Source organism: Anticarsia gemmatalis, chromosome W, assembly GCF_050436995.1.
Source record: "Anticarsia gemmatalis isolate Benzon Research Colony breed Stoneville strain chromosome W, ilAntGemm2 primary, whole genome shotgun sequence".
Classification (NCBI taxonomy): domain Eukaryota; kingdom Metazoa; phylum Arthropoda; class Insecta; order Lepidoptera; family Erebidae; genus Anticarsia; species Anticarsia gemmatalis.
Genome location: NC_134775.1, coordinates 14,662,165 through 14,734,253, shown reverse-complemented (window position 1 = coordinate 14,734,253; position 72,089 = coordinate 14,662,165). Strand labels below are relative to the sequence as shown.

The window sequence follows — 72,089 nt, the reverse complement described above, 5'->3', positions numbered from 1 at the left end:
AGAGCTGGAATAGCTAGAAGATCCGATAGTCCGTGGTCATCAGCGCTACATCTGGTACCTAAGAAGAATGATGAGTGGCGACCATGCGGTGATTACCGCGCATTGAATGCCCGTACCATACCAGATCGGTACCCAGTTCGGCACATCGGAGATTTCTCTCACAATCTCCTTGGCTGTACTGTCTTCAGTAAAATCGATTTAATTAAAGCTTATAATCATATACCAGTAAATCCAGACGATATACCTAAAACCGCCATCACAACGCCGTTTGGAATGTTTGAATTCCCATTTATGAGCTTCGGACTTCGCAACGCGGCTCAAACATTCCAACGGTTTATGGATGAAATTCTCAAAGACCTGGAATTCTGCTACACGTATATCGACGATATTTTAGTGGCATCCCAGGGAGAGCTGCAACACCTGGAACACCTGGAACTGGTTTTTCAGCGACTCCAAGATCATGGTGTCATCATAAACACAGCTAAGAGCGTGTTCGGTGTGTCACAAGTCGAGTTCCTAGGCTACGCCGTATCTTCAGCAGGTACGAAGCCACTACCCGAGAAGGTAAGTGCCATTAAGAACTTCACACAGCCCAAGACCATCAGAGATCTTCGTAGGTTTCTAGGTATGATAAACTTCTACAGGCGTTTCATACCCAAAGCGGCGAGAGTTCAAGCACCATTACACAAGCTTTTGTCTGGTTCGAATATCAAGCCTAGTACCCACATACAATGGACACCAGAGCTCTACAAGGCATTCAGTGACTGTAAGAATAGTCTAGCTGATGCTACTCTTTTAGCGCACCCAGATCCATCTGCAGATTTGATACTGTGTACCGACGCCTCGGACAACGTAATCGGCGCTGTACTACAACAGAAAGAGGAATCTGGTTTGAATCCCCTTGGGTTCTTTTCAAAGAAACTCAGTCCGGCTCAGCGGAAATATAGCCCGTTCGACAGAGAACTCCTAGCTATATATGAGGCTGTCAAATACTTTCGGCACATGTTAGAAGGTAGGATATTTATAATCTTTACAGACCATAAGCCAATCGTATCAGCTTTCAAGAAAGCGTCAGAAAATTGCTCACCGAGACAGTTTCGCTATTTCGACTTTATTTCACAATTTAGTACGAATATTCAGCACGTCTCAGGTAAAGATAACGTAGTCGCCGACGCTCTATCTCGTACCGAAGCCATTTCGAGCGCTATAGACTTAGATATCCTAGCAAGTTCGCAGGAGGATGATGAAGAGCTCCGTCAACTCCTACAAGGAAAATCGTCACTAAACTTGCAAAAGGTTGAGGTTTCCGGTTCCAGGAAAATGTTATATTGTGACATTTCTGGTTCCTCGCCTAGACTTTACCTGACATCGCCTTTCCGCAGGCAAGCATTCGACTGTATCCATGGCTTGAGTCACCCAGGAATTAAGGCCACAGTTAGGATGATGACGCAAAAATATGTGTGGCCAAGTATAAAGAAAGATTGCAAGATTTGGACTCGCAGCTGTCTCTCATGCCAGCGGTCTAAGATTGCCCGACATACGCAATCACCAGTGCATGCGTTTGTTCCTACAAGGAACAGATTTAGCCATGTACATATAGACCTGGTAGGACCTTTGACAATGTCGAAGGAATACAGATACTGTCTAACAGCAGTTGACAGATTTACGCGTTGGCCAGAAGTTGTGCCGCTCCAAGACATCAAGGCTGACACAGTAGCTAATGCTTTTGTTACTGGTTGGGTATCACGCTTTGGATGTCCGGAAACAATAACAACGGATCGAGGTCGACAATTTGAGGCAAATTTGTTTAAGGAACTTTCCCGAATAATCGGTTTTGACCACTCGAAGACGACAGCATATCACCCAGCCGCAAATGGTATGGTGGAAAGATTTCATCGGCAGCTAAAATCGGCGATCATGTGCCATGCTACGGAAGACTGGTGTGAAGTTCTACCATTAGTTTTGTTAGGCATACGAGCGGCTTGGAAAGAAGATATAGGCTCGTCCACTGCAGAACTCGTATATGGTGAACCTTTACGGCTACCAGGCGAGTTTATTAAACCATCACCCTCGCGTATGGTCGATGTCACAGATTTCGCATCTCGGTTGAGACTACACATGGCGAAGCTTTCTCCAGTACCTGCCAGTCGACATGGACAGAAGACGTTTTACGTACCTAAGACACTTACAACCACGGATTATGTGTTTTTGAGGAAAGATGCAGTGAGACGTCCACTCGACCCTCCCTATACTGGTCCATACAAGGTGTTGAAGCGAGACGCAAAAACCTTCGAGATAGACGTTCAGGGAAAGACGGTTACAGTTACGATTGATAGGCTAAAGCCAGCGTACCTACTTGACGATTCGCCAGAGGAAATAAACCCAAGCGTTCCTACTACCCCTGACATAGTGCGTCGATCTAGGTCTGGACGTTGTGTGAGATTTCCCGATTTCTTTCGACCTTAACGGTCTCCGGGGGGGCTGATGTGGCGGCTTAGTAGAAACCGTTACTCGACTTCGTCGCGCGCGCCGCGATGACACGAAGATGCCCGAACGCGCTTCGTGTACGTTCGGTTTTCACCGGCTCGCCAGTCTCGAACCGCTTACCACGCCGAGAGGTTGCGCGCGCGCTGTCCGCCGCCCGTTAATGTACTCACGTTTAAATTATTAAGTTTCCTATTTTCTGTAATTTCGTGTTTCTATCTTGTGCATATACTTTCTATCTTCTTACCTCTTCTTGTGCCTACTCTGTACTGTATACTCAGTGTGTTTGGAACAATACAGCTGTGCTTTTACCTTCTTAACAAACTCTTTCATTTATTTCTAATATAAAGCTACGATCGCTTTAAAGGCTATAGGCTATATATCATCACGCTACAACTAATAGGAGCAGAGTACCAATAAAAAATGTTACAAAAACGGGGAAAATTTGGACCCATTCTCTCTTATGTGACGGAAGCGAAGTTGCGCGAGTCAGCTAGGGCTAGATATTCACGATCACGCATATTATAAAGAAACAATTTTTAATCGAAAAAATCGCGTTCTTATTGATTTTACATTTTTCCTGCCACTGTAAAATCAATAAATTCGCGATCAATCCGGTTAGAAATTGTTTCATCTATACTAATATTATAAAGCTGAAGAGTTTGTTTGTTTGTTTGTTTGAACGCGCTAATCTCAGAAACTACTGGTCCAATTTGAAAAAATCTTTCTGTGTTAGATAGCCCATTTATCGAGGAAGGCTATAGGCTATATATCATCACGCTACGACCAATAGGAGCGGAGTACCAGTAAAAAATGTTACAAAAACGGGGAAAATTTTCACCCATTCTCTCTTATGTGACGCAAGCGAAGTTGCGCGGGCCGGCTAGTTATTAGATAAAGTTAATTATTATTACTTATATACTTACCTACATAAAATTATTTACATTTAGGCACAACATATGATTTCCTAGTATTTGAACGCACCGAGCGCGCGACCGCAAGCGGATTGTGTGAGCCAGACTGAGCGTAGTGTATAGTGACGTCACACCGTCCCCGAGAGCAAGCGTCGTGCGGTTACAACTTGTTTTACTAATGAATCAAAAACTAATTGATATATCGAAGTAATTCTTTCACTACTATTTTTTATTTTTAACAAAGAATAAGAAGTGCTAAAAATCAAAAGAACAATGGCAAGTTTTTACCTAAGTGTTATATGAAGCGTCTACAAATTGGACACGTGCAAAAGTTAGTAATTAATTTAGCCCTTTTTTATGATGAAATTAACTTTTTCGGTAAAAGCCTAGCTTAAATTATTTACAAAATAAACTTTTACTTGAATACGTCCACATCCAGTGGACAAAATCTTTTAGTCAGTATTACCACTTACAAAATGTTTCAAAATTATTATTTTGTTTTTAAATATCAAAAAACGATTATTAAGTGAACGTTAAAAACAAATCACATAGGTTTTGCTAAAAAAAAATAACAAATATAATTGATAGGTGTTTTAGTTACATATTTTATTATTAATGTTGTGATTAATAGTCAGGTATTATTAGATGAAAGTGTAATGGCAGCACTAAAAAAAATTGTTTTTTCCTTCCGTTGTTTAGAGTGATGTTGATAATCAATTATTTTCAAAATCGATTGATCGATTATGACAAATATATAATATGAAAAGAATAATCCATTTATAATAGCTTATTATTTTAAGCAATTTTATTAGCATACCGTAAAACGGGGTGAATAGAATTCGCGGGGTGAATAGAAAAAAAATCAGGAAAGTTTTCAAGCCCAATGTTTGAGTACTCCTCGTTAAAGAATTTTGTTCAAATTTGAAATGATTACACGTCGATATTACTTCTCTGCGGTGTCATAATTGTTTAAATGTTTAAATTGATATTTATACCCAAAAAATTGCTTCAAAGTCAACCGTCCTCGAATGCCTTAATGGTTCATAATTTTTTTTCAAAACTTTGGATTTAAAGTGGAATTTCTTTTCTAATGAGTTGTTTGGAGTGTTTATCTCTTTAGGTGTATATTTATCTATAAAGATACAATATTGTTAACTGAAAAAACGTTTTAAAACACAATTTTTCCATTCACCCCTTTGGTCGTTTCGATTCACCCCTATCGCTGGGTGAATAGAAATTGACCATTTTTTTAATGAAATATCGTAAAACTATGCATATTTTTGGACAAATATGGTTTTAACTCTTTCTTCATGGCGCCGGACATGATATAAAACAACCTGACAATAAAAATAACAAGTTATTCGCTACAAATTTTTAGGACAAAGTTGAAAATTGTTTCTATTCACCCCGTTTTACGGTATTTGATTTGTTTGCAATAATAATATGTACTTAAATATATAAAATAAAACCTCAAATAGCATTACAGTAATCACTGACGTTATCATTACAGCATCCACAAAAACTTCCTTAATCAAAAATATTTTTAATAGTAAGTCGCAATATAACAGTAGTTTTTTTGGTTTTTAATCTTAATAATATCGTTTAAAAAATAATTAATTTTATTATATTCTATAATCGATTATGACTTCAATTATTTCAATAATCGATTAATTGATGATTGATTATCAGCATCACTAGTTGTTTACTTTGTTGTGAACTTGTTAGTTAGCTTTGCTTGCTACTGGTGTTACGATTGCTTTCTTGGTTTATCTTCAGTTTTGACTTGCATTGCCCCCGGACTCAATTCTCTGCCCCTCACGACTACTTGTGCTTTCTCATGGACTATCGACGTTCTACGCTGTAAACGACCAATAACTTTTTGCTAACCGGACTTTGATTGTGCCTCACTATTTTGAAATTGATATTATACTGAGTGAGTCACAAAAAATACAATGGTACCTTTGTATGATTGAATAATTAGAATTTTAAAGTAGCTATAGTACCTATCTATTTTTAACATTACTTACCTTTGTTTGCTGCATATACATCAGATTTTTATACAAAATTGTAAAATAATGCATTGTCTTTGCTCTCACGTAATCTAAATCTGTTTTTTAGACATAAATAATGTAGAACAGCAATTTACATAAGTTTTTTCATGATATAACCTCAAAATATAAAATTGATCATATTTTTTTCTTGTGGCCCTCTCAAACCAAAAATCTTAATGATTCTGTTTAAGTTAAAGAAACTCTATAGTTTTAACATTTTTTCATTCATAGACGCTCCAAAACGATGTCAGGTAAAACTTTGTATGGAGACTTGCCATTGTTCTTTCACTAATATTCGTATATAATAGACATTTCGTACTAATAGACTGTTCACTGTCGCTATAAAATATATTTTTATAGCGACGGTGAACAGCTGAGAGAAACACCTGATCTATTGTGATGACTGTTCTTGGAAGACAGGCAATGATGTCAGGTAGAAAATACGATCAGCTGTGAGCCAAAATATCACCTGCGGCACGCGTTTAGAGCTTTTATGGAATAAGTTATAGTGCTCAGTCTAGTAACTGCTTCTAAAATTGTCTTTACTACTAGAAACTACAAGTATAAAGTAAGGTAAAAGGTAAGTATATTTTACCTAGATATTTAATAAGCCAACATTTCATGTAAATTAAGAAATACAATGAGGTGTTATTTAATCGTAATGAAGGTTACGATTATATAAATAAATAAAATTAATCGTTAATATGCACATAAAACAGTTTTCAAATAGGTAAGATAAATAGATCTTAACTGGATTTCTACGTCGTAACCTTCCTACAGTTCCTAAATTTTGGTTCCGGAATGGAGAATGTTAACAAACCAGTCACCCAGTGAGAAACTTTCGATTGCGTCACGTTTCTACACAACGTGTAGTACTAGGGTAGCAGGAGATATTAGGAGTGCGACATACATTCCTTCCAGTGTGTCAGAGTAGGCAGGATTCTTAGTTTTGCATTTATTGCACTTTATTAGTATTGGACGTGTGCCTATTTGCTTAGTAATCGGGGCTGAATATTACTTAACTAGTGTAGTGAATACTACAAAACTCTTTGAAGCAGATTCTATTTTATATCTCTCAAAATATAATCAAGGATAAGATAAGATTGTTTGTGAAAGGGTCTTTAAATCAAATGTTTCGAAATGATCGCAACTTTTATTTTAACTATAGCATTACTATTCAAATGTGTAAGTTATAAGACTGTTATAGGAATTTGCAATACCGATATAAAATTTCGACAGGTAGGCAGACATACAAATCAATATTATTTACGTTTAAAATTGTATCCAAGCCGAGCTCTAACTCGTGTCGCAGATGCCAAATCAGCCGCTACATTCTCAGCTGGTCGGTACCTTTCAAAGACCTTCCTTAATAGATCAGGTGTTCACATCAGCTGTTCTATGCTACCTGCTCCCAATCCACAAATAACTTCGAAGCTAACAGCTGTTAAACTAAATTCTTAGAAAAAAGTTATTTCGAAACGCAAGCTGTACAGTTAATACATTTTCGGTATAATTTTAGAAATTATTTTTTCTAGCATAACAGGAGTAATTAGGAGTTCAAGTCGCAATTCATGCGGACTGCCGAGGCTGTAATGCAGAAGATTTGTAAAAAGATGGCGGTCTTAAAGAACTGCTAATGCCATCTAGCAAACGTAGCGGTGAACTCTGTTTAACTTTCATTTGACAAATTCATCAACGTATTGTTTTTAATTTACCACCACGCTTGTTTGCTTGTGTAACATCTTCGCAAACACCATGGAATTTTAAATTTTCCTCACATTTTTATGCAAGGACTTGACTATTGTGTTTACAAAAGGACACAAGAAAGTCAACATCCACAATTTTATTACTAGTGTTTGTATAATGTTAACTTGGAAAGATTGCTGCTATGATTATAATTTATAATAACTAAAGTCTAGGTGGTAAAAATCTGTGGTCCTGGCTTTATTATATCTTACAAATATTTCGTCTCGACCCTCGAATTTAATCAAAAGAAGCTGCAATCAGCAATATTGTTAATTTATTCAGCTATTAATTTATTTAACTTTTAAAGATACCTATTTATGACATCACGATATCGTGAAAGGGAATGATTAAGGTAACGAAAATAATAAAATAGCAAATCGTTATTCGCATACAAATTCTCAAAGTTTTAAGAATTAAAGTTTCGTCACTACAGCGATTGCAGCGACCATTTTTTTTTCAATTGTCATACACCATCACTGAAAGCACGTGTCTACCCAAATTTACTACGCAACAGCTGACTGCAACACAATACCCTTTTTTATCTCGAACCCGGGTAACAAAAAACAATAAAATTGATATAAAAAACCCACCCATTTTGAAGTGCTGGCCCTGGCCCGTGGGAACACGACGGAATCGTCACGTGTTATGAAATATTGAGTACCAGGGTTGTTACATACAATCATGATATTTTGTTAAGAAAGTTAGTTATGATGAGTATGTATGTGGTAAATTATACATTTTCATATATTATTTCTAAACTCTAAATGGAATTACAATAATCATATATTTACATACTATGTATATAGATTAAATAGATTCCAATATATAAGTTGATAATAAGTTATTAAAACTGTTATGAACTTAGCCTTGGCAGTTAGCAAAGACCTCGATGACGTCACGTGTTAAAGGGCAAAACGTACTAAGACCGCAGAACCCACCAGGAGCTCCTGCCCGTCGCACATCAAACCAATAACTACCCTTGTTCTAAAATTAGAAAGTCTATTTTCGGAAGTCTGTTGCTACCCAAACATCAAGGAAGGCATAGTGTCATGCTGAAAGCAACTTTATAATAAACGAAGTAAAGCAAATTTTCACTTTATGCTTGCGTACTCTGTTTCATTCAACCCCACTGTCGCGCAGTTGAACAATTTTGAAGTAAATTTTCGAACTTACTTCTCAAGCAATAGGTCTCATAATAGTTTCTTCTTGAAGAACGACTAAGGTCTTTTTGCTATTAAGTTCCGTAATTGCATACCCCCGAGAGTGTCGTCTGGTGAATGAGACAAATGATATAGAATCTTTGAGTCAAAAAGAGATAGCATGTGATGTCATTTGATTAATGATCCTCCCCTATATGCGGAAGTAATGTAAAATGCGACACTTTTTGGATAAGATAGTTTTATTACAGTCTTTCTATTATTTTGTGCGAACTTTTTTGTTTTAGTATTTTAGATTTTTATTGATTTCATTAGGTCAAGGAATGACTTCTTTAATATATTTAGAGTCTTTTAAATTTAAAAGATCAAAGTTACATAAGCTTGTTCTGGGGGCACGGAAGTGCCCCCGCAAGTCGAGCAAAAAAAAGCGGCACGGCCGTACCATCCTTTTCTCGAAGCAATTCGGGCTATTTTCGACCCCCCTATAATGTCGTTGTGGATAAAACAAGAAGCCTGAATTTTCAGCAACTAATTATTCATTGTATAAACACGGTATATTTAAAATTTCAGTCAATTTGAACCAGTAGTTTAAGAATGACAACTTGTTAAAATTTTGAATTTTGTCACTCACTGATTCACTGACTCACTGACTCACCGATCATCAAAAGTCTAAGGTACTTCTAGCAGACTTAGAAGCTTCAAATTCAGAATACATATATGGTTTAGTGTCTTCATCATGGGAAAAATTCAATATTTTCTAATTTCAGTCCAGTTTTCTAAATACACTAACTGCAACATTAACTTTGTAATCCCATATAAATGTATAAGATTACAAGATTACATTTGCAGTTAAGAATAATTACTACTGTAGAAAATAATAAATAATAGGTGTAGATAGGTACATACTATACGAGGCATAACGGGAGGGGATATAGGGTGGGTAAGGGTGTTTAGCCCATGAAAATGAAAAACATTCCTATAGGAAAATATGTTGAATTATAAGAAAAAAACGTCTTTCCATACAAATTGGACTTATGTTCGTTCTACAAAAAGAAGTGAGATGCCACCAAAAACATTCTGTAAAAACCTCAAGTCTCGCAGCTCAGTCTTTCTGGCGTAAAAAGTGGTGAGATCTATATAATACCAAGTCGATTAATCTATTTCGTCTCTACTTAAAGGACCTTCTGTCTTAAGTTATTGCATAAGTTATTATCATGCCAATATTTAAAATATTTTACGTTTAAAACAAATAGATCGACTTGGTCATCGCATGAAAACACAAATTCGCCATAAAAATTTTAGGAGCATTAACTTCTCGTCGTGCTGTGTAGTGTAATACATACAAATCATGCGATGGCCAGGGCGGTCTATTTGTTTTAAACGTAAAATATTTTTAATATTGGCATGATAATAACTTATGTAATAACTTAAGACAGAAGGTCCTTTAAGTAGAGACGAAATAGATTAATCGACTTGGTATTATATAGATCTCACCACTTTTTACGCCAGAAAGACTGAGCTGCGAGACTTGAGGTTTTTACAGAATGTTTTTGGTGGCATACAGCTTTTCTAAATTCTTATTATGTCGGATGATATATTTTTTTACACTACTACATTTTTATAGAACGTGAAACATTCAACTTAACTTATAAAGTGAACTATTTATATAATCCGTGTGTTTATTATAATGCAAAGACTTAACATTATTTCCAAATCTATATAAAGCTAAGCAAGGGAACCATTTTAAGTCCAGCCAATTCTAGGTATTATGCAATTTGGCAACTGTCTTGAAATTGCTGCTTAATATAGTCCTGCCCCAATTACGTTTACTAAACGTTTTGATGAGTTCAAGCGAACGCTTTAACAAAAACTCACTTATTTCATCTAAGTGCCAGAAATACAAAATGTATGAACAATTTACCGCATCCACATTCAAATAAATTCATGTTCACACTTATTAAAGCCGTAGCAGAAAATGGCCGAACGATCTCATAAACATCGGTACCAGGGCGCCAGGAATGTGAAGTGTTATACGAAGTGCAAGGGAAACATAAAGTAAGAAAAAACTGCGATCTAGCTTTGGAGAAACTACTTGTATGATTTTTGAAATTTCAGTACTTTTTTTACAATAGTTACTTATTGTAGTTACTTTGAAAAAAAAGTTATTAAATAATATTAAGTACAGGAGGAGCTTGTGGCTTAGTTAACAACAGCCGCGCGGAACGATCTCTGAGGTTAAGCTACGCTTGCCGAGGTTGTTCTGTGGATGGGTGACCATCTTATACATATCGAGTTCCTCCGTCTTTCGGAAGGCACGTTAAATTGTGGGTCCCGGCTGTCAATTTCAAAGATTTTTGACAGTCGTTAAAAGTAGTCAGAAGCTTGAAAGTCTGACAACCAGTCTTACCGAAGGGTATCGTGTTATTACCCAGGTGACTGGGTTGTGGAGGTCAGACAGGTAGTCGCTCCATGTAAAACACTTGTATTCAGCTGCATCCGGTGAGACTGAAAGCCGAGTTAATAACCTCCTGAGACCCCCGGTATCACCAGTGATACGTTCACTATTAATTTTTTTTCTACGCCATCTACCGGAGTTCTAAAGTATTTCTTGGTTTAACTATTAGTTAAAGTTTTCTTTTGTTTTTTCATTCACCGTTCGATCGTTACTTGTCAAAATTTGAATGATTGGTGATCAGTGCAAGTTTGATAATTTTGCGTTACCCAACATGGCGCGTCCGCGTAAAGGTAAATATTATTTTCTGTTATTACCTTAGTGTTTTTATAGTATAATCGTAAAATATATATTGTGATATTACTATTTAAACAAATATTTCATGGAAAAATTTATATTTTGTATCAAAATTTAACGTTTTTTTACGAGTATCATACGTGATACCTTGGGCATTTTGATAATTTTTTTTGATTTTTTTTCACAGGAAACCTATCTGAGAAAGATATCGTACAAGAGCTGAATTTCGATGAGTCAGAGATAGAAGAAGATAGTGATGGCGAAGGTGACCTCCTAGCGTGTCCAGAGGATGATATTGGTGAGGATATCCCGGTTCATAATGAAGAAGAGTGGAATGAATCGGACGATGAACCTCTCTCATCTTTTCACGTACAATCTCAATCATCTCGAAACTTACGGTCTCGATGGAAACACACCGAAAACTTTGATTTTACTCCGCATGAAAACGAATTGAACATCTCATTCGATCCTAGCATCATTGTGAAGAGTTCTTTAGAGTACTTTAGCCATTACATTGATGACCGTTTATTTGAAATTATGTCCGAGTGTACAAATGTTTGCAGCGTATCAAGAACTGGCAAAAGTCTTAATACGACTCCTGATGAACTCAGACAATTCTTTGGATGTTCAATGGCAATGAGTGTGCTTGGTCTTCCACGAATTCGAATGTACTGGGCATTGGAAACAAGAGTCTACTACATAGCTAACACAATTACTCGTAATCGGTTTTTTCAACTTAGATCGACAAAACGATAAATTCTGGAAAGTACGTCCTATCGTTGCTGCGGTAGAGAAGGGTTGCCGTGAAAATAAAAGGGATAATTGCGTTGCCATAGACGAGCAAATTATTCCTTTCACAGGGAAATGCAAACTAAAACAAGTTGTTAGAGGGAAACCCAACCCAGAAGGCATAAAAGTTTTTCTAATGGCCAATCGTAATGGTATTCCGCTTGATTTATATTTATACCAGGGGAAGGGCACAACTGTTGAATCAGCATTATATCCATCACCTGATAAACTTGATCTTGGCGGCCGTTTTGTGTACAAACTTGTAGATACGCTGCCTCCAGATTCCTCAATTTTTATTGACCGATATTTCACATCTGTTCCTCTTCTTGAAAATTTAATAGAAAGAAGTATCAAAGCAACTGGAACGCTAATGAAAAATAGAGTGCCGGAGTATCAACGACAGAATTCAAAGAAAAAGGAGAAAGAAAGGGCATTGTTCAAGACAGACGCGGCATTGCAAAAAGCGGGAAGAGGTAGTTACGATTGTGTTGTAAGAGGTGACAACAAGATTGCTGTCGTTAAGTGGTTAGACAGCAAACCAATCCATGTTGCATCAACTGAAGCAGCTGTCCAGCCATTGGGAACATGTCGTCGCTGGAGCAAGCAGAAGGAGATGTATCTCGAAGTATCACAACCCATAGCTATAAAAAATTATAATAAATTTATGGGTGGCATTGACTTATTAGATCGTATCATTGGCAAATATCCCATGAGAGCAAGAACTGGTAAGTGGACTATTCGAACAATATTTCACTTCTTCGACTTTGCTGCAGCAGCAGGTTGGGTGCAATATCGAGACGATGCTACAAAATCTGGACGTCAGAAGAAAGGTATAGACCAATATTTAGATTTCAAGCTGGATTTAGCAAAACAATTAATTTACTCAGGTCCTGGACAGTCACAGACACAACTTTTAGACCCACAATCTGCACGCGTGACACGGAATACCCCACAGCAAAGCCCACGTTCTACTCCAAACATTAGTGACAGCCCTGATCCCATAACAAATGAAAGACCTACTACTTCTACAAGAAAACACAGATTAATTGAACCTATACCTCACATTGCAAAAAGGAAGAAAGACGCGAAACGTCTGCCAATTTGTGCTAAGGGGGCTCAAAATAATAGATCAAAATGTAGAAATATAAATTGTAAGAACTTAACGTTTGTAAAATGTTCTGAATGTAATATTTTTCTTTGTTTTAATGTGAATAGGAATTGTTTTTTTGAGTATCATACTTCCCAGTAACCTTTTCAACAAGTATTTTCTTTTTTTAAAAGGAGGTCTGATTAATGTGCCATAATATTCTCATGTAAAATGAAAATAAAAATTATACGATAAAAAACCTTGTTTTTAACTAATGCAGTCCCAAAGTATCACCTGTGATACCATCCCTTATTCCAAGAGGGGAGGGGGTGGATTTTTTTTCTCTTGTGTTTTATTAATAGCAAGTGGTACCCAACTAAAAAAAGTAGTTATCTTACTTCTGCGTTATTTACTTTAGTCTTGGGTCGCAGGAAGATAAATAGTTACTACGTTAACATAATGTCTTCACAAAGACTTACCACACACGTTTACCAAGCCCCTCATATTCACGCTTGTTAAGCATGTGGGCCATTGATAAAGTCCCCATGTGTGTGGCACGACACGTCGCAACACGTCACCTCACATGTTTCAGCACGACGAGCTACCAGGCTTCCAGCGGAGCGAAGAAGTGCAAAACATACTGAAAATGAACCAGTTGATCAACATGTTTGGGAAAATGCAACTTTATTTCGTTGCAATTTGGATTACTTTGCCAACTAGTCAATTCTAGGGGTTGGTAAACCACTTGAACGTTTATGAATGAATCGAATATTGAACGTGTGTATATTAAATGCATGTGTGTGAATAGCGATCAATGAAAGGGGTTGTACGATGCACCCCTCTTTAATATCCGAAGTTCGGCTCGTTGGTCCACTACGTTGCTGTGATGTGCTCCTAGTATGAAGCCGGCGAAAAATACGATGTCGCTCTTAACGGCGGCAATTTAAACAATTGATTGATAACTAACTAAAACTGTTGCATGTTATCGACCAAAGTTTCTGCAAAAGCGTTTGGTTATTAATAAGTCATATCAAGGAAATATAAAATTTGGCATTAGTACATAACATTGATTAAAATCTCTTAGTTTAAGTGGAATAAAAATTTTCTATTTCTTTGGTGAGCAAGCATATCGGTCGGGTCGGTCCGGTCGCACAAAATACAACCTGTGACTTGGAAGCTTATGCGTGAAAACGTTTGTGTACAATAATAATTAATAACGTCCGCCTAACCGTCAGCTTTTTTCTTTTTCTCACTTTTAAGACATAGGAATTTATTTCAAAAATTTATTCTGATTGAACTTATATGAATACAGGTTTAATAATAATGTCCTCCTAGCCGATATACGGCTACGGCGGTCAGTTTCATTGAAACTGGCCATCTGTGCAGGACTTTGTTTATAGTGTCCAAGTGTGTGCACAATACACAGGTACACTCTCTATTCCATTACTCTCATAGTTTGGTGGGACGGATAACCGACACGACCAGAGAGAGGTCAGGCGCAGGACCGACGGCTTTACGTGCTCTCCGAGGCACGGAGGTCTTCGACCTCAACTTCCCAACTCCGGGCATCTCTAAGAAATTCTCAACAGAAAATCTCAGAAAAGACTTTTTGGCCCGACCCAGGATTCGAACCCGAGACCTCTCGCACGGCAGCCGCATATACTACCGACCGCGCCACAGAGGCAGTTAAATACAGGTTTATGCGATAGTTAAAAGGTGACCTACATTTTGTTGCCAGGCATTTATTACAACGATTGTCACTAGATGTCACTAGTGCTTACTGTAGTGTTTTCCCTATCACCTAGATGACCTGTTTTCATGTAACATGGGGATCACGGAGTCCATTTCGTGAACGACGCCATCTCACGTGTTTCACGAAGTTGTATCACTAGGCTAGCAGAAATGCGAAGAGGTAACGTTACTTCCCCTAGTTTGCATATATGTTTGCATTTGCCCTGACGCACACTTATGACGCAGCTTTGTATGTGCTTACGTGTGGGGTTGTTTGCTGTGTAGTGTGTATTGATGATAATATTATCTCTTTCGTACATAAAAAAGCAAAGACATGCTTTTCTTTTATTATTGAGTATCGCAATGAATAAAAAGGTTACAAAATAACTTATAAATACATACAGAAAATCACACCTTCTTCCCATAGGGGTAGGCAGAGCCCAGAGAACGCCAACTTCATTACCCAAATAAACATACACGCTTCAATAGGTAGGAAGTAACATATAATTATGATGGATTTACAGCGTGATTACCCTGTTATTTTTGCACCAGGTGTCGTAGGTTCGATATCCTAAAAGAAACAATATTTTGATTCATTGAAAGCACATAGTAAAAAAATTGACCCCTAAATAAAATTAAAACGCAGCTAGGCTCACAGGTGTCTGTGTGTATGCGGAATCAATTTGCAGCAAATCTCTTCCAACTACATACACAAATATTGCATCCCTATTGCATAGTTTACGTTACGTCCTCACTTGACTGGTGTCCTAGTAGCTTAGCGATCAAAAACACGTGACGTGGCACTTTCGCTTGAAAACCTGAAGTTCAATTTAATTTAACTGCTGCTCTGTATTTGCCACCTGTTTCAGTGCACGAGAGTTTTGTTCATGTGGCTTTTGGAAATAACTAATAAGCAATAGATTTTTTTCAATTTGGTGCTGTTTGCTTGTTTATATGCTCATTATTAGCCAACAACAGTGATGTAATGATTAAAAATATCTAACCTGGTTAGCACTGGACATATCTTAGCTAAATTTCTTGTTTAGTTTTTGATGCGCGTTCTATAAAAAAAATCCAGTCTTTATCTTCAAACTATTTCTCAAAGAAACCTCAACAATAATAACAGAATGGACAATGAATGACCTCTACACGTACATACGTCGATACTATCTAGGTCACGGTCAGAAGTCTAGACGCGTAGGGGTTGGGGAGCGGCGCTCATCGATCTGTTCAGTGTTCACAAATCTCCTCGCTCGGCTGACAGCCTGGTAGTTATCCGACGGAAAACATGTGAGGTCGCGCTGACAAGCTAGGGCAATTGTCTATGTGGAAAAATATTTTCTACTAGAGGACGTCACTTTCTTTGAATTAAATAATATTAAACTTGTTTAAACGATTTGTTTCTGCAAACGTATTTTATTGGATGGGATAGTACCTATAGTAATAATAAAAAAAAAAAAATTAACCCATTAATGTCCCACTGCTGGGCAAGGGTCTCCTCCCGTAATGAGGGAGGGGTTAGGCCTTGAGTCCACCACGCTGGCCAAGTGCGGGTTGGGGACTTTGCATGCCCTCAATAAATGTATTAAACAAATTTTAGGCATGCAAGGTTTCGTCACGATGTTTTCCTTCACCGTTGGAGCATGTGATAATTATTTCTAATACACACATTACTTCGAAAAGTCATTGGTGTGTTGCCTCAGGTTCGAACCTGCGACCACTTGCGTGCCAACTTATACCACTCGGCTATTACCGCTCTTTAAGAACAAAGTACCTTTTGACTATACTCGAAATATTGACCAAAAATTTGTTTAAACTTAAAGCTAAGTTGACCTTGCGATTGCAAAAATATGTACCTAGTCGTGTAGGTCAAATAAAACGCACACCAGTCTGCCTACATCACGGGTTAGGGTGAATGCAGTCTCATCCCGATACACGCACACATGCGAGTCCTTCCTCCAGAATCAATGTCATCGCCTCACCCGACTAGCAGCCTGGTACACTAGGCTGCGATCAAAAAAAGTGTTTCCTTCGCCCAACTGGCAAACAAGGATGAAAAGCGCTCTCGGTCCTCTCTCTACTCTTGCCAACACGGGTTTCACGAAATTATGTATTTTATTAGAAGCGAAAGTAAATAATAGTTTACAATAGATGAAATTATTAACCTCATCCAGTTTTATTTGATGACAAATAGCTTTAAAGTGAGACATTAACAGAGTACGTAATCTTTAAGTAATAAAATAATAAAGATGAATAATTTTAATACATAATGCACAAGACATTTTTGAAATATTGTATTTCAAAAATGTCTCTTTATTAGCAAGTTTCAGTAAACAATTGAATAATATTTACATGATAAAAATGTGACTATACGTCAATTTGATTCAACCCGAGTTCTTATTTTATACTTATCTACATATTTTTACTAATGACCATAACAGTGCCATCTCACGCATTACTAAAGAACTAATTAAGTGTACTGAGACATAGGTGAGGCCAAAGAAAGTCAGAATATTTTTTTGTTATGATTAGCTATCCCATTGTTTATTGAACAGAAAACTATATAAATATTAACTGAAAGATCGCTCTTAGATTTGCGTAACCTTTTTTTTTTTTTGCGTCAGGAAAATGCATTACTGCATGTCCCGGCCCAGGGAGGAAAGCGGGGGTCTGTCGGGCTCTCCCGCCGGCATGGCGTTCCGGCTAACATGGGCATACCGACTAAAAACCTGACGGTGTTCCTTCTACAGTCACCATAACGTGGCCAGGACGCGGTACCTCCAATCGGATACTCCGCGTCCCAGCTGGTGACGGCTCGCCTTGGATGCGGGCCCTACTTCGAGCGGGGGCGGACTTGAGGATTGTCCCCCCCTAGCTCTTCACTTCACGGGGGTGCGCCAGGAACACACAGCGCACTCCCCACCTCTCGGACCTGTTCCCTGTCCAGGCGACGGAGCGCTCCGCCTCCGCCGCCCACAGGTCCGCGTCACGGGGGCCGGAGATCATCCCGGCGCCTACGACGCCCAGTGCGTCTTGCGCGGGAAGGGAGGGGAGCGTTGATTTCTCGCTCCCGTTCCGCCGCCTCTTTGAGGGAAATGACCTCTTCACAGAATGAGGCGACGGCCGACCACGCTGCCTCGCTCCCGACCATGGACAGAACCACAGCCGAGAGCGAGAGGTCGCTCCCGACCACCCCGGTCAGTTGACGGCGCTGCGACGACCACGCCTGGCAGTGTGCCAGCGTATGCAGCGCCGTATCGGGGCAGTCTCCACAGTGATGGCACCTGGGCGTCTGCTCGCGGCCTATGCGACACAGGTACTTATCGAAACAACCGTGTCCGGTCAAGACCTGCGTCAGCCGATATGTGAGCGCGCCGTGCCCTCTCTCCAGCCACTCCATGACCACCGGCCGCACGGCCTCGATGGTTATGAGGCCGGCGCTGGGGTCTTCCAGTCGCCGCTTCCACGCCGCCGTGACATCTTGGCGGAGCTCTGCTCTCCGCGCCTCGACTTCTTGAGGCGCTGGCAGTGAGCCTCCGCCTCGGGCCTTCTCGCGCCATGTATAGAGTGACGCGAGGGCCCCCGCGTCTAGGTCCCACGGCGGCGTTGCGGCCAGTAGGCACGCCACTTCGAAGGAGATCGTGCGGTAGCCTCTCACGGCCCTGACGGCCATCACGCGCTGCGGACGTCGCAGCGCGGCGATGTGCTTGGCCGACAGGGCATTGGCCCAGATGGGAGAGCCATATAGGGCCATTGACCGCACGATCCCGGCGTACAGCCGTCGGCAGGTGTTGTTTGGCCCCCCGAGGTTTGGCAGCAGGCGAGATAGTGCGCCCGCCGCACCTACGAGTTTGGGGGCCAGCCGACTGAAATGGGCTGTGAAGTCCCATCGGCCGTCGAGAGTCAATCCGAGATACTTCATCGACGGTGCGATGCCGATGGTGACTCCGCCTACTATTATGCTGGATCCTGGTGGGGGGCGGCGTCGGGGCCCATGGAAAAATAGGGCCTCCGACTTTTCTAGTGCCACCTCCAGACCCAGCCGCCGGATGCGAGCGACGACTTGTGCGACCCCAGCTGTGGCCAGCACTTCCGCGTCGCGGTGCGTCTTCCCCCGGGCTGTTACCAACGTGTCGTCGGCATAGCAGAATATGTCGACGCCCGGCGGGAGCGCACCGCGTAGTACATAATTGTACCCTACGTTCCACAGGAGAGGGCCTAAAACCGACCCCTGTGGAACCCCACATGAAACGAACTTTCTGTTCCAACTACTTTGACCCGGGTAGACAATAGATCGTCCTTCTAGATAAGCCCCGACAATGCGGCGGAGGTAGAGTGGCACTCTGTGATACTCCAGTGCCACCCGTATGCTGCTCCAGGGGAGGGTGTTGAAGGCGTTGGCGATGTCGAGTGACACCGCCAAGACGACCTCTCCCTGGGCTACTGCGTCCTCCGCCAGGGCCCTGACGCGTGCGATCGCATCAATCGTGGAGCGCCCTTTGCGGAACCCAAATTGTTGGTCCGCTAGGTCCGGCCCAACACAACTCAGCCGCGAGGCGTTGCACCGCCACCCTCAGGTCTACCCGGGTCACCGGGGGAATTTCCTCCTCCTCCTCTTCCGTCGTCGTCGTCGGCGTCTCGCCCGGCGGAGCCATGGGCGGCGGGATGTGTGCCGCCCTGAGAGGAAACAGAGCGGACACCACGTTCTCGACCACCTGGGGCTGGAGACTCTGCGTTAGTGGGGGGGCCAAGGGGCGAAATTTGCCCCCGACCCAACGATAAGGGCGCCCCCATGGATCAAAGTCCAACGTCTCCAGAAGTGTGCCCCAAGCGGCGGTTTTCACGCGGCTGATTTCCGTGGACAGGGCCTTCTTCGCCGCTCTGTACCTCTCGTACAGCTCCGCCTCTTGTGACTCCGCGTCTGGGGGTCGGCGACGCATCCTGCGGAGGCGCTGGTAGCGGCGGCGTGCCGCAGTACAATTCCGGCGCAACTGCGCGATTTCCGCCAACCACCAATATACCCTCCGCCGTCCGGGGCAGAACCGGACGCGGGGCATCGCATTGTCGCAGACGCGGGTCATGTCTGCCCGGAGCCTGTCCGCTTCCGCCTCCACGTCGACGGGCCGATTTTCTGACGCCTGCGAAATCCAGGCGTCGACGATGGAGGCTTCGACTAGCGCCTCCTTGTCGAGGCGTTTCAAGGACCAGAAGTAGGTTGAAATTGGGGTTTTGGATCAGATCAGATCCAGAAACACCCAATTTCAACAGTCATTAATTATTATTATTATTCAAAAATAGATATTAATATAAAACTTTAATTCAACTTACTCTTATTACTATGTACTTTATTCTTAATGTATTTAGTTCAACAATTGCTATTTAATAATTTATCTGATCATTCTTGTTCACTTTTAACTGTTCATCTCTTCTGCTACATATTAAGAGGTTTATGAACAGCGTATAAAGAGGAACCAGTTTATGAACAGCTTATCCATAATGGCACAAGCTGTTGTGCATCTTATTTTAATTTTCCTCCATTAAGTCTACCAGATTGCTGCAGATTCTAATTATTCAAGCCCAAAACATAAGTCCTTTCAAGCGATTTTCTTGAGAATTGAAAATTCTTTCTATAGCAAAGTATTTAAGATAGGTAGCAATACTGCTCTTGATTTCTTATTTTCCCAATGTGAAGCCCACACAATCACTATTCTACTATCAATACCTGTACTCGTTCTTCTGTATTTAATGTCATGGTTACTGATTCAGTTATACTGTATATTTGTTTCTTTCGAACGAAATAACATGACATTTTACGGTCTCATAATACAGATGGTGCTGTATAGAAACATTCAGCAGAGTGTTGATGCAGCATGTAAGGTGCCTGTGTCCCAAATATTATAGACAAACTTGATCAAAATAATGACACATATGGGATGGGGGCAGGAAACTATATTTACTTGGTGAAATAAGAAAAACATTTATTTATATAAAAAGTTTATTATCAAAGCACCATTTTTTTAAACATACAACATTTTTTAATGCACATATTTCATTATGATAAAAACAACTATACAAATCTTCAGAATCCTTATAATGATTAGGTATATAAGCTTAACAAACTAGGACACATTTTATCTTCTAAATTGAATACATGATGGTTTTTTAAAATACTTATTAGCCATAGTACTTTCTCTACACCTTTTGTGTAGACACACTTATCCTTTAGAATATCCGAAATAATTGACTGATAATTTGAATATGGAATAAATCCTTCACGCCAGTATATTTTGTGGTTACGTTCAATCCAACCAACCTATCGTCTTTCTGGTTTCGTCAAATCGTAAAAGGGAAATGGAGGCTTAATTAAAAATACTTGTAATTTCCTGTCACACCATACTGCAATTTCTTTTATTATAAATTCATTTGCTTCTGTTTTAAAGCCTTGGACATCTACAATGGCATTCATGATAGCCTGCGCACAATGTTGCTCAGAGGTTTGTATTCCACTAGTGTAAGGTTATATAAATTTTTATTAAATAAATACATTTATAATAGCCTATTTGTATTACATATTATTATAATAAGATTAAATCAATGTAAAATAACGCTCGCACTCTAGTCAGTAAGACTTCACTTACTAAATTACTTTCTAATTAAATAAGTTAATCACAAGCATTAGAGACATTTTGAACTTGATATCTGGCAACACTGGTGAGGGGAGGGGATGTCTAGAGTGGGAGTGTTAAGTCGGGAGCACGGAAGGCACTTGTGTTGAGGACGCCGAGTAAAGCGGACGTAAACTGTGAGCTACATCAAAGCCATATTGATAGTTGTGTAATTGTTAAATACCCACAAATAAAAAGTGAAGTACAGTACTGTGGTGTGTTTGATTTATCCTCTGGAGTGGAGTCGTTTCTTACATCTCAGAAGTGGGATACTCACGTAAGTAAATACATTTTCATTGTTATCTATATGTCTTGATTATTTTTCTTTCCCTTTTTATGCATATAATAATTTGCTTATTGAATAAATTGATATCTTGTAAAAGTGCACCATGTGGTTATTTTCGAGATGTATCATCATTACGCTAGAATATAAGCAGCTAAATCAAACAATACACAAGGGACTAGCCATGTACTTTGCCTTTTGTTTTTATTTAAACCCAAACTATACAAATTGTTTTATATTTAAACAGGATATAATGACATATTGGGTAAGACAACCGAGTTGCGGGGTCAGAAAAACGACCATATGCAATAAGATAGTATAGATGTTTTTCGTATAGGGGCGCCTGTGCCTTTGAATGCTTACCTATGCTATCATATAAAACAGAAACGGTGTTGTTTTAATGCTCTGGTCCCAGGTGCTATCAGTTGGATATAAATAATGCTGTTTAAGTTATTGCAAGATTATGTACAAATGATCTAATTTGCAAAGGTTTATAGGCTGGTAAAACAACAATGTTAAGGATTGGAGGGATAATTTTTATTATTGGTAAAACTGCTAGGCGAAGCTATCTTTTAATGAGATGGGTTTCAATATAGGTACAAGTTTAAATTAGTTCATGGTTAGTTAGCGTGTATATAACAAGTATCCATAGCTTAAGTATATGCTAACTCTAGTGTAGGTGAAATCAAGTGGCCTAACGGGCTTGGTGTTTTAGTATAAAATATTCATACCTAACCTTTCATTGTTTTTGGTATGGCCATCGCTTGTCAGTAAATATTATCTCTGCCTTAGGTATTTATAGTTCTATAGCAATAGGTGCTATACAAAGGAAAGTCTAGTATTTTTCTTGTGTGACCAATGAATTCAAAACTACCGGATGGATTCCTATAATTATTTTACCGTTATAGTGTAACATAGGCTATATATTTAGTACAAAAACAAATAAATAGATCAACCTGTGCTAAACTGGGACAGTCGGACAAGCCGCTAGTTTGTATGTGCCTACACATGTAAATAAGTCAAGTAATATATTGTTTTCGTTCAGAGTTTCAGAACATGAATGGACAACGCAGCTTAGAGACTCCTTCGCGTAGCCGAATGCGAAGTCGAGATGAAGCTGGCCCCAGCCAGACGCGCAGCCACAGTCGCAGCCGGAGCGGCCTCAGACAGAGTCGCATGAGGGAGCTGGATCGAGACCGGGAGCGCGTTCAAAGACTTGAACGGGAACTACAGCGAGAGCGGGAGATCTTGCTGCAACGCGAGAGAAGCTCGCGTCAAATGTCAACGGAGAGGCCCCACGACGCTACACGTCGATGTCGTGGCGACAACGAGCGACGAGAAGGAACCGACCATGGACGTCGCACATCACATGCCAGGTCACGTAGTCCATCCTTTTCTTGCAAAGATGTTGCTAAAATAATACAATCACTAAAGCATGGTCTTCAATCTCAACCGTTGCCTCAGAGTGGCCCATCGGTCAACAAGAATATAGATAATAAGAACATTCTGCCAAATTTTTACCCTTCGGTGAAAAATCAGCGAATAGATATGTGGCTGAGAAAGGATAATGAATGTGCTACGGTCTACGGTTGGGACGATAGGACCACGATACATTTTGCATTACAAAAGCTCCAAGGATTGGCCAAGACCTGGTTCGAGAGCTTGGATACGATATTGTATACCTGGCAAGAGTGGCAAGATAAACTAATTAACGCTTTTCCTCATGAACTCAACTATGGCCAATGCTTGGAGGACATGTTAAAAAGAAAGAACAAGTTCAATGAACCCGTAGAGACGTATTACTACGAGAAGTTATCGTTGTTGAATTTATGCGATATTTCCGGCAAACGCGCTGTCGATTGTATCATTCACGGGATTAGTGACAGGACCATGAGATCTAGTGCTTTGGCGTTGCGTTGTACCCACCCAGAACAACTATTACAATTCTTGATGAGCAATAAGGATTCTATGAATATGCATCAAACTATTTATTCTGTTCAAAAATAGGAATATGACAGAACATGCTAATAATTCTAGTGGCAGTGGTAGTAAAGTATATTCAAGAAAAGACTTATCATGGCGTATTCTGTTTTAACTGCAAAGAACGAGGACATCCATATTTAAATTGTCCAAAACCCTTATTAAAGTGTAACCGGTGTAATAAGATAGGGCATAAAACTGAGAATTGTTTTACCAAAGTCGGGGATTCTACTGCTAATAAAGGTACAGTTCAGTAAACGATGTCTATCTCCAATGCCAACCCAAATGCAAAATTCACCAAAGAAGTAGATATCAATGGCGTAGTTTTAGAGGCATTTGTAGATTTCGGAAGTGAGGTCACACTTGTAAAGAAGTCTATTGCCCATAAAATAGGGAAAGTGCGTGACGTTGGAACTACCGTTATTAAGGGTTTTGGTAACGTGCTGGTACAGTCATCTGGCAGCATAGCGCTCGATTTAATGATTGACGGTGTCTGTGCTAATGTTGTATGTAAATTAGTTGACGATCACTTATTAGACAAGCTTAGACTTAGACTTATTAGACTTATTACCATATTGATTGGTCAATCTTTCACAGAACAACCGCATATTACGATGTATAAAGACTGTACCTGTTTGCGATTTATAGACGTAAGTACAGAGCTACCCCAACTGGACTTAAATACGGAATTTGAACAATCCCTTGAGTGTAATGTAGTAGGTGATATTAAGCTATATGCTACCGCGAGTGTTAGGGTTGGTACTGATCCGGTATATAATGGGCAAGTATTAGTAACGAGTAAATTAATAGGTAAAATAAATAATCAATTCCTAGTTTGTGGAGGTGTTTACTCTGTCAAGGTCGGACAAATGCACATAGTTATCACACCATGTAGTGTGCCCTGTTTATTACAACAAAATGCGATCATTTGTCGGGTCGAAAAAGTAAGAGTGGTAAACCGAATAACATGACTGCCTCTGTGGCGCAGTGGTTTAGGTCGCCACGCCGATACCACTGCAACGAGAGGTCGTGGGTTCGATTCCCACTCGGGACAATTATTTGTGCGATCCACAAATAATTGTTTCGGGTCTGGTTGTGCTTTGTGTCCGTTGTTTGTATGTTTGTAAAAGTCCCCGCGACACAAGAGCAATTCTTAGTGCGGGAGTTGTCTTTTTATATAAAAAAAAAAAAAAAAAAATAGCCCCAGATATAATTAAAAGTAAATGCATACCTAAGAGTAATAGCGTGGTTGATGAAAGCCAGGTTCAACTTGGACAAGCAGTGCTTGAGGAGGATAGGCTCAGATTGATAGATTTATTGCAACAATACAGGCATTGTTTTGCGTCATCTTTATCTGACCTTGGCTGTACTAATGTTACAGAGATGAGCATAGAACTAAATACACAAAAACCCGTGGTTTATCGACCATACCGGCTTTCTCACTCTGAAAGAAGTAATGTGCGTAACATGGTAAATGAAATGTTAGAGGCAGGTATTATCAGAGAATCTGCATCAGAATACGCTAGTCCAATAATTTTAGTGCGCAAAAAGGATGGTAGTTCCAGAATGTGTATAGACTACAGAATGTTAAATGCTATAACACTAAAGGAAAGGTACCCTATGCCGATCATAGAAGACGAAATAGCTAGGCTGACCGACCAAGCGTGGTTTGTCACTTTGGACCTTATGTCAGGCTATTACCAGGTCCCCATTGCCGAAAGCAGCAAACGCTACACTGCGTTTGTTACCCCTGACGGCCAATATGAGTTTAATCGTATGCCGTTTGGGTTAGCAAACGCACCTGCTGTTTTTCAACGTATGATGAACAGCGTTCTTGATTCAGCACGTTATAGTAAGGCTACCGTATACATAGACGATCTGTTAATCTATGGAGAAACGTCTAGGCAGTGTTTAGACCGTTTAGAGGATGTAATGAAGCTAATTGAGAGCGCTCATTTAACACTCAATTTGTCCAAGTGCAGCTTTTTGCAAAACAAGATAGACTATCTGGGATACGAAATAAGTATTGATGGGGTAAAGCCAGGTACAGCTAAGATTCAAAGTGTATCGGATTTCCCACGGCCTGAAAATGTTCACGGTGTACGACAGTTTCTAGGATTAGTAAGTTATTTTCGGAAGTTCGTTAAGGGATTTGCATTGATAGCCCACCCCCTAAATAAACTACTCAAGAAAGACACTGCTTGGGAGTGGACAGATGCACAAGAACAAGCTTTTCTTTCCCTGAAAGGTAGTCTCATAGATAGGCCTGTTTTGGCTATCTATAATCCAAATTCCGAGTTAGAACTCCACACGGACGCGAGCAAGATAGGAGTGGGTAGCATTCTTTTGCAGCGTACCCAAGGGAGTGACAAGTTAAACCCCATAGCTTACTATAGTCGACAGACTTCCCCTGAGGAAAAGGTTTCCACTCATATGAGCTCGAGACGTTAGCAGTAATATGCTCGCTCAAGAAATTCAGAGTGTACTTACTGGGTAAGGCTTTCAAGATCGTGACTGATTGTAGTGCACTTCGTTCTACATTTCAAAAAAGAGACCTAATCCCCCGGATTGCCCGCTGGTGGCTATTACTACAGGAATTCGACTGCAGTATTGAGTATAGGGCGGGCATCAAAATGGCACATGTCGATGCGTTATCACGAAACCCTATATCAGTAGAAAGCAATCAATTGCACGACCAGATTCCAACCGTACTGACCATTAGCAACGAAGATTGGTTATTGACCCTGCAATTAGGCGATACCGAGTTGGCTAGGATTCGGGATATACTTTCGAGTAATATAGAAGAAAGGGAGCTCAAATACATTAGAGATAGTTTCGTTATTCGCGATAACAAGCTTTATCGATATGTTGATGCTACCAAGGACGAGGCTCGTTGGGTGGTGCCAAAAGGCGCTCGCTGGCAAATATGCCGAATGAACCATGACGAAATAGGTCACCTAGGTTTTGAAAAAACTCTAGAAAGAATTAAACGTAATTATTGGTTTCCTAAGATGATTCATTTCGTCAAGAAGTATGTAGAGGCATGTATAGAGTGCGCCTATGCAAAAAGGAATACAAATACGCGTGAAGGTCTCTTACACCCTATTTCAAAACCAAATATACCGTTTCACACTCTACACATTGATCACATTGGACCTTTCGTCAAGTCTAAACGTGGCCACACACACATTCTAGTAGTAGTGGACTCTTTCACCAAATTTGTGATCATTAGATCAGTGCGCAACACGAAGACTCAGAACGTGATTAATGTGTTGGAGGAGATATTCCACATGTTTCGTAGTCCCGATAGGCTAATTAGTGATCGTGGTAGCTGTTTCACTTCTCATTTATTCCAAAGATTTTGTCTCAATAAAGGTATTAGACATATTTTAAATGCTGTGGCGAGCCCTCGCGCAAACGGTCAAGTGGAGCGGTACAACCGTACAATTTTAAGTTCGCTTACGGCTCAGAACCTAAATGATAATGAAAGGGAATGGGACAAGAAATTGGGTGCAATTCAATGGGGTCTGAATAACACTATACAAAAGACCACTGGCCGGACGCCGTCAGAAATAATGTTCGGTATAAAAATCAACAGCGAGGTTAATCCGGTTATGAATGAGATTATTTCGACGCCCTGTGATACACCGGATTTAGGATCAATACGTAGTGAAGTTAAAGATAAGATAGACAGGGAACAAGAGAAGCAAAAACAGTATTACGATAAAAATAGAAAGCCAGCACAAATTTATAAAAAGGGGGAATTGGTGAAAATATTAAAGTCATCTTTTAGTAATGAGGGTAAAAGTACGAAACTTATGCCTAATTATGTAGGTCCTTTCAGGATCGTAAAAGTACTGGGTAACGACCGATACAGAGTAGCTCCGATAACTGGTTTTAAGGGAATGAAAAATAAACTCGAAACCACTGTAGCTGCGGACCGTGTACAGCCTTGGATACACATCGCGTCACTTGAACTGAACGATGATAAATCTGATTCCGGTAGTGATACAGTCGACAGTGAATGATACTTCAACGATGTTTTGTTTTAATGATTTTAGGAGCAATATCTTGATATTGTATATTGTATATTATGCTAAGATTAATTGTGTATATTATTGATTGTAAAGTAACTATTTAACCTAATTTATAGATCTATGGAACTATTGAAGTTGCAGTGCAGTGTTCTGTTGTTACAGGTCAGGGGCGAGAATTGATTGGTTCGCACCTTGACCACAGAAGCTGACTAATAACTCCTTGAGAATTGATTGGTTCGAGGCAACGTCAGTAGTTAACATGGACGCTGCAACCAAGAATTGATTTGTTTGGTTGCAGGCGATTGAGATAATTCCTTGAGAATTGATTGGTTCAAGGAAATATCAGTACTATAACTAAGGATTGATTGGTTTAGTTATAATACGTAAAAAGAAGTCCTTGAGAATTGATTGGTTCAGTTGTAAAATAGATTGTTGTGAATAAAATCAGCTGAGGCTACAGCCCCAAGATATGTGATAATATTGTAAAATCGAGGTTATAAAACCTAACAAATGTGCCTAATTGAATAATACAAATATTGTATATGGGATTATCACAGTAGATAGCTTATATAAGCCATTAAATGTGCGGCCTAATGTACGGACTTTTACCATTGAGAGTTGGTAAATCTTAGGTTTTACCGGAAAATCTTAGGATTTACCACAGTTCGGGCTTTTACAGTAACATATAAACTTTTATTAAATAAATACATTTATAATAGCCTATTTGTATTACATATTATTATAATAAGATTAAATCAATGTAAAATAACGCTCGCACTCTAGTCAGTAAGACTTCACTTACTAAATTACTTTCTAATTAAATAAGTTAATCACAAGCATTAGAGACATTTTGAACTTGATATCTGGCAACACTGGTGAGGGGAGGGGATGTCTAGAGTGGGAGTGTTAAGTCGAGAGCACGGAAGGCACTTGTGTTGAGGACGCCGAGTAAAGCGGACGTAAACTGTGAGCTACATCAAAGCCATATTGATAGTTGTGTAATTGTTAAATACCCACAAATAAAAAGTGAAGTACAGTACTGTGGTGTGTTTGATTTATCCTCTGGAGTGGAGTCGTTTCTTACACTAGTCGATCATTTATAATTAAACAGTAGGCAGCGGTGTTATCTGGTATTGGTTTTGAACATTCAATTTCTAAACGAACGTCTACTGGACCTGTTTTTAGACTATCGTTTTGCCTTGAACAATCTAAGATAAACAGGGGTGCCTTTTCTTTAAAATCTTGTAGATTAAGCAAAGGGTCGACTGGACAGTTATAATACGACTGACGAAATTTAGCATACATCTCGTATAATATAGAATATTTATTATTGGAAAACTTTAAGCTTAGAGGCTCATAGGGATAATATTGTGAATTCAAGAAGAGGGTCACGTTTGTTACGTCACAATGATCGAATAGTGAACTATCTTTCAATTTATTGTTCTTTCTATTAGTTTGTAAGCAAACAATGACATATCTGGGCTTTAACTGACCAAGAATGCTTTGTCGTTTTAGGCAGTAATGGATACTCATACAAATCCCAATTCCTGAAAGCCATCTGAATAGATTTATCTTTTTCTAAGTGTTTTAAAAGTGTCAGTCGTTCTCGATCTGATACTTTTATATGTGGTACCCTCCACTGAACTCTTTGTATATCTATTTGAAAATGAGCGATATCATCAGTAAGAATAACACTGTTTAGGTTAGAGTTACTTCTATTCAAGATAAGTTCATGTTTGCAGTTTATCACAATTTTATTGTAATCCTCTGCAAATCCTAGTAATTTATTGAATGGTATCACAGCACAAAAATGCCCATCACTTTGAAATCCACCTAAATTCCAACCCCATAAACCAGCAACTTATCTAATCTATACTTATAAACAGAACTAATCCTTTTCACCAACAAAAGGAAGTTACCGGACCTCGAACTACCAAAACTATTTAACACCAAACTCACCCTGTCAACTCAAGTGAAATATCTGGGCATGGTTCTTGACAACAAGTTGAATTGGGTGAGGGGAGTAGAAGAATGGTTGGTAACAAATGGGGTCTCAACCCAAACATAACACTCTGGCTATACACATCAGTTATCAGACCTTCTATCACCTACGGATCAGTTGTATGGTGGCCCAGAACACAACTGACAACGGTAAAAACAAAACTCCAGAGCACACAACGCCTAGCATGTGTAGCCACCACTGGATGCATGAAAACCACTCCATCAAATGCACTTGAGTACCTCCTAAACCTTAGGCCCTTAGATTTGGTTATACAGGAGGAGGCACAAGCGGCTGCCTTAAGACTAAAAGCAAACGGGCTATGGCAGCAGAACTCAGAAACAACACACACCAAAATTCTGCAAGGTATCCTGAAGGAAATACCACTTCTCGATGCACCTACAGATAAAACGCCGTGTCACCACGTTTTTGACAGAAGATACAATATCCAACTCAAAGAGGAATCTAAAGATGACTCTGGCATCAACGAAGTTAGGATATACACTGACGGATTCAAAACCGCACTTGGTACAGGAGCCGGCGTCTTCTCGAACGATCTAAATATCAAAATATCAGCCACCCTAGATAAACTAAATACAATCTTCCAAGCAGAATGTATAGGAATCACTAAGGCAGCACAAGCAGTCGCAGCCAGAGATGTCAGACTTTAAAATAAAAATTGTCTCGGACAGTGCATCCATGCTACAAGCCTTACAAAATAACGTTATAACATCTGCCCTTGTTCTGGAATGCCATAATGCGCTCCAAGCTATTGCACGTAAGAACACGGTTACCCTGCAATGGATCAAAGGGCACAGCAACTCAATGGGAAACGATGCAGCTGATGAACTAGCTAAAAGGGGATCAAATGGAACAGTACTTGGACCGGAACCACTACTGCCTATCCCCCAAGCACAAATTAAATCTTGGCTGAACAGAAACACCGAAGCGAAACACCTAAAAGAATGGAACAACAGCAAAGGTTGCAGGCAAACTAAGGATGCAGTTCCGGTGGCACCTAAGAATCTTGCCCGCAACCTTATCAGTCTAAAAAGGGACAAAATACGCAAGGTAATAGGAATCCTAACCGGCCATTGTCCCCTAAACAAACATCTATGTACAATAGGTGTGACGGACAGCCCTCTGTGCAGAGGATGCATGGAGGCAGAGGAAACACCACAACATGTACTTGTGGAATGCAACAGCGTGGCGGACCAACGAGCGCGAACAAAAATATTGACAACAACACTCCAGGAAGCCTGCAGCAACTTGAAAAAGCTACTGAAGTTCTGGGAGGAACTAGGATGGCTGGAGTGAGGGTGAATCAACGCAACAATGTGAGAGGGTAGATACACGCACAAAGGCCCATTTAAGAGGCTAAGTGCGGAAAAAGTCCAGGAAACCTAACCTTTTTTTTTTTTTTTTTTTGCGTCAGGAAAATGCATTACTGCATGTCCCGCCCCAGGGAGGAAAGCGGGGGTCTGTCGGGCTCTCCCGCCGGCAAGGCGTTCCGGCTAACATGGGCATACCGACTAAAAACCTGACGGTGTTCCTTCTACAGTCACCATAACGTGGCCAGGACGCGGTACCTCCAATCGGATACTCCGCGTCCCAGCCGGTGACGGCCCGCTTTGGATGCGGGCCCTACTTCGAGCGGGGGCGGACTTGAGGATTGTCCCCCCCTAGCTCTCCACTTCACGGGGGTGCGCCAGGAACACACAGCGCACTCCCTACCTCTCGGACCTGTTCCCTGTCCAGGCGACGGAGCGTTCCACCTCCGCCGCCCACAGGTCCGCGTCACGGGGGCCGGAGATCATCCCGGCGCCTACGACGCCCAGTGCGTCTTGCGCGGGAAGGGAGGGGAGCGTTGATTTCCCGCTCCCGTTCCGCCGCCTCTTTGAGGGAAATGACCTCTTCACAGAATGAGGCGACGGCCGACCACGCTGCCTCGCTCCCGACCATGGACAGAACCACAGCCGAGAGCGAGAGGTCGCTCCCGACCACCCCGGTCAATTGACGGCGCTGCGACGACCACGCCTGGCAGTGTGCCAGCGTATGCAGCGCCGTATCGGGGCAGTCATCACAATGATGGCACCTGGGCGTCTGCTCACGGCCTATACGACACAGGTACTTGCCGAAACAACCATGTCCGGTCAAGACCTGTGTCAGCCGATATGTGAGCGCGCCGTGCCCTCTCTCCAGCCACTCCGTGACCGCCGGCCGCACGGCCTCGATAGTGACGAGGCCGGCGCTGGGGTCTTCCAGTCGCCGCTTCCACGCCGCCAGCACATCTTGGCGGAGCTCTGCTCTCCGCGCCTCGATTTCTTGAGGCGCTGGCAGTGAGCCTCCGCCTCGGGCCTCCTCGCGCCATGTATAGAGTGACGCGAGGGCCTTCGCGTCCAAGTCCCACGGTGGCGTTCCGGCCAGTAGGCACGCCACTTCGAAGGAGATCGTGCGGTAGCCTCTCACGGCCCTGACGGCCATCACGCGCTGCGGACGTCGCAGCGCAGCGATGTTCTTGGCCGACAGGGCATTGGCTCAAATAGGTGAGCCATATAGGGCCATTGACCGCACGATCCCGGCGTACAGCCGTCGGCAGGTGTTGTTTGGCCCCCCGAGGTTTGGCAGCAGGCGAGATAGTGCGCCCGCCGCACCTACGAGTTTGGGGGCCAGCCGACTGAAATGGGCTGTGAAGTCCCATCGGCCGTCGAGAGTCAATCCGAGATACTTCATCGACGGTGCGATGCCGATGGTGACTCCGCCTACTATGATGCTGGATCCGGGTGGAGGGCGGCGTCGGGGCCCATAGAAGAAGAGGGCCTCCGACTTTTCCAGTGCCACCTCCAGACCCAGCCGCCAGATGCGAGCGACTACTTGTGCGACCCCAGCTGTGGCCAGCACCTCCGCGTCGCGGTGCGTCTTCCCCCGGGCTGTAACTAGCGTGTCGTCGGCATAGCAGAATATGCCGACGCCCGGCGGGAGCGCACCGCGTAGAACGTAATCATACCCTACGTTCCACAGGAGAGGGCCTAAAACCGACCCCTGTGGAACCCCACAAGAAACCACTTTCCTATTCCAACTACTTTGACCCGGGTAGACAATCGATCTTCCTTCTAGATAAGCCCCGACAATGCGGCGGAGGTAGAGTGGCACTCTGTGATGTTCCAGTGCCACCCGTATGCTGCTCCAGGGGAGGGTGTTGAAGGCGCCGATGTCGAGTGACACCGCCAAGACGACCTCTCCCTGGGCTACTGCGTCCTCCGCCAGGGCCCTGACGCGTGCGATCGCATCAATCGTGGAGCGCCCTTTGCGGAACCCAAATTCTTGTTCCGCTAGGTCCGGCCCAACACAACTTAGGTGTGCGACGAGGCGGTCTAACCTAACCTAAACCAGCAACTTTTTTTTCTGCTTCATTCAATGAGATATATGACTTTATTGTTGACGTTATTCCCGAATTTTTTATACGGTCTATTTCAATACCATTTATTTCATATCTGATGTCTTGAAACAAAAACATAACAGGATTGTTAGTGAACGTAACAGTTTTCGTGATCGGATTCCCATCTTTGCCGAATAACTTTGCTTGACCTTCGATGTAAATTGAACTGGCTGATGGCAGAACGTATATGTCTTGTTGATGTATGGGAATTCTGATTTCATCGTTTTCTCTAAAGCTGTTATTGTAGGGATTATATGAATGGATTTCATAACTTTCAATCGAACTGCCAAAGTGTGGCAATTCAGTAATCTGGAGCATATTCACACTTTTAAGCCAAGAGCTTTAAGAAACTCTTTATTTGACTTAGTCAATTTTTTAATTTTTATATTACGTCTGTGCACCTTAGTGGTCGTAGAAGCAATAAGACGTTTTATTTTCACTGGCGTATTTTTATAATACACTATCATTTTGTTTTTCTTAAATGCACACGTAGTTGAATACGTTCCTCTTTGAAGTTAATACAGTGACCAAATTGATCAACAATTTTAACAGATATAGATAAAACAGATATAGGAGCTCGTGGCTTAGTTTACAACAGCCGCACGGATCGATCTCTTAGGTTAAGCTACGCTTGCCGAGGTTGTTCCGTGGATGGGTGACCATCTTATACATATCGAGTTCCTCCGTGTTTCGGAAGGCACGTTAAATTGTGGGTCCCGGCTGTCATTTTCGAAGATCTTTGACAGTCGTTAACAGTAGTCAGAAGCTTGAAAGTCTGACAACCAGTCTTACCGAAGGGTATCGTGTTAATACCCAAGTAACTGGGTTGTGGAGGTCAGATAGGCAGTCGCTCCATGTAAAACACTGGTATCCAGCTGCATCCGGTGAGACTGGAAGCCGACTCCAACATAGTTTGGAACAAAAGGCTAAGCGAATATATATAGATGAAATTATATTTTTGTTTACTGGAAAGTAGATAACATTTTGTGGTATCTCCACGTAATGATGACCTAGTGCAGTATTAGGCACAAATTCATGAATAAAATGTGTTGGTAATCCGTTGCAATATGAACCGTACACAAGATCACATTCGATTTTAATCACAGATGATTTGCTAGTTTTAGTAGTCTGGTCTGGATCTGGTCTTGAATTAAATACTGAAAAGTATAGTAAGCCGCACTCGTATTGACCAGATGAAGTGGCGGTTGAAAGTATGAAACTAATTCTGATTTATTTCCAGAGATTGTAACCGTAGTAGACATGCTTATATACTGGGCTCTTATTAAAGATCACGCTTATTTAATACCTTATTACACCAAAAATTGTTTAAAAAGTCCAAGCAAAGATGTCCGCAATTAAAAGGATGGTCACGTTGTATATTTTCATAGTTGTAGTTCACTTTAGAACCCACATATTTTATGAATTCCTTTGGTGGTTTAAGATTGCTGTAAATATCAAAATACTCAATATAATCATAGTATTTCACATAGGCTACCCAATGAGATCCAGGGTTTTTAGAGCTATCTTAATTAATAATTCCACATTCTTTTTTGAAGGGATATTTAGGGAGCTCATCTCTCATGAAGACGCCTCTAAAATATGGAATAGTATTCCCATACTTTAATATGTCTAAATTAGTTAAAGCTCGATTGAGTAGCCGATATCTTAGTTTTTTTGTTTTGATACAAATATTCCAAGACCATCTTTATGTGGCTTAAGGCTTAATCCTTTGCCTAAGCAAAGAGCTTCCATTTTTTCGTTATGCCTCTTCGATTCAGCTAACAGTTTTTTAGCCATTTTGAATTCATTTATGGTTTTAGCAATACCAGCTGCACCACCTGTTAAAGCTCCAGCCGCAGATAACCCCGCAAAAATAGGAATCAAAGGTAGCACTCCACCAGTTTTTGGTATAGGAATAACACGAGGAAGTAACGTAATTGGTGAATTATCAGCTAATTCCCTGGCAGCAGCCATAGCTAATTCTATAGCTACTTTTTTGCATTTCGGTTTTAATTTTTTCATTTGTTTTTTCGTTTTAGTAATAACGCTTTTCAATTTATTTTTTAGTCCTTTTCCAGATGTATCTTTTTGCGAACAATCGTAGTTACTCTTTTTTAGTCCAGAACCTGTTTTAATTTTGGCTGACATAGCGCTACATACCAAACGTGCTGCGAGTTTTTCACCGAGAGTAGCATCCCGGGCTGTACAAGCACCCTTATGGCGCTTGCGTTGGTGGCGGTGCGAGAACACAGAACCACGGTTGTTCTAAATTGACGACTAGGGAATTATAACAATAAAACACCTGACGCCTGTTCTAAGTATGGTACTGTATTCGGATACACACACACACACACCATACAAACTCGGGGTCTTATATAGACTCGGTGTGAAACAAACGCTTGCGACTTTTAATTTAGCACACAACGCCATCTATCGAGCGTCATGACAAAAAATTACATTTCTTTTTTATTACATAAATATTTTTGTACATATTTTACTTTTTGTTGTTTTTACATATTTTTTATATTATTTGTATTATATTGTCTGAACATACCGCCCACCAAGGGCATTTAGTGGCGAAATGTCCTTCACATTGTTCTATAATATAAATAGTTGTTCTACTCAGTTGATAGCTGACAAAAAATACATAACCATTTGAACCCACACATAAAATCAATCTTAAAATTAAACACATTAGCAATAAATAAACAGTTGATTCAGTTTGTAAATATTGTATAAATTTTGTATAAGTGTAAATAATTAAAAAAATATATCAGTCTTGTGCAATTGGTAAAATACAAAGTTTAGATGTGGGCCTTTTCAAAGTCGATGATTTGGTACGTAGTGTGACTACACGGGTTATATTATCCTGACCCGGATGCTTTTGCATGACTCGACCTAATGACCATCGGCATGGTGGCAGGTCATCTTCTTTAATAAGTACAATGTCACCAACATTAGGTTCTGGTACTTGTACAGACCACTTGTACCGATTCATGAGGTTTGACAAGTATTCATTCGACCATCGACGCCAAAATGATTGTAACATTCGTTGAACGAATTGCCAACGTGTTAAACAACCTACACTGGTACCTTCATAATTGACGTCAGGTACGTTTATAAGTGGCTCGCCAATCAAAAAATGTCCTGGTGTTAGTGGCAATGGCTCACTAGGATCAGTTGAACTAATAATACTTATTGGTCTCGAATTTAAGCATGCCTCTACTTGTGTCAACAATGTGCTCAGTTCCTCATACGTAAGAGTCGACTCACCAATTACTCGCTTGAGATGAAATTTTGTTGATTTCACCCCTGACTCCCATAAACCACCAAAATTTGGTGCATGGGGAGGAATGTAATGCCATTCAGTACCAATTGCTTCCAGACTCTCTGCTATAGTAGACTGACAAGCTGATACTTGATAGTTGTTGCAGCTCTCGGTCTGCACCAATGAATGTGGTAGCGTTATCGCTCCATAATTTTGCGCAATGCCCTCGACGTGACACGAAACGTCGAAATGCAGCCAAAAAAGCCTGTGTACTCATATCGCTTACTATCTCTAAATGCAAAGCTCGTGTGCACATACACACAAATAGGCAAATGTACCCTTTGTATGAGCGGTGCCCGCGGCCCTTGGAGGTTCTTATATTTATTGGACCAGCGTAGTCAACCCCACTGTGTAAGAACGGACGTGCTGGGGTGCAGCGAACAGCTGGCAAAGAACCCATGAATTGATTTTTACAACTTGCTCTCTGCTTAGCACAGGTAATACATTTGCGTACGTGATGTTTTACGAGATTTTTAACTCCAATGATCCAATATTTTGTCCTTAAATAATTAATCATAAGTTGTGGGCCGCCATGCAAAGTTTTATTATGAGCATCGGCCACAACAAGCTCTGTGAAATGAGACTTCTTTGGCAAAACAATTGGGTGTTTAGTTTGTTCTTCTAATAGCGACTTTTCTAACCTACCTCTAACTCTTATAATGTCCTTGTTGTCCAGATATGGACATAAAGATTTTAAATCACTAGTTCTAGTTTGTAAATAGCCCTTTTCTTTTAATTGTGTGTACTCACTTTTAAATATATCCTTTTGTACTATTTTTATACATGTATTTTGTGCTTCTTCTATTTCTATCTTTTGTAAATAATTTTCCTGATTTTTGCCCTTATTTAAAAAACGACGACAGTAAGATACTACTCTTAATAGTTTCGTTAGAGATGAAAACCTATCAATAATTGATACAGGTATTGTAGCTACGTGTGTTTTTATAGACTGTTCTAAGTTACAGATCAAATCTTTTGGTCTACTATATACAATTTCTGTATTCCCTAAAAAAGATGGACCTGAAAACCATATTTGATTTTGCACTAATAAGTTTGGTAGTAATCCTCGTGAGGCGCAGTCTGCAGGGTTATTTGCACTTGAAACATGAAACCATTGAGATGAATCTGTTACATTTAATATTTCAGAGGTGCGATTGGCAACAAAAGTCTTCCATCTGCTGGGATGGCTGTTTAACCAGGCTAACACAACAGTGGAATCGGTCCATGCTATAATTTTTTCCCTTGGGATACTTAAGATTTCAGCTGTTTCGACTAATAATTTAGCTAGCAGTACCGCACCACACAGCTCCAAACGTGGAATACTGACTTGCTTAATGGGAGCGACTCGTGTCTTTGCAACCAGCAGTGAGACGTGTACATGACCTGTGCTATCCGTTCTACGCAGATATATTACTGCAGCATATGCTGCCTTGGAGGCATCACTAAACCCGTGTAACTCCAAGTCATCTTTAGGCTTAGTGCCAAGCCAGCGAGGTACCTGAACTTTGCTAACTAGGGCAAGGTCTGCTCGATAAGTTGTCCACTCGTTCACCAAGTCTGTACTAAGTTCTGTATCCCATCCAACTCCTGCGAGCCACAATTTCTGAATAAAAATCTTTGCCAGAATTACTGATGGAGCTAACCAACCTAAAAGGTCAAACAGTCGAGCGATTTCAGAAATTACAGCTCTTTTGGTGACAGGAGCAGTCAATGCTGATGGGAAATTTACTGAGTACTGGAATATGTCCTCACTACGATTCCAGGTGAGTCCTAAGATTTTTATTGTACTATCAAGTTTTAATTCTATGTCCTTTTGTTCTTGTATTTCTATATTGTTGTCCTCTAAATTCTCTTTTTTGTTCTCTATTTTCTTAGTTAGACTTGATTGACCTAATTGTTCTCTTGTTCTATTTATTTCAATTGTTTTTATTACTTCTAACATCTTTTGTTTATTGCTATTCCATTTCTGTAAAATAAATCCTGCCTTGCTTAGTAATTCTGTAATCTGTTTGTATATTTCAGCACCTTCTTCAACACTATCACAACCCGTCATCAGGTCGTCCATGAAGAAACAGTTTAAAATTTTATCTCTAGCAAGTGGATACTGTTCTCCTTCATCGTACGCTATTTGATGGAGTGTTCTAACTGCCTGATAAGGAGCAGAGGCTGTGCCGAACGTAACAGTCAAGAGCTCGTAGTCTGTTATTGGTGTTTCAGGACTATCACGCCAAAGAATACGCTGAAACATCGTATCTTCATCCGCCACTCTTACTTGACGATACATCTTGATGATATCGGCCACTAGACCTATAGCATGTAGTCGCCATCTCAGTACTGTGTGTCGCAAATCTGCTTGTAACGTTGGCCCTACCATCAAAGTGTCATTCAAAGATACGCCTTTGTTGTTCTTCTCAGACGCATTGAAGACTACGCGGACTTTAGTAGTCGATTTATCGTTCCTGACTACGGCGTGGTGTGGAAGATAAACCGCTTCTTGTTTTTTGTAATCATTTTTCTCTACTGCTCTCATGTGTCCTAAATCTAAATACTCCTTTATTACCCTACTATACTCTTGCTTAAGTTCTATATTTCTACCTAATCTTTTTTCTAATGACCTAAATCTAGCTTCAGCTATGCCCCGTGAATTGCCAAACTTACATGGTGGATTTGAGTCTCGGAATGGTAGCTTGACAACATATCTGCCTTCACTATTCCTTTCAGTGGTAAGCTTATATAACTCCTCGCATCTTTCCTCTTCTGGTGTAAATAGCTGTTTTGTGCTACCTTGTTCTTCGATTTCCCAAAACTTCTTCAAGAGCTCATCTTCCTTTATCTGCGCATGCATGACGCTGATATTTCTTGTCCTTACATGGTAAACATCAGAGGGACAAACTGAACCTGAAATTATCCATCCCAAAGTAGTGCTCTGAGCTATGAGAGTTCCAGAAGGGTTCTTCTTAATGCCTTCCTTTATGATGGAACTGTAAACATCTGCTCCCAAAAGTAGATCTATCTTATTGGGTACATAGAAATCTGGATCTGCGAGAGATAAATTTGAGCCGAGCCAATCAAAATGAGTTACAGTCATATGACGTTCAGGTAAGTAAGATGTAATTTTACTCAGAACATATGCATTGAACTGATGCTTGAAGTCGCTATCTACTCGTGACCTTATCGATAAGCTAACCATATAATTTGCTATAGTTGTTCTGTCACTGCCCAAACCCGAAATGATTCCTTGTATTGGAATCTTTTTAAGGTGAAGCAATTGTACTGTGGCTTCGGTTATAAAGCAAGCCTGCGACCCTTGGTCTAGCAAGGCGCGAACTACCTGATAATTACCCGACCTGGACTCGGCTTTTATTAGCGCCGTGGCTAACAAAATCTGTCTGGGTTTGGGTAAAGTATTGGTTGATAGACACGAAATTATTGGTTTATCGATTACGTTAGAGGAACTGGGCTGATCTACTAAAGAGGTAGTGGCTACATTATTGATCTGAGAGCTTGGTTGATCGAGATGTAGCAAAGAATGATGTCGTTTTTGACATATTTTGCAAGTACTTGGAGCCTTACAAGTATACGTGGTATGATTACTGCCTAAGCAGTTAAAACAAAGTTTGTTTTGTGCTACAAATTCACGTCTGCTATTAATTGACTGATTTGCAAACTTCTTACAAAAGCAGAGTTTATGGTATTCAGTGCAGAATTCACACCGCATGCCAGACGAATTTGTAACCAGCAAGGACTTCGATTTTTGACCTATAGTTCTATTGACCTGGTGGGCTGCTGTTTTAGCAGGTTCTATAAACTCTAATGCTCTAAAACGCGTTTCTAAAAATAACCTAAATTGCTTAAGCGTTGGCAATTCGTTACTATCGGTGGGACTTACAGACAATTCCCACTGTTTGCGTGTCTCTAAATCTAATTTATAAACTACAATATGAATTATAATTATATCCCATGTACTCACATCTACTTTCAAATTTGTAAGTGCATTTAGGCAATCATTGGTTGTATCCAACAATTCTTTGAGAGCCGAACCTGACTCTGTATACATGCGCTTTTGGCCAAATAAACGTTTAAGGATACAATTAGCTTGATATTTTTTGTTGTTATATCTTTTCTCCAAAATATCCCAACATTGAGCATAATTAGCGTCACTTATGCCTAATCAATTGCTCGGCTTCTCCAGTAAGATGATTTTTCAAATAATGAAGCTTTTGACAATCATCCAAAGATTCATTTTTATGTACTAAGGCTATAAATAAATCATTGAAAGTGACCCATTCGCTATAATTACCTGAAAAAGTAGGTATGGTAATTTTGGGTAATTTTACAAAAGAATTTGATGATTTTTTAGATGAATTGTCACTAGCCTTTTCTTGTGGTAATTTAGCAGTAAGTTTATTTAGCATTGTTTTCATGAGTGATTTATAAGTAATGTAATTGTCTTCTGTAGCGTCATAGATATCCACTACTTCCTGACCAATCTCTTCTACATCGTAACTTTCATGTATCCTTGAATTAATATCTTTAAATTTTATCCAATCTTGTTCTAAAAGTTCTTGTCTTGTTTCTATGTACTCTAATGTAAGTCTCTCTTTCGGACTCTTCTTAAAATTAATTAAACCCTTTTGTATAACTACTTGTAAATTCCTTAACAGATTGATTAATCCTTCCATTTTTATGAATTTAATTTAACTGTAAATAAACTTTAATAAAAATATTTAAATCTACAAAAATACTTTAAAATAAGCAAAGCTTTCTAAAATATAAACACCAAATAAAATCTATTTCTACAAAAAAATGTTGAATATAAAGCGTCTATAAGCTGGCCAAATAAAAGCTTTTATAAGCTAAATTAACAGCTTAAGCAAATACGTGGAGTAAAGCCAACAAAACATAAACCAAACACACAGGCAAACATAAAATATAAAAGTAAAATAAAATTACAACATAAAAAAAATTAAAGTTAAAACCAACAAAATTATTCTAAGTGCTGCACTAAACACAAAAATTTTACAAGTGTTTTAAATGTTGTTTTACACTTGGAGAAAATCGGGCATAGAGTCCCCGTTCCCCCGTTTTCTATAAAAATATTCTAAGTCCTAAGCATGCATTAAAACTAAAGTAACTACAAACTACACTTAAAATTTACTAAGTCCAAATTCTCTTCAAAATTGTTCTAAGTCCAGTTTCTATTCAAATTTTCTAAGTTTAAATCTTGATGGCAATAAGGTTCAAAATAGCAATAAAAGTTGATCTCGTACTAATTATTTAAAATGTACTCACGGTTGCACTTCACACTCACTACACAATTTGACCGACTGGTGCTGCCCTCTGTGATGTGGCGTGTTGAACTCCTGGCTACCGTCCGTGATGTCACACGGCGTAGACTCGATGCCGTAGACTGCGACGTCACCAGCAACTGCTCCAGAAGACGTCGCCTGACGTCACCGGGTTGTTCTCGTACTGTTCACGTCTTCTCTTACGTCACACGTTGCACTGACAGCCACAAGCTTGACCGCTTCAAGCGGGCCGCTAGCGCTGCGGGGCCTAGTACCTTTGTCGCAGCAATCCACTGCGAGTACAGGCGGCGGTCCTCAAAAGGACCGTTGTTCTCAAAAATCCGAAATCCGGCTCGAAGGACCAATGTACAAGCACCCTTATGGCGCTTGCGTTGGTGGCGGTGCGAGAACACAGAACCACGGTTGTTCTAAATTGACGACTAGGGAATTATAACAATAAAACACCTGACGCCTGTTCTAAGTATGGTACTGTATTCGGATACACACACACACACACCATACAAACTCGGGGTCTTATATAGACTCGGTGTGAAACAAACGCTTGCGACTTTTAATTTAGCACACAACGCCATCTATCGAGCGTCATGACAAAAAATTACATTTCTTTTTTATTACATAAATATTTTTGTACATATTTTACTTTTTGTTGTTTTTACATATTTTTTATATTATTTGTATTATATTGTCTGAACACGGGCAATTGCTCGCTTTTTCGTCATATTTAATAAAACTAAATCTGCCTTGTGGCGATCCTTCAAGTTCGAAGACTTATTATAAGCAATGTCGTGTTCTTTACAATATTCGTCTAATTTATTAACACCTTTATCTCCTCGTCTAAGTCTTCTAATTAATTTTGTGCCCGGCCCACAATAATTATAGTCTGGCAAGTGTAACTCAAACGGTAAATGATTTATTAGCCAATTGAGATGACTGCTCTCTCCAATACACATGATAAGACTAATGATAATTATATTGAACCTTTAATAAATAGAATTATAAAGTAAAAAAAATATGTATTAATTTGTTACAATTTATTTGATTTTTCAATCCAACTATTCCCAGAAGGAGGCAGACTTTATTTCCTTTCCGTCTTAGAATTTTCTCCACTAGATAGATATCAGGATGTTTCGTTCTTTGAAGCTCTTGCGCATTTAATGCCCCTAAGATAGGTTGACCTCGAATTGTATCTTCTATTAAATATGTGATAGGCGTAGTACTTTGAATCTTTTTTATTTTAAATATTTCTGTTGACCAATTGGGTGTATATCCTTTTTCAAAAGTGCCCTTGTACTTACTAATACGTACATAATCGTCTACTTTAAACTTACTTTTCATACTTTCACGTTTTTTGACAAACCTATATATCTTTCCAGTAGGCGTTTTTTATTTTTATTATCTACATCTGCAGGCATTTGATCAATTGTTCTATGTTTAGTATGATTATATTTATAGACAACATTATCAAGAGTATTATCTATCCATTTATAGTTTCCTTTTAAACTAAATTCTTAATACAGTTTGGATTTCAGGGTACGGATAAACCTCTCAACTATTGAAGCCTTTTTTGTTGAAAATGTTGAATAATAATTAATATGATATGTTATCATAAGATTTTGAAATGTATTGTTATAAAATTCAGTCCCATTATCCGTTTGCAGATTTTTAGGCACACGTCCATTGTTTAACAACATCTTGAAAGTGTATAATAGAATACGGGAATTAACGCGAACACGCATTTTACCTTAAAATGCCTAACGTTTCGGCGCAGGTTGCACTCGCCGTGGTCCCAGGCAGACTGGAGCAGCGATGACAGGACTTCGTGTATATGAGGCGGACGAATGTCCATCCACCCTCATATTTTGATTTTTCCAACCGCCACCACACACTATACTAACCGTGTCCCTATTCTGTGAGCTAACCGATTGCGAAACATAGCGAGATTTTGTAACAGTAATCACTGGATTCCACGTCGCGGATAATTTGAAGCCGTCTTCCCGATTGAAATTTGAATGTTTCTTGATTTCGATCGCTTCACGAACAATCCTCGAGTAGAAATGTCGTTCAGTGGAGAGGACTTGAGGGCGATGGAACTCAATCCAGTGATTAGTTCCTGCTTCGAGTAGATGTTCCGCAATGGCTGACTTGCTGATTTGACGGTTCTTAACAGCGGCGATATGTTCCTTGACCCTTTCAGCTATCGACCGCTTAGTCTGGCCTATGTAGGAACTACCGCAGCTGCAGTTGATCTTGTAGACACCTGGTGTTTGAAACGGTAGTACATCCTTCGGTGTGCCCACCATGCTGCTGACTTTTGCCCCCGGCGTGAACACTGTGCTGATGCTGTATTGTTTCAATACATTCCCGATCTTATCAGTCACTCCTCTGACGTAGGGCAAGTAGGCGGGCTGTCTGTTGACCTCCGGATGTTTACTCCGTTTCGTGATCCTGTTCCTTCGTCGACTTACGTGGTATCCGTTCATTCGTAGTACGTCCTGAACATGTTCCAGCTCCTTCCCAACATGTTCAGGGTCACAGAGGTCATGAGCTCTGTTCTTCAGTGACGTCATAACGGACTGCAAGTGACGGGGATGGTGATGTGATGTAGCGTGCAGGTATCTATCTGTGTGTGTCGGTTTCCGGTAAACACAGTGTGATAAGGATCCATCGGGTTTCGCGGCAACCCTCACATCTAGGAATGACAACGACATGTCCGTCTCCATTTCGTAGGTGAACCTCATGTTAGGGTGAATGGAGTTTAGGTGTTCTAGATATTGATCTACTTCCTGTTCACCTCCTTGGATAATGCAGAAGATGTCGTCCACATATCTTTTCCAAAGCCGTATGGTTTTTGGTCCGAGTGCCAATGCTTTCTCCTCAAAGTGCTCCATCCAGAGATTAGCCAGTGCAGGGGCAACGGGGCTGCCCATTGCGACGCCATCAATCTGAAGGTAATGTTGGCCTTGGAAAAGGAAGTAGTTGCCGTCCAAACAGTTTTTAAGTAGATCAATATAGTTAAACGGCATCTCGTTGTCCTCTAGCTTGGTCTTTACCACGTCCAAACACTCCTTAATTGGAACATTGGTGAAGAGCGACTCGACGTCAAAACTCACCATGACATCACCCGGTTCCAATCTAAGGTCCTTAATAATCTGGACGAAGTGCCGCGAATCTTTCACAAAAGACGGTGTATTTCCCACGAGTGGCTGCAATACTGACGCAACGTACTTTGCAAGGTCGTAAGTAGGAGAGGCGATTTGACTCACGATAGGCCGCAGTGGTACGTTGGACTTGTGTATTTTGGGCAGGCCATATAATTTCGGTGGTTGGTGCGACTTCGGTTTATACAGTCTCTCGTACTCGTCTTCCGTAAAACAGGACAACAAGGACCTTTTCTCTTTCATGGTGAGTTTTGACGTCGAGTCGCTCTTCACCAATGTTCCAATTAAGGAGTGTTTGGACGTGGTAAAGACCAAGCTAGAGGACAACGAGATGCCGTTTAACTATATTGATCTACTTAAAAACTGTTTGGACGGCAACTACTTCCTTTTCCAAGGCCAACATTACCTTCAGATTGATGGCGTCGCAATGGGCAGCCCCGTTGCCCCTGCACTGGCTAATCTCTGGATGGAGCACTTTGAGGAGAAAGCATTGGCACTCGGACCAAAAACCATACGGCTTTGGAAAAGATATGTGGACGACATCTTCTGCATTATCCAAGGAGGTGAACAGGAAGTAGATCAATATCTAGAACACCTAAACTCCATTCACCCTAACATGAGGTTCACCTACGAAATGGAGACGGACAGGTCGTTGTCATTCCTAGATGTGAGGGTTGCCGCGAAACCCGATGGATCCTTATCACACTGTGTTTACCGGAAACCGACACACACAGATAGATACCTGCACGCTACATCACATCACCATCCCCGTCACTTGCAGTCCGTTATGACGTCACTGAAGAACAGAGCTCATGACCTCTGTGACCCTGAACATGTTGGGAAGGAGCTGGAACATGTTCAGGACGTACTACGAATGAACGGATACCACGTAAGTCGACGAAGGAACAGGATCACGAAACGGAGTAAACATCCGGAGGTCAACAGACAGCCCGCCTACTTGCCCTACGTCAGAGGAGTGACTGATAAGATCGGGAATGTATTGAAACAATACAGCATCAGCACAGTGTTCACGCCGGGGGCAAAAGTCAGCAGCATGGTGGGCACACCGAAGGATGTACTACCGTTTCAAACACCAGGTGTCTACAAGATCAACTGCAGCTGCGGTAGTTCCTACATAGGCCAGACTAAGCGGTCGATAGCTGAAAGGGTCAAGGAACATATCGCCGCTGTTAAGAACCGTCAAATCAGCAAGTCAGCCATTGCGGAACATCTACTCGAAGCAGGAACTAATCACTGGATTGAGTTCCATCGCCCTCAAGTCCTCTCCACTGAACGACATTTCTACTCGAGGATTGTTCGTGAAGCGATCGAAATCAAGAAACATTCAAATTTCAATCGGGAAGACGGCTTCAAATTATCCGCGACGTGGAATCCAGTGATTACTGTTACAAAATCTCGCTATGTTTCGCAATCGGTTAGCTCACAGAATAGGGACACGGTTAGTATAGTGTGTGGTGGCGGTTGGAAAAATCAAAATATGAGGGTGGATGGACATTCGTCCGCCTCATATACACGAAGTCCTGTCATCGCTGCTCCAGTCTGCCTGGGACCACGGCGAGTGCAACCTGCGCCGAAACGTTAGGCATTTTAAGGTAAAATGCGTGTTCGCGTTAATTCCCGTATTCTATTATACATTAAACATGCAACGCGAGAGTTTAAAAGTTATGATCTTGAAAGTGTTACTTATAACATCTTTGTTCTTCGATTTCAAAGGAAAAGCCCATGCGTATTTCGAAAATGTATCAATAACAGCAAGAACAAATCTAAAATTTTTGTTTTCCTTAGAAATTGATTGCATGTCAATTAAATCCGCTTGCCATAGATCGTCTATATCTTTCATGATAACGTGTCTTCGTGAAAAGTTCACTCTTGCATTTTTATGAATTTCGTTGACCATTTCGGCTTTACTCATGTTTCTTTTTGTCTCAGTTTAATTATGCCTCTACGCAAGTTCTATGTAATACTGAATAAACGCCACATTATTTTTACTATTTATTCTTTAATAATACCAGCTTCCTTTAATTCTTCGATTATTGATAAAATTTCGTTATCGTGATTTGAATTTCCAGCATCTCTTGACGCAACTAATAATTGCAATCTCTCAACCAATTCATTAGGGTCATCCCAATATACTAAATCAGTGTTATTTTTGGATTCCTTAAGCTTTGGTAAGTTTCCTCCAAATTTAGTGGAAACTTTGTCATTGAATATTTCTGAAAACAATGGCCTGATAATTGCACGGTATTTTGTTCCCTTATCACCTCTTATTTGACCATTAGGATTAAAGTCTCTCTTATGCGCATTTGTAAAATGTAGCATATCCTTATAGACAAGTTTGTCCTTGTCAGATATTAATTTTAAATCAGGTTTTCTTCGAAGTAACGTTTCTTTTAGTCCAGGGGTTAAATTATAGGCTCTGTCACCGATTTTAACTAAAATGACATTATCCCTATTCAAGTTGTCTATTTTAGAAAAGGATACTGATAAATTACCCATCCATAATCTCTTATTTTCACTTCTTATCCCAAACGGTATATTTACACCATCATAAATGTCATGGTATCATAACCTTCTAATGATATTTCTAGGTCATCTGGTAATTCAACTTTGGGTGACTTTTCAACTGGTTGTTCAGAATCTTGGTTTGGGTTATAACTGTTCTCAAACATTGCATTTGAGCTAGTGTTGATGTCATCAGATTCAGTGTTTTTAGTATTGTTGAGAGATGTGTTTGTCACATTCGTATTCTTCATAATGGGTGTATTCGAGTCAACTAGCATTTTAAGAGGATCAGCGACAGGTTTTAGCATTTTATCAAGTGATAAGTTCATGGTATATTCCTGAGTTTTCATTTGTTTTATTTTATTCTTTATGGAGTCTACGGACTTTATTATTTCTATTTTAATATCTTTATCCATCTTACATGCAACGACCGCATTCACATAAAGAAGAACTAATACTAATTTACTTTGTATGTTATTCACAATTATAACAGTTTGTATCATCAACTCCATCAAATTTAAAAAATATATCAATTTTTTTTCTGTATCTGCCATTATTTAATGAACATTCTTTGTTAATAAGTATGAAATTGTAACGATTACTCCAAACTCTTTTACAAATATCTTTAAATTGGTTCCAATTTAAATCAGGGCTGACATGTTCCTCATAAATATGTTTTAAGTTCACATCATCTGTTTAAATACTATAAGCAAATTTGCATTATCACGTAACAATTGCTTCGGGATTTTGGAATAAGTTTGAGATAAATAGAAACAATCGATTTGTTTATGTCGTCCATACAGAAATAATTACGGATATTTGTCTGCTTCTCAGTTGCAACGTCATCAAAAATAAAAATAGAATTTGTTAAAGCTTCACTTGGAGCCATAACATCTTTATCATCATTAAATTCATAGAATTTAATCTGCGGAATTCTTCTTATTACTTCACTCAAAAAGCGATATTTTGGTTGAAAAGTGGTTTTAGAGTAAAGATATATATTTTTGAATTTCAGTCCATTTTCATGTAGCACTAAACTGATCATAACATTTGTTTTTCCACAGTTAGATGGCCCACATATTATACAACGTATTGTATTTGGTAATAAAGGGCTATGCCTTACGTGGTGAGGAGAGTCACTAAAGCTTATATTATTAACATTCAGGGATATGGGCTGCTTGATCAACTTCATATTGCCTATTAATATTATCACTAATAAACATACCAGTATATACCCGCACAAAGTCTTACTTTTATGTTCCTTAAAATCAATATTCTTTATCCCCTCAATAACATTGTGAGGTAATTAAGTAAATTACTCGTAAGGTGATTTCATAAAAATATAAATAAAATCAAAATTCTGAGTAAAATATGTTCTTTATTAGCTTACAAAAATCATTACAAAATTTAATGTTTATAAAATCGTGGCATACATCGTACAAATATAATATTTATTATTCTAACATATGCGGTCACAATGACCCCAAGGTAAAGTGTCTATTTGATTAGTTTGAACAAGTCTTTTATCATCTATTCTATTTAAAATTACTTTATTAACTTCCTGCGAATACAATACATGTTTGCTGGATTTTATCATATTCATCTTACATTGTAAAGTAATATTCTTAAATAAAACTCTCTTATGATTAGATAATTTCAAACGTTTTGTGACAGGCTTTGATACTCCTTTGGCTTTATTAATCTGCGTTTTTATTGACTTAATACAATAGAGTTTTGCTCTCAAACCTGTGAATTCAGTTATTACGTCGCCACCTTATTCATCTTTAAACAAACCGGGAATTTTATTATTTACCTTTGGAATACCGTAAGGATTATTAAAATCAAAGTTACTGGTATCAAATTTTAATATATTTTCTTTCAAATCCTTATAAAAGTTTTGTGTATGTATAAAGTATAATAAACTGTCAGTATCAGTATAACATAGTTTAACATTTTCACCGTATTTATTTTTAATGAAATCATAATGAAAATTATACATATGTTGTTTAGCATATTCTAATACAGCAAAACCAACGTAGATAGGTCTATCTAAAACAAGTTTTTCGGGATTCAATTGAAATGCTAGAAAGTCTTCACTAAATATACAGATACTTTTTAAGTTTGGTTTAGCAATTAGTTTTTCTGCACCTATTGTTTTATTTGTTCTATTCTTATTATCATTCCACTTAGTCACCAATTTAACATCAACTTGTTTTCGTTTATTTTCTATAGTTTTTCCAAATATTGAATTATTCAGAAGTTTAAAGAAATCCCTTTCAAAAGATGTCTTTGCTGCTTGACGCAATTGAGTATTTAAGTCTATATACTTTTTTAAAAAGTTTTCTTGTTTAAATTGCAGTATGCGATGTATTTTTTTCAATACAAGACCATTTTTAATACATTCTTTTAAATGAATATAATGTATTACATATTTATACTTGTCATATAAGTTCGCTATTAACTTTTCTGTCTTTCCTCCTATGGGTATGAACTTTTCTGGAGCGAAAGGCAAATCACTGTGTAAATTATGTAAGTGTTCGGGATACATAAGATCAACTTCTAAAATGTAGCCGTACTCAGCATCATCAGGGGTGTCAAATAGATGAAATGTTAATATTTCAGGGCTTGTCAAAAATTTAAAATCTGATATTGGTAATTTTCTAGTCATTGCATATCCATAAAGATTGTTACAGTCAAGATATACTAAAAATGTTGATGGTTTAGAATCATCAAAATGAGGGATATAAATATTATTGGCTTTAGCATATCGGTGGGAACATTGAGCTAATCCACCACGTATTCCTTTTTCTATCATATTATAAATGTCTAAATCATGAATCAATTCTAATTGAACGCCAGTGTAAAGGAGCATAGCGTCCCAACTTAAACCGGGGGAACTTACATAGTAAGCAGGATCAAGATTATAATATTGTAAACATATATTTCTAAAGTTTTCAAAAATATCGCACAGCAGTAAAACATCGCACTTCAAATATAAATCAGTATATTCACCAAGACTTCTAATATGTATTAAAGAAATTCCAAATAGTTTGCGCATGTTCATATTCGCTATCTGTTAAATGTTTCATTTGCAAGCTGTTGTAAAAATAACGCTTTGGAGGTAGCTGTGTCTCATTATATTTGTCCCATGAATCAATATATTCGTAGGGATATATACCTTTCCTTCGTATCAAATCAAATTTTTCGTCAGCAGGAAAAAGTGATCATAGATTCAAAAAATCACTGTCTGCTAAGCTTTTACTCAAATTATCTAGGCTTGAACTAAGAAACTGGAATGAATCTATGAATTTAATATGCAAAGGTTTATTATATTTATCGGTTTCAATAAGTTTAGTAATACTTAAATATTTTTCTGTTGTCTTGGGAATTATTTTTATTTCTCCATCGTATTTTGCCAATTCTTTGATAAATAAATGGGAATCGTAACCGGATAGATTATGAAAAACGATAGGTATGAATGAACATACTCTATAAATTAAATTACAGTGTGAATGTGCTGCGCCTCTATACTCTGATGAAATATGATCATGATCTCGCACTTTGTCATCAAACAACAATTGTTTACAAATATGACATGTACTGGCATTGTGATAACTATTAATTTGCTCTGGAGTCATTGGTTTCATGGCTTTAACAGTTGTCAAGATCTCATGGATTGATTTAGTTTCTTCAATGATTTTCTGAACAAAAACTTGTACACAGTCTTCTCCTCGATAAGTTACAAATTTATTTAATTTTCTGTTATGTGAGCAACACACATAGTATGCAAAACACGAAGGCTGGTGCAATTTATTCTTTATAGTATTTTTATCAGTATTTGTTTCATTAAAATGGCATAACAGGCTTTCAAAATCGGCATATATAACAAAATTAATTTTTTGTTGTCTTTCAAAGTGTTTAAACTGTAACGTACTGTTTTTATCCGGCAATATAGTTATAATCTTAGAACATGCATGAGAATGAAATTTTGCTGGACTTGTAAAAAATTGTAAACATGTCTCACATAAACACATTCGACCTTTATGTCGTGAAACTTGGCGTCTCACTAAGCGTAATAAGTTTTTTATCAAACAATAATGACCTCTGTTTTTTTTTTCGTAATATAATAAATTTACATGTTTATCTCTTCTGAAATTTGTAACATAAAGGGGACCAGTTACATTGTAATGTTTATCCAGTCCATAAATATTAATACTTAAATCACAATTCTTGTTCTCAAACAATTTGATATCTTTGGGTGATGGTGGGAATGTAATTCCAGTTATATTAAATATCGTGCTAAAATGTGGATAAGAGCTTGTCCTGCAGACATTATATTTAACTGGAAATAATGCTGCTAGAACGCTCCATAAAAAACAATATTCATCATCATTCTTAATATTTATACAGCTCTTTGTATTCTTAATAACATCTGGTAGCTCTATGTAAGATCCACCTCTCATGGGAGAATATTTATTTATATTTATTTCTAAGTGACTCAGTGATGTGAATGACCATCCTGATTCACAGTGCTCAAATTCGGTTAATTCCGACTTAAAAGTATCTCTTAAATTTAAATAAAGTTCATTAAAATCTGTACTTTTATAAATAACTTCGTATTTTGTATTAAATGATTTCAACTGTTGCTCACCTGTTTTACTTAAAACAAAGTAAGCAAATAGCTCAAAGTTTATTTTAATACATGTATTCTTTAATAATGATATCTCAATCAGTTTCAAAATGTCATCTCGCTTACCATCCAAGAACGTCTCTGCTAAGCGGTACTCGTCTTCTATGGATGGATTTAAGCGATAAGTCATTATTCTGTTCTTAAATGCTGTGGCTATTATATCAATATCTTCAAACTCTGATTTTATCAAACAATTCGATTTATGGATATTAGTTCGTTTATGATATCTGTATTCATCTCTAGGAATCTCAATTTTACATTTATCACAATTTATACAGGATCTTGATGGTGAATCAGTAGAGGATGGTTTTGCTGAAAAGAATAATTTAAAAGAATAGTAGTAATACATTTATTTAAATACATTTATATAATATACATTATTATTCTAAATATAAAGTATTGTCAATACACTTAAATCATAGTATAGGTTAAATTAACATTTAAGTATTCTATAAAAGTAATAAGCATATGTATAATACATATTCCTGGAGATTCGTTTAGATAGTATTAAGTATTCTACTGGTACGAGTTTATAAAAGTTGGTGTACGATTTTTAAATTCTTTCCTCGTCTCCTTTACAAATTCATTTATATGTTTCCAGGACTCAGTGTTTGAATTTGTTTTATTTTTTATAGTTATTACGGAATGCCGCCATCGATTGACTGGTGGCACCCGCTCAATTTCATCAGTATTATAAATTTTCAATTCAATGTAATAATTTCCAGTTTTGTCTTCATCTATTTGACGCGGAAAACCGTTTGCTAATCGCCTTGTAACGTAGGAATAAATGGGTGCTATTTTTTTACCGGTGGTGTTGCTACGATGCAGTTCGTCGTCGTCGGCGCTATCGGTGCCGAAGAGATCTCGCGCCGTAGCTTTCGCCTTCGTCTTCTTCGTAGTAGAAGGCTGGCTATCTGATGTCTTCTCAGGAATCTTTCGCTTCTTCTTGCTTGACTTTGTAGGAACGTCAACTGTTGACTCGTCGGATGATGGGAACAATTGGTCAGCCATTTGCTTAGACCTGAAAATAATAAATAATATTAGTAAGTAAGTGGCAATAGTAACTTTATGAAAGAGCTCCCCAATGGATAATAGATTGCTTTATTTTAAATAAATTATTATATTATTAAAGATTGAATACCTAGAAGAGCTTTTAAAATAGTTGAATGATCAAATAGTAGAATTATTGAATAGTTGATTGATCGAATAGTCGTTATTAAAAGTTTAATGACTGAATAGTAGAATTATTGAATAGTTGATTGATCGAATAGTCGTTATTAAAAGTTTAATGACTGAATAGTAAAATTAGTAAATTATCAAATAGAAATAAAAGTAACTTACATCTTAGAGAAGATCTGGGAAACTTCTAGGTACCGAGGAGAGCAGCTCCTGCTTGTAGCTCTTGAACAAATGTTATACGGTCTTCCTTCAGTAGCTACACTCTTAAATAGTGGTAAATCTACGTCACAGTATCCCAAATATAGAAAAGGGCACGTGTATTAAATGATGTGTCAGAAAATATAATCCAAATACGATAGTTTACATTATCTTAAGCATTGTAACATAACACTAATTTAGCTTATTATGATAATACTTACCCGACTGCATCAAAGATGATGTGTTTAATGTATTGATTTTGTGAAACCAATTTCGTTAACCACGTTAATTTGTATAATTGCGCTATGGTGATCAACTGATCACATAGCTAATAAACATGCATAATCAGTATGTTAAAAATACATATTAATTCATATTGATATAGTAAAATATATTTATCTCTTGGTGACTTACAAATCATAAGTTAAATTAATTTATGTAAAAATTAATAAACATAGTCTCTGCCTACCCCGTTGGGAAAGAGGCGTGATGAATATGTATCTACGTATGTATGCATGTAAAAATAGGCGAAACCGATCACAAAAATAGTATGTTGATATAACGATATTGTTTTGATTAGTCTCCTTATAAAGAAATGCTTACATTGTAAAAAGTAAAATAATTATCTACGACATACTACTTACGATGACTTCACTCGCCGTATCTTCTCGATTAAATGTATGAAAAAATATAGAGCGAACAAACGAACAGTCGTATTTATTTTATCAATGTATAATTATGGTAAACAATAATATATTAGGCGTCATGGTGTCTTACGGTTTCAATTACATGATACCATTTTAGACTGTGAATAAGAATGCAACAAAATCATACGATTTTGAACTCTATAAATGAAAGAAATATCATATATAAGTAAATGAAAAAAAAAAAAATTAAATCTATTCTGTTTCTACTTCGAGCGACATAGCGTTATTGCAGTACAATGTCGGTAAGTAATTATTTTATTTGTAAAGTATAGTACAATTATACTTTAACCTTAATATAATATAATGGTGGTATAAAGAATATTTCTGATTATTCCACAGGACACAGAAGATCTTTTCAATTGTATACCTATGGATCAAGCACCAGTGCAACAAAGGGCTGGACAAAAAACGCTGGGTCTTACACGCAAAAGATCAAAAACAGATCAAACATTTTTTCAGTATATAAAGAAACCCGTCACTCGAGGAACAAAAATAATTAAGATAGAAATTTATGACACCGACAATTTCCTAAAATCTGAACAACCGATATGCAACTGTGAAACTGATGTGTGTGTTCAACATATCGTGAAAACTACATTATTTGATGACATTTATACCAGTACGAGAGAATTAATATCCAAAATTCAAGATGATATTGAAACAAAAGCATAGATTGACTAATTTGCATGATAAATTCTATACCATGTGTTTGAATGTTGTAAATAAATATGTATAAATGAGCATTATTTTAAAAATGTGTAACTTGAAATAAATTGATACTAAAATTAATATTTAGTTTATTTTCTATCTCATAAACTGCAGCACCTTTATACGGCAGCGGCGGACGGCGCGTACGTGCATTCCAATACCAGCTACGTAACGTGTCGTATGGATCACGTGCTGCTTGAATGCGAGATATTGTTACCTAAAAACGTCTTCTTGAATCATTGAATGAATCTAGCGTGCACTTTGTAAACCAGTAAAGAATTAGAATGGTTATACCTGAATTATGAATGCTGAATGAATCAATAATATACATGAATTTGAATGATTGTAGATTTTATTAATCAAATGCACATTGAAGCGAATAAATAGGAATTAGATATAGGTTTAAGTTTGTATATTAAAAATAGTGTTAATTTAACAATACCAGAATCTCTATATTACTATTGCGTACTTTGCAGATTTATTTGCTCGGCGGCACGCGTTGGAGACGCTTACGTTAACTACAATATATCAATCCGATATTAATATCTATTTTCGAATAATAAGAATGAATGAATGACTGAATGATGGTTGAAATTGGGCGTTTCTGGATCTGATCTGATCCAGAAACCCCAATTTCAACCTACTACCAGCGCGGTCCTACTTCGACCGGGGTATCCTGGTTAGGCAAGGCCCTCGAGGTAACCGGGGAGGTGCTGAACCTTATATATCGGTGGTCAGATAAAGTCTCAGCCCCCTCGAGGACTCTCCAGGACTGGACACGGGGCGCAAGTGCGGGGGTGGCAAATGTAAGGTCCACTATGGACCCACTCCGCTGGCGCACGCACGTGTCCACGGCACCCCGGTTCAAGACAACAAGGCCCGTGGCCGCCAACCAATCTTCGACTTCCTCGCCCCGCGCGTCCGTAGAGGGGGAACCCCAAGCCGAGGATTTGGCATTGAAGTCCCCCAGGACCAAGGCGGGGCGAGACCTATCACGGCCGACCGCGGTGCCGATCCGCGCGAGAAACGCCTCGAATTCGGCCAGGCTCCGGTTTGGCGAGAAGTAGACGCCGACGACGACTATGTCTCCCCATGTGACCGCCACATAACCATGGCCCCTCGCTGTGGGTACGAGGGGCGAAACTCCGACGGCGGCCGGGGAGACTACGGCTACTGAGCCGTCTAGATTGCCTGCCCAGTCATCCCTGGGCGGTACGAAATATGGCTCTGCTGCCACCGCTAACTTTATGGACCACTGTGCCAGGCTTTGGGAAGAGAAGATCCTGGGCCCTGGCACAGTGGTTCAAGGAACAATGGCAAAAAAATCACTAGTATTTTTTGAGCGTCTACGAATCTCAATATTACCAATGTACTTTATTAATTATCGTATGAATTTCAAGAATATCATTTTTACTTCTAATGGCGACATTTAATAGATTAAACAAAAAGTAATAAATTGACTATCTAAAAATGATTCTCCATTTCCTTTAGATAAAAAAATGTTGCCATTCGGTACTTTGTTGTTTAATAAGTAGATTTATGTTGTCTTTGTCTATTTAATTGTTTAAATAACTAAATAGTCTTCAAGTAAAATATATTGTTATGACAAGTTATTAAAAACAGTGACTAATGAACTTCTCATTTATTTTGCTCATACAAAGATATATTTACAGTCAACAGAGATATTTTAGTAGTATTATCTTTTTAAAGTATGGCAACTAAATTGTCTACTTCGGTTCGTTTTGATTGTTTGTCGTTGACGTTTGGTGATTTTCGACATTGACATCGCAAAACACAACAACAGTTGTGGTTTGCGATTACTATTGCTTTTTCGTACCTGTTTTCAAACAGCTCTGACTTACTGAGGATTTCTGCTGTATTTGTTAACCCTGCATCTCTAACGGATTTCGATTTGCATTGCATCTACATCACTTCTACTGGTTCATCATGGACGTTTCCCTTGCTGTTTGGATTTTGTGAACTATGTAGTTTGATACTTCTTCAAGTATGGGAAGTCGTCTCAGACTGACTCGAATTTTATGCGTGAATTGTAACATAGAATAGCTTCCGCTGATACCCAGCTTTGGAACAAATTACAAGAGTTGCCACATTGCTGACTATCTAATAACATATCTCACAAAAATAGGTTGTCCGGTGGATAGGCTGCTGTGCTGACTTTAGTCTGGTACTTAGGATAGCCCAGGCATCAAGATAATATTATAGCACCAGCTGAATTTTAAAATGGCATTATAATCAGAGATGTGTATGAAAAAAATAAATAATGTATAACCTTTTCATTTTTATTTACCTTTGTTGTTACAACCAAGCTGATTTATACTATCTCATAACTTAAATACCCCATAGAACAGTTTGTTTTATAATATAACAATCTAGTAGTAGGACAATGACTCAATTAAAATCTGTCGGAGTGAAGTTGGCTACAAATGGTTTAACAGCAAAGAATTGGAAATGTAGACATAAGACCCAGAGGTTACCATACGGAAACCTCTGGGTACATATTAGTTTTGGGGCTATACCTGCTCGAAAGGTTGACTTCACTACGATGACGATAGTAATATACTACAATAGATGATTGGCGATACGTCAATGTTCCCCTACGCCTGCCCCGTCGTAGAATAATAGGGGTGATATTATGAATAGATTAACATTCAAACAATATTTGACAAAAATATTAACATTTTAATTAAGTGATGATGACATAGCCTATAAAAATATAAACTCAAATTACTCAGGATCTCCGGCGCGCCTAATGAACATATTTATATATTTAGAATCAGGAATTAATGCTGCATATTATGACATTTGTTTTATTTGAAGACGCAACATTTTAAAATTAGTGATTATGATGTATGAGATTTTGCCATTGTTCTTTGTTTGAAGGAGATGGAGAGCCATTAATGTTGGGTCTCCATCTCCACCACGTCTGCAGGCACTTCCGGGCCGGTCTGACGACTGCGAAGCGGCCTTGGCCTTCTTCGCAGTCTTCTTCTTCTTCCTCTTCTTACTAGGGTTCTTGGAGTTTTCCCCTTGACTCTGCTTTCGACCTTTTGGTGGGGCGCAGGCTTTGCTCCCCACCACGTGCGCCGCCGGCTTGCCTGCCGCGGCGCAAACGGCACAGTTCGGTGCTTCCGAGCATGACCGGGCAATGTGGCCCGGCTTGCCGCACCGGAAGCACGTGCCGCTCCTATCTACTTCGGACGTGCACCGCGCACAGACGTGGCCGCCTTCTAGACAGCGGTAGCAACGGCGCTCGCGTGGGGGGAGGAGTTCCACCTGCGCCGACACCCAACCGATCAAAAGGCGGCGGCCATCTACGATTTTCTTGGCCGCCGCAACTGGGCAACAGGCCCAAATAGATCCGCCGCCGTGAGGGCCGAGGCGGATCTGACCCAGCCGAGAGGGCGGCCTTTATCTCCTCGAGTGTGGCAGAGTCGACCACGCCCGTGATGCGTAGCTCGGCGGATTTCGTGGGCCTGGACACGCGCACGATGTCCTCCCCGAGGACTTCGCGCAATTTTAGCGCGAAGGCGTCCGCCTTCTCGGCTCCGGACGCTCCTGGGAGCTCAAACATGCGAGCCCCCGTGGCGGCAACCTTGAACCGGACGTCATTGGGGCCAATGCCCAAGTCGGCCAGGTTGATCTTGGCCTTTGCGTCCCCAATGACGTCCTTGTAGGAGGCGCCGTTCTTCACCGCCTCCGGCTGCAGTGTTATGACGACTGCAGCCGACTTAGGAGTCCGGAGCTACGCCGCCTTCTTCTTGGACGCCTTCTTTGCGGTCTTAGGCGCCTTCTCCTTGGGCGCCTTGGCCGCTTTCCCGTTCTTCCCGACGAGCTGCCACTCGTTGGCAGTCGTCGGGTTAGCGGGCGATGTTTTGGCAGGCATGGCCGCCACCGCGCTATACGACGGTTGTGATTGTTTGTCGCGCTTCCCTATGGCACCTGGGCGTCTGCTCACGGCCTATGCGACACAGGTACTTGCCGAAACAACCGTGTCCGGTCAAGACCTGCGTCAGCCGATATGTGAGCGCGCCGTGCCCTCTCTCCAGCCACTCCGTGACCGCCGGCCGCACGGCCTCGATGGTTATGAGGCCGGCGCTGGGGTCTTCCAGCCGTCACTTCCACGCCGCCAGGACATCTTGGCGGAGCTCTGCTCTCCGCGCCTCGACTTCTTGAGGCGCTGGCAGTGAGCCTCCGCCTCGGGCCTCCTCGCGCCATGTATAGAGTGACGCGAGGGCCCCCGCGTCTAGGTCCCACGGCGGCGTTCCGGCCAATAGGCACGCCACTTCGAAGGAGATCGTGCGGTAGCCCCTCACGGCCCTGACGGCCATCACGCGCTGCGGACGTCGCAGCGCGGCGATGTGCTTGGCCGACAGGGCATTGGCCCAGATGGGTGAGCCATATAGGGCCATTGACCGCACGATCCCGGCGTACAGCCGTCGGCAGGTGTTGTTTGGCCCCCCGAGGTTTGGCAGCAGGCGAGATAGTGCGCCCGCCGCACCTACGAGTTTGGGGGCCAGCCAACTGAAATGGGCTGTGAAGTCCCATCGGCCGTCGAGAGTCAATCCGAGATACTTCATCGACGGTGCGATGCCGATGGTGACTCCGCCTACTATTATGCTGGATCCTGGTGGGGGGCGGCGTCGGGGCTCATGGAAAAATAGGGCCTCCGACTTTTCTAGTGCCACCTCCAGACCCAGCCGCCGGATGCGAGCGACGACTTGTGCGACCCCAGCTGTGGCCAGCACTTCCGCGTCGCGGTGCGTCTTCCCCCGGGCTGTTACCAACGTGTCGTCGGCATAGCAGAATATGCCGACGCCCGGCGGGAGCGCACCGCGTAGTACATAATTGTACCCTACGTTCCACAGGAGAGGGCCTAAAACCGACCCCTGTGGAACCCCACATGAAACGACCTTTCTGTTCCAACTACTTTGACCCGGGTAGACAATAGATCTTCCTTCTAGGTAAGCCCCGACAATGCGGCGGAGGTAGAGTGGCACTCTGTGATACTCCAGTGCCACCCGTATGCTGCTCCAGGGGAGGGTGTTGAAGGCGTTGGCGATGTCGAGTGACACTGCCAAGACGACCTCTCCCTGGGCTACTGCGTCCTCCGCCAGGGCCCTGACGCGTGCAATTGCGTCGATCGTGGAGCGCCCTTTGCGGAACCCAAATTGTTGGTCCGCTAGGTCCGGCCCAACACAACTTAGGTGTGCGACGAGGCGGTCCGCAAGAATGCGCTCGAAGAGCTTGCCCGCTTCGTCCAGCAACACGATAAGCCGGTACGCGGACGGCGAGTCCGCGGGGCGCCCCTCCTTCTTCATTAGGACGAGCTTCCCGGTCTTCCACGGTGCCGGGAACTCGCCCCTCTCGATGCACGCGTTGTAGAGCCCCAGTAGTCGGGGCTCGAGGGCCTCTCGAGCCAGGACCCACGCTCGGCCTGGAATGCCGTCGGGCCCTGGGGCGGTGTTTTTTGCCGCGAGGCGTTGCACCGCCACCCTCAGGTCTACCCGGGTCACCGGGGGGATTTCTTCCTCCTCCTCTTCCGTCGTCGTAGTCGGCGTCTCGCCCGGCGGAGCCATGGGCGGCGGGATGTGTGCCGCCCTGAGAGGAAATAGAGCGGACACCACGTTCTCGACCACCTGGGGCTGGAGACTTTGCGTAAGTGGGGGGGCCCAGGGGCGAAGTTTGCCCCTGACCCAGCGATACGGGCGCCCCCATGGATCCGTATCCAGTGTCTCCAAAAGAGTGCCGCAGGCGGCGGTTTTGGCCCTGCAGATTTCGGTTGACAGGGCCTTCTTTGCCGCTCTGTACCCCTCGTACAGCTCCGCCTCTTGTGACTCCGCGTCTGGGGGTTTTGCCTTTTTTTTTTTTTGCGTCAGGAAAATGCATTACTGCATGTCCCGCCCCAGGAAGGAAAGCGGGGGTCTGTCGGGCTCTCCCGCCGGCAAGGCGTTCCGGCTAACTTGGGCATACCGACTAAAAACCTGACGGTGTCCCTTCAACGGTCACCATAACGTGGCCAGGACGCGGTACCTCCAATCGGATACTCCGCGTCCCAGCCGGTGACGGCCCGCTTTGGATGCGGGCCCTACTTCGAGCAGGGGCGGGCATGATGATTGCCCCCCCCCCTAACTCTCCACTTCACGGGGGTGCGCCAGGAACACACAGCGCACTCCCCACCTCTCGGACCTGTTCCCTGTCCAGGCGACGGAGCGTTCCGCCTCCGCCGCCCACAGGTCCGCGTCACGGGGGCCGGAGATCATCCCGGCGCCTACGACGCCCAGTGCGTCTTGCGCGGGAAAGGAGGGGAGCGTTGATTTTCCGCTCCCGTTCCGCCGCCTCTTTGAGGGAAATGAACCACAGCCCAGAGCGAGAGGTCGCTCCCGACCACCCCGGTCAATTGACGGCGCTGCGACGACCACGCCTGGCAGTGTGCCAGCGTATGCAGCGCCGTATCGGGGCAGTCACCACAATGATGGCACCTGGGCGTCTGCTCACGGCCTATGCGACACAGGTACTTGCCGAAACAACCGTGTCCGGTCAAGACCTGTGTCAGCCGATATGTGAGCGCGCCGTGCCCTCTCTCCAGCCACTCCGTGACCGCCGGCCGCACGGCTTCGATGGTAACGAGGCCGGCGCTGGGGTTCTCCAGTCGCCGCTTCCACGCCGCCAGGACATCTTGGCGGAGCTCTGCTCTCCGCGCCTCGACTTCTTGAGACGCTGGCAGTGAGCCTCCGCCTCGGGCCTCCTCGCGCCATGTATAGAGTGACGCGAGGGCCCCCGCGTCCAAGTCCCACGGCGGCGTTCCGGCCAGTAGGCACGCCACTTCGAAGGAGATCGTGCGGTAGCCTCTCACGGCCCTGACGGCCATCACCCGCTGCGGACGTCGCAGGGCGGCGATGTTCTTGGCCGACAGGGCATTGGCCCAGATGGGTGAGCCATATTCCGCCCTTTTAGGTTCCCTACACACCAGCTTTACTCAGCATGTAATGTATTAACTGTACGACAATTATTTATAGTAAACACTATTCTTCATCAGCATTCTCTACTTCCTTTTGACCCTGGTCTTGCAGACAAAAGGAGGTCAGACATTGTTTGCACTCGTCCCCGAACAAAGCATGCTTTCGTATCCAGATTTTACATTTTTTTGGGGCCATATCTATATAATAAGTTAAATAAGGAACTACACATTTATAACTTTACATCTAAAAAAGTTAGAAAAATTTTGTCTGAATACTCAGATACAGAAAAATTACTAGACATTGTACAGTAAAAACATTGAATACTGTTAGTTTTAAAATCTACACCTAGTTTATAGTTTACCACTGTATATAACTAACTTTTTGTATTGTAATCTAGGCAAATAACCAAAATAATGTCGAATAAAATTTCTTTCAAAGTCGCGTCAAGTGAAGTCCTGTAACACAGGTTTTTTTTTTTAAACCTAGCTCAGGTCGGTCACAATTAATTATATTTAGAATTAATAATATTGTATCTCTAGCGCATGTTATAAGTATAATTATTCCGTTCACTAACAATTAAAATAGTCTTTCTTACTAACTCTCTTATATACTGTATAAAACTCAAATGTAACATTATACTATGTAACATTATAATAAGTTTGGAGCCAATAAATAAATTTATTATTATTATTATTATTATATAGGGCCATTGACCGCACGATCCCGGCGTACAGCCGTCGGCAGGTGTTGTTTGGCCCCCCGAGGTTTGGCAGCAGGCGAGATAGTGCGCCCGCCGCACCTACGAGTTTGGGGGCCAGCCGACTGAAATGGGCTGTGAAGTCCCATCGGCCGTCGAGACTCAATCCGAGATACTTCATCGACGGTGCGATGCCGATGGTGACTCCGCCTACTATTATGCTGGATCCTGGTGGGGGGCGGCGTCGGGGCTCATGGAAAAATAGGGCCTCCGACTTTTCTAGTGCCACCTCCAGACCCAGCCGCCGGATGCGAGCGACGACTTGTGCGACCCCAGCTGTGGCCAGCACCTCCGCGTCGCGGTGCGTCTTCCCCCGGGCTGTTACCAAAGTGTCGTCGGCATAACAGAATATGCTGACGCCCGGCGGGAGCGCACCGCGTAGTACATAATTGTACCCTACGTTCCACAGGAGAGGGCCTAAAACCGACCCCTGTGGAACCCCACAAGAAACAACTTTCCTATTCCAACTATTTTGACCCGGGTAGACAATCGATCTTCCTTCTAGATAAGCCCCGACAATGCGGCGGAGGTAGAGTGGCACTCTGTGATACTCCAGTGCCACCCGTATGCTGCTCCAGGGGAGGGTGTTGAAGGCGTTGGCGATGACGAGTGACACCGCCAAGACGACCTCTCCCTGGGCTACTGCGTCCTCCGCCAGGGCCCTGACGAGGTTTTGACTAACCTTTTTTTTTTTTTTTTTACTTGGTTAATGCATGAAATTGCATCCCCAACGCCCGGGGGAGCGCTGGGGTATGTGGGGCTCTCCGAGCCAGAAGGGCAAGGCCTACCCACTAAACCACCGAGGTGTTGTTCCTCCTCCGCTTAGTGCCGAGGCCGCGGGATCACCCGAAGGTACGCGACCGCGACCCCGACGCGGCTGTCCCAAAGGGACTCCGTCCTCAGTGTGGGACGACACCCCAACACACGGATGCCGTCCCCCCACATGCCCCCTCGTGCAACGGCCGGAAAACTCCCCCGAGTTCGCCGGCCAAGGGGGCCTTCGGCGGTCGGGACAGACTGCGCGCAGATGCACAGTATGTCCCGGCCCCCGGCGGCGGAAAGGTGTGCGAGACCCGGCTCCCAGACCCGGCGGACCACCTGCCGCATCTCGCGGAGCGACCCCGTCCGGTCGCGGAGGATAGGGTGCACTGCAACGATACACAGGCTACACCTCTTCCTCCGCGACCGGCCCTCCTCTAGCCACTTTACCCGGGAGCGGCCGTCTGCCTACTCCCAGGCGCGGCGGTTCCCTCCACGCGCCACCATGAGTTAAGAGCCGGGTCCGACCGCGACGACCCCTGGCTCCCCATGGCAGCCCACCGGTTGCCACATCACGCGGTGTGGCCCCGCCCAGTCGCGGAGGACAGAGTGCATTGCAACGATACACAGACTACACCTCTTCCTCCGCGACTGGCCCCTCACTACCGGCCGGAAACCTACTCCCGACCGGCGGCCGCTTTGGTCCCCCGGATACACCCGCGGTGGCACCCCGCTTCAGGGAACGGCCAAACGTCTGGATCTCTCTTAGCTTCACCGCAAACGAGTGTACCAACACCACTCGGTTAATTATAATTTATAAATTACATAAATTAATTTCTTAAATTATAATTTATTATAAAATTTCTCATTATAATATTACGTAATGCGATGGATACTTGTAAAACCACTTTCGTTGGCCGGCGCGACAGAGACACAAAACTCGTTTGCTTTTTATGACGATTATGCAAATTGATATTTAAATCGATAAGAGTTGTATCGATGTCATAATCTTGTTAGACGAATGCATTTCCATTTATTGCGGGAATCTAACACTTTTAGTGTGAAATGACATCACTTTACGTTGTAATTTTCTCTAGAAATTAGAAAATATTTTTATACACGAGTTTCATGGCTGTTGTCTATCTCGAACGATAGAAGCTATAGACAGTACACTTAAAATGCAATCTTAGACTTAACAGGGGGAATATTCTCTTACAACGTTTGACACTTTCAAATAGAAAAATTTAGTCCCATTAATGTCCCACTGCTGGGCAAAGGTCTTCTCCCGAAATTCATTCATTCATTCATTCATTCATTTATTAAGCAAAAAACAAACTTACAGTGGAATCACCAAATCGTTTGCATGCATACTTTTATATAAATTACTTATTCTAATAAAGTTTGTCACAAGATTAAATATTGAAATAAGATAATGAACATAACAATAAAATTTAGCTACATTTCATAGTTTAGAATTACACACTATTAATACATTTGTTTAGTAAAATTATTATAATTATTAAAATAAAATTCCTTATACACAGATTATTCAATAAAATTTAATGTCAAGCGGAATTGATATGTCGTATAATACTCGTGAAAATGACGCCTGGTTTATCAAAGAATATGTCTGTATCTGGACTATGTTGTAGAAGATGGTGTAGGTACGTCACTGCCCTAGCCGTAGGACTGTTATGAGCTTGAGAGGAGCTCTTAGATGTTGGGTAAGCGAACAGTTGATGGTGCCGCCGACCACAACCACGCAGGTATCCGTTCGGAACGTAGAAATAGATGCTATCCGGACCGCTGGATTGCCTATTTTGTTATTTAGTAGTTGGTGATAATGCATAATATGCGCAGAATGTCTCCTAAGTTGCAATGTATCGAGTCCAACCATGCCTGACACAAACAAGGAGGGGTACAAAAATGGGTAGTAACCATGAATACGTTTGTATATGCAACGGGCGAATTTGCGCTGGATCTTCTCAATCATAAGTACATAGAGCTGTTCTTTCGGATTCCAGACAATTGAATTATATTCCAGCTTGCTACGTACATAGGCGTTATAGAGCAACTTGATTGCCTGAACATTGTTGAACTGCAGCGTGGTTCTAATGATAAACCCTAAAGATTTATTTGCATCTTTCGCTGCGTGTTTGATATGATCGTGAAAAGTTACTTTGCTGTCCATAATAACACCTAAATCACGAATTGTGGTAACGCGCTCTAGTGGGATGTCTGCCAGTTTGTAGGGTGACCGTACAGGAGTACGAGATCTAGTGAAAGTAATAGTTTGACATTTATCTATATTAAGAGGTAGTTTATTTAATTTACTCCATGTTTCAACTGCATCAATATCGGATTGTAGTGCAACACAATCAGTAGTAGTAGTGACAGAAAGGAAAAGCTTGAGATCGTCTGCAAACATTAGGCACTCAACACTACGTACCGTAAGAGGCAGGTCATTAATCATGATAAGGAAAAGAGCTGGGGCTAAGGTACTACCCTGGCTTACTCCCGAACGAGTGTAATATTCCTCAGATCGATGATGTCCCATCTTGACATATTGTCTCCGATCTCTGAGGTAACTCGCCATGAAATTAAGGAGTTGTTTACAAAAACCCATGGACACACACTTTGCCAGAAGCACGTCATTATCTACAAGATCAAATGCCTTTTTGTAGTCAAAATATGCTGCATCAACTTGACATCCTGCCTTTACGTTATTATATAAGTAGTCGACAAATTGTATATGATTTGTTAACGCAGACCTGGCGGGTCGAAAACCGTGTTAGCAATGGCTTAAGGATTTGTTGATTTGATCAAATATGCCTGCATTGATAACTGACTCGAACAACTTGCCAAATACCGACAATATCGCAATCGGTCTAAAGTTTGTGACCTCATTCGATGATCCAGTCTTAGGTATTGGCGTTACCCTGGAAACTTTCCATATGCTAGGATAGATACCCTGCTGTAGCGATAAGTTAAAGACATGGGCGAGAGGTTTAACTAAAGCTTGGAAGCAGTCCTTAACCAAAAAGACAGGTATATTATCAGGGCCGCAGGAAGTCGAAGTTTTGAGACGGCGTACCGCGCGCTTTATATCGGCAGTTTGAATGCTATTTAGACTAATAATTGAGGAGTGGCCAAAGTCCAGTGCATCACGTTCTGCGGCTTCAGGTTTCAATTGCGGTGCGTTTTTATGAAACACTGAACCGAAATATTTTGCGAATGCATCAACAGCATTCTGTCCCTCGACCGTGATATAATTGTAGGTGTATTGACAAGTTTGTTGTCTATTCCTACGTTTTTCTTTCACATATTGCCAAAAACTAGATGGTTCATAAGTAATATTATTTTCTAAATTGTTTATATACTTTCTATGAGCTACATTCATAAGATTTTTAACTTTAGTCCTATAGTATTTAAATAGTTCACTATTAAATTGCAAGCCATTGGTTTTAAATTTTTTTAGGTTAAAGTATTTAAGTTTTATGTAATTTATTATTTCACTAGTGAACCAGACAGGGTACCTATATTTGTGAGCAGCGAGAACTCTCTTAAAGGGTACATGTTTTGTAATGATAGTATTCAACACCTCGTAGAATCTATTCACCGCCATGTTAGTGTCCTGCTGAAGTACTATGTCTGTCCAGGCTATAGTGGCAATATCTGCATATAGACTCTGGAAGTCTGCTTTGCGAAAATTCCATTCAGAGTCCTTATTTTGTGTTGGAAGTTGAGTGTTACTCATTGTTTTACTTTTTGGCATACTTAACCTTACCTCCAAAGCCGGATGGTAGGCATCCAGCGGTACCAGTGATTCAACAGCTGTGTTTATGATAATGTCGTTTGTGTTATAGGTAGTTAAAATCAGGTCCAAGATACAGCCATACTCATTACATACAGTATTACACTGCTTCAGTTTGCAGTAATCCAAAAAGTCATTGAACTGATTTTTTACAGTAGTACTACAGGATTTCAAATTAAAATCACCTACTATTAATAACTGACAGCTCGAGTACGTAGTTACTGCGTTTTCAATAGAGGTTAAAACTTCTAGATATTGATTACTATTGTAACTCGGTGGTAGATATACAACACACACGAGTAATCTTACATTTTTCCAAGTCACTAAAGCAAACAGCAGTTCTTTGTCCACGGTTAGATTATCAATATCATCGATTCTCTTAACGGTGTAAGAATCCTTGACTGCCAACAGAACCCCACCCCAACCAACATCACCAGCGCGATCCTTCCGTAATACCGTGTAGCCTAATGGGAACAGTTCAGCGTCGTATACTGAGGTATTTAGGAAGGTTTCAGTTAGGGCAATAATATCATAGGAACACATAGTAACACTATTGTAAAATGTTTGTGTTTTTGTGCGAAGTCCACGTACATTTTGGTAGTAAACGAAAAACTTTTTAACATGTATTTTTTTGGGTTTCTTTGTATGAATTTTACGATTAGAATTATTACCGAATTTATTCAAGAAAAAACTTAGTGTGACTTTTATTTTTCTTTTTATATTTTGGTGTCATTGATGGTGAACTATGTAAAACCAGTACATCGGCTTTTATATTTTCCATTATTTCGCGATATATATTTTTTATATCCTTTATATTCATTTGTCCGGTTCTCCTAGAAAACTTGTCAAATGATAGGTATGTATTAGTATCAAAGTAATATGTATAGCCAGTGTTATTTTGTAGGTCTTGATATAATAAATCTATACTAATATTATAAAGCTGAAGAGTTTGTTTGTTTGTTTGTTTGTTTGTTTGAACGCGCTAATCTCAGAAACTACTGGTCCGATTTGAAAAAATATTTCACTGTTAGATAGCCCATTTATCGAGGAAGGCTATAGGCTATATATCATCACGCTACGACCATAAGGAGCGGAGTAGTAACGAAAAATGTTACAAAAACGGGGAAAATGATGACTCATTCTCTCTTACGTGACGCAAGCGAAGTTGCGCGGGTCAGCTAGTTGTAAAATAACTCTATTTTATAATTGCATATGGGTGCACCACAAATGTAGGCCGGCCCACACAACACAATATTTGTATTAGTTATGTGTTCCAAGGATTTTTTAATGACATTTACTAATTCCATGATGTTGGATGTGGTTTTACATTCGTTACTTCCTAGCATAATAATACAATAATCGTTCATATTATAATTAAGTATCTTATTGCTCATATTATTTAATAGGCGCTCCGCACTACAGTTTGGAAAATTATAGTAACAGTATTTGAAATGATTACCAAATATGTCTTCAATCCGTTTGAGAGAGATAGTGGGAGCACAGTTGGTAAGAATACATAATTTGGGTTTTTCTGCCACTGTCGGATAGACGGCGGTGGCTTCGTTGCAAGAGTTGTTTCCTGCTGATAAATTAAAATCAGTTGGATTACCTTGCGACTGTGATACTTGCTGTAGGTCGTGTATCCGTCTGTTAAGTGTATCAATTTCAGTTTGAGCTTTTGCCAGTTGTCGCTCGAGGTCTCTTATAGACTGTTGCAATGATCGCAAAGACTCATCGAATACCTCCTTTTGATGGGTTGGAGTTAGTCTCGGAGGCGTGTAAAAGGTGCTAATCGTTGTTAGTTGCGCGGGGCGTATTTTTTTCTCAGCGTTATCGCTTGGTGTTCACCAAGCGATAACGCTAAGAAAACGTGAAACGTGTAACGAAACTTTTCAATGTGTTATTTTCCTTCGTTAATTTAGTTATTTGTGTGCGTAGGTCATTATTTTCAAGTATGACAGTTTCGAGTTCGTTCTGGGTACTGCAAAGTTCAGACTGGAGTTGTTCGATGGTTTCTTTCGACTCTTGAATATAGAGCTGGTTCGCAAAAGTATTGTCAGCACTTCGTGATAATGTTTGTTCACTGGGACTTGGAGATCTAGACATATCTAACGTTGTCACTATATTACTCTCACATAGTGTGGTGTAAGGAGTGGAGGATATTATATTTTTTGGTGATATCAGTTTTTTATTAGTAGGAACTTGCTTTTTCCGCATTGTTACATTAGAATTCTCAGTCGTTGGCTGTCTGGGCTCTTTAGCCTTTTGTTTGCATAATTTGCATGTCCATTTTTCCACTTCGGCTCCATTCCTCTTGCTTCCGATGCAATCGTAATCATAGGTGTTCTTGCATATGGAACATGAAGTAGCATTATTTGATTCCATTTGTTTTTTGCACGCGAAACAGGTAGCTAGTGGCGCCAACTTATTTGAAATTTTAGCTTTAGATGACATTGTTTGCCTTGTACTGCTAATCACGTTTTTTATTTGATTTGTGCACAATTATAACATGAGTGTGAAAACACTTAAAAAAAAAATTATAACTAAATAAAAGATGTACAAAGTTCACAGGTTTCGAACGCGCGCTAGTTGCTTACGAATCTCTCCATATTCGTTCTCGGCTATATTCGCATTAGTCACATGTGGCGAAAATTTCGTTCTGTATTGCAATATTGCAGACAGTGGGCGGAGCGAAGCAGCCAAGGTAGACCAGCAGTGGGGGCTATCGTTGTGTGACTCACGAATTTGAGACACACAGTTCGACACTGGAGCGCTGGTGTTTCCAACTATACAACACCGTGTTTTTCTATTTGGACCGTTATTTAAAATGTTCAATAGGTTTTTGTCTATATCTTTTTAGCCACTTGATATTTCTTAGTTCTATTTTCACTTTTCTGCACTAGGTGTCTCACTTCACATGACTGTTATTCACTGATTTGATGATTTTAGGTTTTTTACGAGTATAGATTTAAAATTGTAAGAGTACATTAACAACGTTACTACACGAGCGTAAGCGTTCGTGAAAAAATCGGTGGTTGCGGCTACTGAGCCCCCCCACCACGGCAAGGTGGAGATCCCTCGGGGGGGGGGGGGGGGGTTGACTAACCTAACCTAACTCATTAGATAGCTTTGCTCGTAAATCTGTATTTGTTTTGGCAAAATCTAACCACAAGAATTTTTAAAGATCTTCATGTTTAAATATTGATTTAGGTATCTATACTAATATCTATACTAATCTATACTATAATACTATATTACTATATATTTATATTATATTAATATTATAAAGCTGAAGAGTTTGTTTGTTTGTTTGTTTGTTTGAACGCGCTAATCTCAGGAACTACTGGTCCGATTTGAAAAATTCTTTCAGTGTTAGATAGTCCATTTATCGAGAAAGGTTATAGGCTATATATCATCACGCTACTACCAATAGGAGCAGAGTATGGGTGAAAAATTTTACGAAAACGGGGACAATTTTGACCCATTCTCTCTTATGTGACGCAAGCGAAGTTGCGCGGGTCAGCTAGTTTAAGTTATAAAAGTAAGTTTTTTAAAATAAACACGCTCGAGTATCGTCACTTATAGAAGGGTAATTTTCATAAAAACTGTTATAAAAGAAAATCTTTCTTCAAGTCACGCAGCGCCACCAAGCCACGTGTTTTACGATACCATAATACTAGGCTCGCAAGCGATAGAAGAGGTGTGAAGTAGACTGTTCAATGTTCAGACGTGCGTATTACACAGAGTGGGTGCAACAAAGCTTCTCACCAGATAGATAATAAAAAAATATATATGTCGGGGCACGGTGTGTTGTGTGGGGTTGTTTCCTGACATTTCACTTCTGATATTGAAGGCATATGGGGTACCTCGCTATCAGATTGGTCAGTGATGGCGAATAGTCCAAAATAATACGCACTAGACTTAGCTCACTGGTGTATTTGTCCATTACAATGATCACATTACAAAAATAGCTGGATGCAAGACAGAAACGCGGTGAGTTCGGTACAACGTGGCAACGACCGTTTTCCCTTGAGTTCGAATGTTGAATAATCTAACCAGTGATGGGCGTAACTAGTTATTTATGTAATCTAATTAATAATTGAATTACATAATAATTTGATTAAAATGTAATTTAATTACAATGCAATTCAATTACATTGTAATTAGATTACTTTGGATGTACCATGAAATTAATTACAATGTATTTAATTACCAAATAATTTGATTACAAAGTAACCTAATTACATAGTATTTAATTATATTATAATTGCTTTGAATATGAAATGTCGCATGCTTGCATCGCACAGTTGCGATATTAGCAAGTGCGGCCCGTACGACGTCATCGGGAAGTAGTAAGTATAATGTGCGGGGGAGCGGGAGGGGGTTCTATGCAGTGTACTCGTGCGTCGCCGCTCCTAGTCACCCCGCTTCACCCGCCCCCTTCAGTTACTTCTAATCTTTTGTGTTGTAAGCACGGACCATTTTCATAAGATTACAAGTCGTATGTATTTTGGTGATTAGTGCAAAAACTTTTGTGTTACGTACAATGAGTGAAAGTGCAAGACTACTTATAGAAGATGACAGTTCAGTGGACGAATCTGTGTCTGCAGGTCAATCGACATTACCGTCACCAAGCAATATTTCTGCAGTGCAACCCACTATACTTGACGGTAAATTCTTTGAGATACTCCGTGATTCTTCAGGAACTGATAAAATAGTCGCCATTTGCAAGAAATGTCTGCCTAATAAAGTAGAAATAAAAGGCTCGAGATTGTGTACATCCAATTTTAAAACACATTTAAAACGGAAACATGGACAAGAATCCATACAAGAATACCAAGAATATATTAAAACAAAAAGATCGAAAA

At 40.6% G+C, this 72,089-nt stretch overlaps 1 protein-coding gene across 1 annotated transcript; it reads right to left on the bottom strand.

Annotated features, from left to right (window-relative positions):
* Window positions 1-35,884: 35,884 nt before the first annotated feature.
* Window positions 35,885-58,815, bottom strand: LOC142986004 (uncharacterized). The gene is made up of 7 exons (XM_076134238.1): window positions 58,684-58,815; window positions 58,322-58,632; window positions 52,926-53,140; window positions 52,186-52,431; window positions 38,465-39,478; window positions 37,289-38,026; window positions 35,885-36,453 (listed from the first exon to the last, which is right to left on the bottom strand). Exons 1-7 carry the CDS (start codon window positions 58,813-58,815, stop codon window positions 35,885-35,887), a joined length of 3,225 nt encoding a protein of 1,074 aa, XP_075990353.1.
* Window positions 58,816-72,089: the final 13,274 nt, after the last annotated feature.

What these genes read in the sequence shown, in the direction of transcription:
- LOC142986004 (XM_076134238.1), bottom strand. Translation starts at nt 58,815, where the DNA reads ATGCCTGCCAAAACATCGCCCGCTAACCCGACGACTGCCAACGAGTGG. An exon ending in AAGGCCGCCCTCTCGGCTGG is followed by an intron (nt 53,141 to 58,321) that starts GTCAGATCCGCC and finishes TATTATTTTCAG; the next exon opens with GTCTAAGCAAATGGCTGACC. An exon ending in AGCAGAGACGTTCTTGGATG is followed by an intron (nt 39,479 to 52,185) that starts GTAAGCGAGATG and finishes TATCTCTCGCAG; the next exon opens with ATCCAGATTTCTATGTACCC.